At 36.5% G+C, this 65,807-nt stretch overlaps 2 protein-coding genes and 1 pseudogene across 3 annotated transcripts in view; 2 read left to right on the top strand and 1 right to left on the bottom strand.

The window, feature by feature from the left end:
- LOC130222435 (complement C3-like) overlaps positions 1-1,281 on the top strand; it is a 26,730-nt pseudogene extending 25,449 nt beyond the window's left edge.
- A 4,486-nt stretch (positions 1,282-5,767) lies between these two features.
- Positions 5,768-39,440, top strand: LOC130223104 (complement C3-like). Of its 2 annotated transcripts, none has more exons than XM_056455823.1 (40): positions 5,768-5,846; positions 6,339-6,534; positions 6,687-6,855; positions 11,881-11,954; positions 12,049-12,137; positions 12,248-12,330; positions 13,126-13,213; positions 14,106-14,208; positions 14,294-14,411; positions 14,496-14,611; positions 14,698-14,844; positions 14,940-15,143; positions 15,270-15,461; positions 15,539-15,691; positions 15,771-15,900; positions 16,375-16,425; positions 17,648-17,741; positions 18,452-18,540; positions 18,973-19,112; positions 20,782-20,994; positions 21,260-21,320; positions 21,559-21,642; positions 24,551-24,754; positions 24,849-24,924; positions 25,337-25,496; positions 28,151-28,243; positions 29,306-29,462; positions 30,163-30,326; positions 32,192-32,350; positions 32,553-32,612; positions 32,985-33,075; positions 33,151-33,202; positions 33,351-33,441; positions 35,714-35,803; positions 36,021-36,126; positions 37,583-37,669; positions 37,929-38,009; positions 38,495-38,578; positions 38,795-38,930; positions 39,063-39,440. In XM_056455823.1, exons 1-40 carry the CDS (start codon positions 5,776-5,778, stop codon positions 39,202-39,204), a joined length of 4,698 nt encoding a protein of 1,565 aa, XP_056311798.1. In that variant the 5' UTR covers positions 5,768-5,775; the 3' UTR covers positions 39,205-39,440. The 2 variants fall into 2 exon arrangements, with proteins under 2 accessions (XP_056311798.1, XP_056311789.1); XM_056455814.1 differs by having other exon boundaries at positions 17,645-17,741; positions 39,063-39,439.
- A 20,910-nt stretch (positions 39,441-60,350) lies between these two features.
- Positions 60,351-65,807, bottom strand: part of gcgrb (glucagon receptor b) — an 86,672-nt gene continuing 81,215 nt past the window's right edge. The window contains exon 14 of the mRNA XM_056455789.1: positions 60,351-65,807. This exon is cut by the window's right edge and continues 1,385 nt beyond it. The gene's annotated coding sequence lies outside the window, so the exon portion shown is untranslated.

Below are 65,807 nucleotides of genomic sequence, written 5' to 3'. Positions count from 1 at the left end.
GTTTCTGCTGTTTTTAGCCTGAAGTATATCTTGGGAGAGCAGACCTGGATTGAATACTGGCCGACACGTCAAGAAAGTAAATCAGCAGAACACAGAGAGCGGTTCATCGGCATCTCTGACCTCGAGAACATGCTCACCAAAGAAGGATGTACAACATAAGGGATAAAGTATGGCAGGTGTTATCACAGAATAAAGTCTGACAGGTTTATCAGCAGCCCGATGTGAAGCGGAGCACTGTTGTATAAAACTGAATGGTTTATTCTGTGAAAACAGCCTCTTGGATGTGCTTTATCCTGCTTATTACTTGGCACAAAACATAAAAATTAGACACAAAACATTGTTAGAGTCTTAATAGTTTATTAATTGTTTAATTAAAGGCAAGGCTAAATGAAGTGGCTGAATGGAGCATGAAACCTATGTATTATTCAGTCACAAGATGGAGCCAAACAGTCAAAACAGCAGCGTGACAGAAAGAGCATATGAGCAATTCCAGCGTGATGGATGTGACTTTAGCAGTAAAAACTCAAAACATATATTCACAGAGAAAGTAGATGTTTACATTATATACATTACATTATATAAACATCTGCTGATATTTTAATATCAATCTGTAAACATGTTTTGTATTTTAAATGAGGAAAATAGCATGCATTATGGATGTGACTGAGTTTGCAGTATCCAACAGACTTTGTAGAAATTCTGTGAATTAAACTGCACAACCTAAAAGAAATCATGTTAATCAAAAGGAGAGAATATGTCTCTCTATAGAACAAAAATTACTTGAGTGACCCATTCTTGAGTATTTCTAAAGTACTATAAAATACAAGCCTACACAAAAAAACGTAGAAACACTTTCCATATTTTGGTGAAAAGTTCATTTTCTTTATGGCAAGGTTGACATTTACATGGAATTGCTCATAAACTGTATAGATACACATTCACTGCTGGTCAGGATAAATCAAAGTATGCAGAGGAGCCTGCCTGTGTTATTCAGTGGATGTTAACTGGGAATAACGTACCTTGGAATGTTGCAGCTGACCAAACAGAGACAAGTATTTCAGACAGCCATGTAATGAAATTATATAAACAAGAAAATATGATCTCGATAACATTAACTAATTCAATCTTTCATCACAAAATAGTTTTTAATGGATTTTATAAAGAAAACACTGAATTTTTTTATTCTAATATTTTTTATTTGGGCTCTAATTATTCATGCTTTGAAATGGCTTATAATGAACTCATATTTTGATTTTAAAATAAAAATGTTTAAAATCTTAAGATGTTTAATTGGCTTTGTGTTATATGTTGGAACTGCATCTCATCATGAAAGAAATTGCGTGACTCTTCTTGAAAAAAATCACTGATATCCTAAATACAGAGTTCTTACACCTTTTCCAACTTCAAATTCCAGCACTTTTCAAGCACTTTCAAGGTGCATTTGTATGTTTTTTCAGCACCTAACAACCACCATAAATTACATTTATATTTGCTGTATATACTTTTTCACATTTAAATGCATTGTGCTATTTTAAAAAACACAATATGACCTTTCAACCTAAATTGTTGAATACTTTGGAGCATAGATTTATTGAAATAGTTTACCCAAAAACGTTAAAAAAAGAAGGTTCAGTTACTGGATGAAGTATCTTTCTAAGTTTGGTCTCTTACTACCTAAAGTTGATTTCTCAAAAAATGAACTTACATTCAGATTGTGTTTGGGTGTGGTACCAAACCAAGTCCACCGCTATTCAAAAGTCATGTAACAAATTAAATCAGAGAATATTCCTGCTGCAAATTAACGAACTATGTCAACTGTTTCGAAAATCAGTCACCAAATATGGAAACCACAGTTTGAAAGCTGTCATCAATATTAATTTTTATTATTGTCAATATTACTTTAGGTTAGGACTACGGTACTGTTTTAACTTTATGGCAAATGTCCCACCTGTCAAATGGTTTTCGTTACGTGCAAAATGCATTTTAAGCTAAAAGAAAAACTACTCTGTAAGATAACGAATTATTATTAATGCAATGCTATTTCAAATTAATGCAGGTTCAAGCACTTTGTCCAAAATCTAACCTTGAAAACACCATATTTAAAATCAAGCATTTTCCGGGATTTCCAGCACCCGTACGAACCCTTTAAATACAATTAGACATACACATTAAAATGGGTCTCACTTTAAATGTGGTGAAATTGTGAGATAATAAAAAGCAATCCCAGAAGGTAAAAAGGGTAATTCCATTCTTTTTAAATAGCAATGTGAGGCAGCTACAATCATCCAATCAAACATTTAAATTATGCATATGTTCACTCATTCATTTTCCTTCAGCTTAGTCCCTTTATTCATCAGTGGTCACCACAGCGGAATGAACCGCCAACTCATCCAGCATATGTTTTACACAGCAGATGCCCTTCCAGCTGCAACCCAGTACTGGGAAACACCCAAACACTCATTCACACACACATACACTATGGCAATTTAGTTTATTCACCTAATTCTTCGTGTACAAGCGGGCGCAGCCATTGGAATCTTTTTGGCTCGTTTTGCTGCTTGATGTTGCAAACTGATCTTTTCTTATTATATTATTCTGCTTGGTCTGTATTGTCATGCCAATGCTTGTTTGGAGAGCAAGTAGTTTGACAGTTTTCTGTCGTTTATTATTTCTAGACATTTCTCCCACAGGCGACTGAATCAGAAGTTTTAAAACAATCGCAAAAATGAGCGCACTTCCACATTTAAGAAAAAGGTCTGTGAAGGAAACCAAAGCACCTGGAGGAAACCCAGGCCAACACAGGGAGTACATGCAAATACTAATCAGAGTAGACACTGAGATGATGATGCTCTTCCCACATGACGGCACTAAAATTGGCATTGTTATATCATGGTAAAACAGGCCACATAATAATTATGAATAAACAGTTCGAAACATCTTTCTTATGTAAAACAATAGCACAATATAGAGCACATCTATAAGAAAAACAATCCCATGTGGACCACTGACAGTAGCTGACGTTAGACAATATAACACTAAAAATGCAGTCAGAAGCCCTTTCAATGAGTGCGTCACAATCAGCTCCCTTGTGCACTAGTCAGGGCATCAGACAAGTTCAGAAAAGTATTGTTTGCAAATTCTAAATAGGGAAAATATATTAGCAGCCGATGACTATCAAAGTAACTTACAGTCAATTAAATAGTGCTAATGTTGCTTTAATGCAGAGATGCCCAAAGTTGGCTCGTGGTAATCTTTGATTTGGCCCGCCATCCCATCTGAGAAGAGAGGGAGAACGATGTTGATGGTTTAGATATTGTCAATGATTGTTTTATTGCTAAAAGCTAACTATAACTAAATGTTTCAATTAATTGGAGTAAATAAGTCTGACTTTGCTTAAATGTCACCCAACAATACAGAGAATTTGGTGAGCAAATCAAGTCAAAGGCTGTCAATGCGCTTTTTACAGTGTCAGTTATAATGTTAGTGTTGTTTTGGTGTGTTTACATAAATGAATATGGCCACTGTGTAAATGCACAGTACAGTTATGATCTTATTGCCACATTAGATGGTTATGATAACATAATATATGCCCTCAGTGATTTCCTGAAGATAAATACCAAAAAAAAAAACACAACTGGAATACTACAGCAGTTCTGATCATCTGATCTCATATGAAGCAAGAGATCACGATGACATGATGACGTGTGCAGGTGCTGTAGTGCTGTCCAATTCTTAGGGGTAAAATTTTGAAGCCCTTCCCCTTAACCCTCGGTTGTAAGGACCAAGGGGAAGGGGAAGGGGTAGGGGTACAAAAATAGAATTGGGATTGGGCCTAAATATCAGGTTTAACAACTATAGTGAGACGCCATCCAGCGGTACATCCTTGATAAAGCATCCGCTGACTGCCTGGAGCTCAGACGTGTGCATATGCTAGAGTGCATGACAGAGAGAGAGAGTATGTGTGTGTGGTCACGTGATGGGCATTTTCAATGGTATACACACAGTGTGGACGGAGATCTTTTCAGAAATGCTTGATGAAACCTCACTGTGGATATGGATTGTTTTTGTTCTAAAATGCCATTTTTAAACTAAGGTGTATTAGTGTAAACGGGGCCTCAGTGTGTATTTTTCACAAGCGGGTTGCTGCTTTGATGGAGGCGGAGTGGAGGATCGCGATGCCGGCTCAGCATCATGATGTCGGAGATGGACTAGGGCATCGTCTATCAACCCAATCCTAGTTACCAATAAACTTTTTATTAAGTGGAACATTAATTAATTTGATTTATTAAAGTTACTTTAAGTTATCGAGAAATTTGTCAATTTATTGATCAGCTTGAGGTGTGGTTTCCTTTTACTTTCTTCCATAAACCTTTATTTGAAGTTAATAAATTGAATGTCAATTGCTTAATTTAAGTCTTAGTCCACTAATTACCTAACTATATACATTACAATGAATGAATAATGAAGAATCAATGACTGGCACAACAGTTCTAGCAAGAGTGGCTGTGATTTTGCCAAGTAGCATGTGATCCTGCATTAAAATCTGTTTAGATCTTGGAACTTGATTCCTGTTCGAAAATATGATCCACACATGCACAACAGAGAGAAAAACACAAGAGGGCAGAATAGGGTATACGTATGCACACAGACTTTTCATTCTAAAATTGCCATGTTTAGGGTCTCATTTCTTTAAAAATCAGTGATCCTCACTGCCTGATTGATATACGTTATAAAGTGGGTGTCAGACCAGAAAAGAAGCACTGCATTAAATTACATTTCCCCTGCCTTGTCTTTATAATATGACAATTTATTTTACCCCAGTGTTTTCAATGTAGTTACTGCTAGTGGTTATACGATCTTTCATTTCATTTTACGCTTCAACAACTAAATGAATGCTTAAGTGTATTTAACTGAATGTATTGTAATCACATTACAACATCAATGCTGTAAAAGGAACCTTAGGAAATTGAAAATAGTCACATAAAGCTTTCACTGAAAAGCTCTAGCTGTGCATACAGCCCATTACAGTCAAAACTCAAGCTCATATGCCAAACCTAAACCTTTAATGTGCTCAGTTGCTCTAAAGAACATCTCTACTTTATCATTCAAGTCAAAACTAATGAATCTGGAACGTTCCTCCATCACTCGTTCTACACATTAAATGCTCGTCCTACACAAGCTGCATGTGTTGTGCTGAAATGTACACATCTGGCATAATTCCATACCGCTCAATAAAACTCTCGACCGCCCAAAAATCAACAGAACAGGTGCCAGTTTACCAAAGGTTGTGTTTGCACGACTGCTTTTGCAGGTCATTTACAGGAAATCTGAATCTGATTGCAGTAACTCTCCAAATACTTGTGAGATCTTGGACAAAACAGCTCATTTTAATTTATGTCTACAGTAGACTCAGAGACACTGAACACATGCTAATTTTAAACGTTTAATTCTTCGTTGTTTTGAGAATGAACGCAAAATCATTGCTCAATTATTTTACAAAATATTTACAAATTCAAAAAAGTTGTCCAAGTTGTCTAATTTTGGATTTACTTGCGTTATTTATTCTATTATTTTATTTTTCTCAATCATTTATTTCTCATTCATAGCATCTTTTATTATTTTGAAAATGTAAATGTATTCCACATTGTATACATAAACTGCTCTAGCAATACTGCAAGACTAATAATGCCAGAGAGCGTGTAGTTTGGACTGTGAGCGCTGCTGGTATAAATGTGAGCGTCTGCAGGTTTACAGAAACACAGTCAGTCAGTCAGGATGGAGGTGAAGCTGCTGTTTCTCTCTGCTGTTCTTCTCTCCTCAGCACTCCTCACACTGGGTGACCCGTTGTGAGTATCACACACTCTTTCTTCACACATCTACTAAACCAGTGCTTTTCAATAGGCTTGGGTGTCACTTGTTTGGTTTGTTTTCAATACAGATGGCAAATTAATACTTTTAAAATGGTGCAAAGACAGTGCCTAAATAAATACAGCACCAAAATGACGGTGAATTACTCAAGAATGCATTTTTGGGGACTAACAAGTTCTTTAAATTGAATAAAGTATTAAAAGTATCCATGAATAAATCAGTAAATACAAAAGAGGACATGAAAACCACCTATCCCAATGACATTGATTTAACTGTGCCAAATGTCAACAATTCTTTTGCAAAAATATGCTTATAATTGCCTTCTTCTGCAAAATACAACACCTACTATAGTAAATAGGGCTACTATTATTAGTAATATGGCACAGTTTCATGTATTATTCATTTTATTATTATTCATTATAGGTGTTTCAGTACCTAAGGTTTCAAGTGCTCTGATTTGATTTCCTCAGATATGTGCTGTCGGCTCCTAATCTGCTGAGAGTGGGTTCATCAGAGAACGTGTTCGTGGAGGCGCAGGATTACATTGGAACAGCCCTTAATGTGATGATCACAGTAACAAACCACCCAAAGAAAGACAAGCAGATCCTGACCAAATCAGTGAATCTGAACGCACAAAACAATTTCCAGATCCTCACAGATATAAAGGTGACACGGCTTTAACAGGTTTTGTGTGTGTGGTGTGTGTGATTCATCAATTACAATTATAATGTACTATTTCGTCTGCAAATTGTAAACTTCAATTTGGTTTCATTCAGACTCATGAAGAAAGCTAAATTAATGCATCTTCTGACATTCAGATCCCTGATGATCAGAACTTATTCTCTGATGACCCTCTGGAGAAGCAGTATGTGTATCTGCAAGCTGAATTTCCAACGCAAACTCTGGAGAAAGTGGTCATGCTGTCCTTCCAGTCTGGATATATATTTGTACAGACTGACAAGTCTATCTACACGCCTGGGAGTGCAGGTAAGATTAAATGCTAGAATAAATTTGAGAATTTAATATTAATAATAATATTAATAATAATAATATTATATATATATATATATATATATATATATATATATATATATATATATATATATATATATATATATACATACATATATATAAATAAATATACTTGCATTACTTGCTTTTGATGCTTTGATCGTTTTAAATATTTCTATGGCTTTAACTTTCCAACTACATGTCCACTAGCAGTGTTAAAGTATTAATAAACTGTCTGCTTTAAGGGATAATTCATGCAAAAATGAAAGTTTATTCACTATTTACTCACCCTCTATTGGTTTCAACCCATTATGAGTTTCTTTATTTTGCTGTACCCCAAAAAAAAGATACTTTGAAGAAAGCTGGAAACCATTGACTTCCTTAAGCCTGGCTTATACTCGACGCGTCCGCTTGTTCGCTTGAGTGCGCGGCGAATGTGACGTCATCGTGGAGTTTGCGGAGGTTCACTTTGGGTGCGCGCGATATGATTTCGGCGGGCGGTGCGCATGTTTTTTTTTTTTTTTAGAGTCGAGCAAACAGTGTGCGCGGCGCCGCGTTTGATTTGAGTTGAATATGAAACACTGAAGAGATTTTGTCTGAAACAGTACAACTGTACAGACATCTTTATGATCTGTGATCAGAGAGATAACCAGATGATCAATAATTCTTGGCTATAAATTGCAACAACGAAGGAAAAAGTCTTTGTTAAAAGGTTTGGAAAACCTGAAGGATAAGTTTGTTGAACCAAAAGAGATCATAGCAAAAACGGAGATGCAGGTACACGATTACAGAATATGTTGTTCCACCAGTCATAGGTTTAACACTGATTTATATATTGCATTTTTGAATTTAAAACAATTTAATAGTTACAAAACTATAATGAAGTCACAGAATTATTTCTTTGATAACTGAGAGGGAATATTTGATCCTATCGGTTCACTAATGCCCTGTTTCTCTAGGCTTTATTGGTGATAATGGTCAGGAATGTTGCACCAGCCAGACAGTAATGTGTGAACTGTGGAGCGGGCTAAATCTAAAATAAATAACATCTGTATTTTATTTAGTAAGTGTACATGTTTTTGCTTTTATTCTTACCATAATAAAATATATTTGTAGAGTAACCCATGTTCTCGTGTCATTAATATTTAATAAACTTTAAAAGGTAAAACTGTCCAAGATATGAACAAATGCAAGTGATGCATCAAAGTTTGATTAAAAAAAATCTTGAATGGTTAAAAAAATCCATATAATCATTAAAATAATTTATAAAAACAATACAAATAATTCGTTTATAAATATTGAACGATATTAATGATATGACGTAGTTCCGGAAACTTCCTACTTCTCTTTTTATCCGTCTGATTTTACGGTGGGTTTCTTCTGACCGCCCCCCTGTCGTTTTAAAGAATATCACAACGGTGACTGCAGCAAGTATAAAAGCGCGATGCGGCGCCAGGCAAAAGTATAAATCCAGCTTTAGTAGGAAAAACAACTTCAGTACTATGCAAGTCAGTGGTTATCACCTATATTCAATATATATTCATTGGTGTTCAACCATAGACTGTAAAAGATATGGACGTAGTATCCGTGACATCATCTATAGGTTTCTGAAGAACCCAAATGAAGCTACAAGTGGGCATGGCCAACCGGCACCATTTCGTTCTTGCACCATCGCTCCAACTGGGGGTAACCAAATAAGGGCAAAGAGGCGGAGCGTGAGCAGAGATGCCTGCTAGCATTTTGCTTAGACATTGTTCTCATGATGTTTTTCTACAGAAGGGAAATGCAAATTACTTCCAAACACTTCAAATATAGTGTGTGTTAGTAAATGCAAGGCTATTGATGAAATCCAGGCATAAAATTGTATGACAACACTTCAGATTACTGCTCTAGAGCCTACAGCTAATCAATCTGTCAGATTCTGGAGTGCATTAAAGCTCTAAAGAAAACTATAAATGATAAATGATCATAAATAAAACAAATGCATTTATAAAGATGGTATATGACTCACCTGGGAAATGGAGGCCATGTGAATGGTTTGTGAGCAAAATTAAGTACACAGCATGCCATATCATCTGATAATTGTAAGAAATAATTCCAAAAAGCAACTGACTGTGTAAAGCCACATAAAATAAACAAAAATATGATGTATACATCGAGTTCAGTGGCTAATCAGCCGGATTCAGCTGAGGTGAAGTGACGGCGACCAGCGAGACCTAGCTGTCACTCAATTATGCAGACTTAATATAACTTAATATAAACTAAACGGAGGAGTTATAAAAAAAAATTCCCCCCTCACAGTTGTCATGAAGGGTAATATTAGCTTTATGAACCAAAATCTTTCTTTGTACCAGGCTGTAAACACCTTTTTTCTGCTGTTAAGTTGGCCATTTTTAGAGTGGGCTCAATAGAAATCTGCTCTATTATGGAGCCAGGACTAGTGGAATTTCGATGAATTGCAGTTTCAGTTACTTCCATATTTGCTTCATGAGGGAGAGCGGCCGCTTGTGTTCAACAAAGAAAACAAACTCAAACATTTTTAAAACAAGAGAGGGGTGAGTAAATCAGTTTTGGGTGAACTATCCTTTTAGTACTTGCTAATACTAGGGATACAACGATTATAGATTTTGATTGTACGATTATGGGTGACATGGTGGCTCAGCAATTAGCACTGTTTAGCAATATATCGAGTCCGGCTGGGTCGGTTGGCATTTCTGTGTGGAGTTTGCTTATTCTTCCCGTGTTTGCGTGGGTTTCCTCCGGGTGCACCAGTTTCCCCCACAAGTCCAAAGACTAGCGCTATAGGTGAATCGATCAAACTTAATCGTCCGTAGTGTATGTGTGTAAATGAGTGTGTGGATGTTTCCCAGTACTGGGTTGCAGCTGGAAGGGCATCCTTTGTGTAAAACATATGCTGTATAAGTTAGCGGTTCATTCCGCTGTGGCGACCCCTGATGAATAAAGGGACTAAGCTGAAGGAAAACTAATGAATGAATAATCTGAGGAATAATCCCGGTTATAATCACGATTATTATGCATTCATTATTTTCAAAACACTACTAGTTTAGTGAATCTATTGTAAATTAGTACATTTATATTTGAAAGTGTAACCAGTAACCTAATAATACACCACAGATCAATAAGAAAAACAAACAATAGTCCATTTCTGTCTTTGGACTTATTTTTTAAGTGAAAAAAGTTTTTGGCATTTAAACAAAATTAATAAATTTACAGTGAAAGTAATGACAGAACTATGAATAAATAAATAAATAAATAAGCATTTTTCTAATGTAAATTTGAGTTAAACCAGGGGCGTAGCAACCGGGGGGGAAGGGGGGGACATGTCCCCCTCACTTTTTGGAAACAGGTTATTCTGTCCCCCCGACTGGCCCACACGTTTTATTTGACCTAGCGGCCGCAAGTGTTCTCTGATTTGTTACTTGATTTGAGTGAGCGATCACTCAGCCAATCACAGTGCAAATCTCTTGAGCGTCTGCCACAAGCTTCATTCATTCACTTTGCAGTCAAAGACAGGGATGACGCGGAAGGGAGCAACAGCTACAGCTGGGTAAATCACGGTAAATCACTAACGTTACAGAATCCTACTTTTGTTCCGTTTCGAAGTGAGAACCGTAAAATGCCTGGTGCTGGTGTCTTGTCTGGCGCTAAGCAGTCGCAATATGCGTTTAGCCATAGAGAGCTCGCGCTGACGTAAACTCCCAGTAAGGGACCGTTGTAAAAGTGCTTCTTTTTTTCGTTTTTTTTTTTTCCGAAAACAAGACCAACTTAACTCTGCTGAGAAAGACGTGTTATATTATCACAATTATGCAGCCTTTTTTACGACCTATTGCTTAATTTATGATTTAGACATGTAAATACACACAAGTACTAGTAAAACAAGAACTTTAGCGTTTGTAAAACACACAAGGAAGTCTAACAATCCATTCAAATATAATTTGCGGATGTGTTTTAATCATATCAGATACACATACTGAAAGTAACTATAAAATTGAATCTACTCCTCTCTAAGTTCACCAACCACTTACTTGCATGTATTTGGGGAGTAATTGGTGAATTTACGTGTTGAATCCTGCGTGTTCTGTTTTTATGAATGACGCATCGCCGCAAGTACACATGGCGACGTCCATCTCACGTTGTATGTGTAGTATCACGTTTTGCAATTGCATTGTAGTATTTAAAAATATTTTCACACAGAGTAATGCTTAATTTAAATGTGTGTGGCTCTGTTTATTTATTGTTATTATTAATATTTTGTAATTATTTTAGAATTTTGGTTAAAAGATTATTAAATAAACTTTATTGCTAATAAATCATTAATCACTTTTGGGTGACCATTCAGCTGTCCCCCCCACTTTTAAAATGGCTGTTACGCCCCTGAGTTAAACTATTAGCGAAGTACTTCATTTTGTATTTTTTCTCTCTTTGGAGTTGAATATTTGTACATTCCATACAAAGTATGAAGCTGATCGGTCAGTTCTTGTCATGTTACTTGTGGTGTTACTTGTTGCGCCTGGAAAAATTGAGCATGTTGCACCACTCACACGCTGTCAATATGCGTGTGCAAGCTGCGCATCTCCATAGGAAATAACGAACTTAACCCTTAGTTAATAGCCTCATCCATCATTAAAATCAGTCTTAAATCCAGTGTACGTGCGTATTGTGTACAAGCTCAGAACTTTAAACTAGCGCCCAGATGGCGTAACTTTGTTTAATTGCAGCAGATTTGTTCCGTGCAGAAATGCAGTGTAGAGAGGCCTTGATGATTAATTAACCACCGACAAATTAAAGCACGGTTAATAGTGAAATCGGTCAATTGTTGCATCCCTAGATAATACTGCTTCAATAACACATTCTCTTGACTATAGGAAACTTTACAAGCACATGGCAACTCACCCTAATGATATTTATTTTGCATGTAGCAGCAATGTAAATAGCCGAAACAAATGTGTAAAATGGATCAAAATCTGAGTTCCTTTGCAGTCCTGCACAGGACTTTTTCCCTGATGCCAAATATGAAACCACTCAGTCAGTGTGGAATCCAAGTGGAAATCATGGTACACACTTATATAACTCTTATATTTCCCACTCGTTCATGAGATTTTGATTTCACCGGTCACAGTGCGAATGCTGACATCTGTGTTTCTTAAGAATCCACAAGGCATCACTATTTCATCAGAGAAGTCATTTCCAGTAAAAGGTATGAAGTCTGGAAAATACTACATCCCCGAGGTTGCCAGGTGAATCACCATAAAGACAACTATACATTTTTTGTAATAACTAGATAGTAACACCTGAGTTTTCCTACAATAATGTTATACAAGGTGTTTCTGAAATGTTGTGATTTCAGTCTTGGCATCTGGAAGGTAATCACACGATTCGCAAACACTCCTCAGAAGACGTTTACTGCAGAGTTTGAGGTCAAAGAATACGGTAAGACGAGTTGTCAACAAACTGCATGTTGTAACCCAGGTTCATTCTGAAAACGTACCGCTATATACATTTCTGGAGATCATGAAATACCTCCCAGGAGCTACATTTTTTTTTGCAGTTTTTGTTTTCGTGAATCCACCAGAGACCGCTGTGTACGCTTTTTCAGATCTCAAATTTATCTCGCGAGTTCCATTCGCGCCTGCTGTTCTGACGTAAATCCACCGGAGCCCACTGTCGACTGACTAACCGATCGACTAACCCACCGTTCTCCGTCCCTAAACCCAACCCCTAGTGTTTTCAAAAGCACTGACTGACCCGCACATCCCCTTCCCTAAACCCAACTGAGTTTGAAAATCAATCCAGAAAACGAGAAGCCCCTAATTTTTACCACGTTTTCAGATTTTACCACATTCTCACCCTGTTATTAACTTCTTTATTTCATTTTTTTTTGTTTTTGTCGAACCTGCTTTCTGGAACTGTTCTTCGTCAGATTCGAACCTTGTCATCGTGGTCAGCTCCTCTCTGTGTCTCAAGTCCACCGCCATACATAGCAAGCTAACTGGACAAACTGGTAACAGCGGGAAAGCCATCCACAAGGAGGCATGCAGCCAGCTGGTAAGCTCAAAAAAGAATGACGCCATACCGCCCCGTAGCATTCGTTTTAAAGATTTGTTTGTAATCTCCAGAAACATATATAGGGCTACTTTTTCAGAAAGAGCCTGTGTTGGTATCTTGTGTAAGAGACTGATAAGAGTTTGTTTGCTTATTTGCATGTTTGGTTTGATTTGGTTTCAGTGCTTCCAACAATTGAGGTGAAATTACAACCCAGTAAACTATTCTACTATGTGGGCGAAGAAAGTCTGACAGTCGACATCAAAGCCAAGTAAGATTAAATATATTCTACTTCTTTGTATTTAAAATGAATCCTTATTGACTTCTGGTTCAAATGATAAATGATTTAAACCAGAATGTCTTTTTGTGATAATTATATCTGCTTTTCTACTTGTGAAGCATATTCTTCCTTCAGTCTTCCTTTAAATTTTGAATATTGTAGAGGTATCGGTTTTTCCACTATTCATTTTATTCCTGCTTTACTCAGTGGAATTTGTACTTCAATAAAGGGCAGGGCAATTAATTAAAAGTTTTGATTTTGGCCTCCAATCATTATGAAAATACATTAAATCACAATTAAACAATTGTGTCCTATCCCACCTCCTTTTAGAAGTTGCCATTCATTCCTGGTCAAAGCTCAGGTTCATGTGGAAATCGGTGAAATCATGTACTATGACTTCTGCAGCACTTCATTTATTGAAGCAAATTCTCAGTGTAAAATTAAAGTGGTGGGGGCTGCACGGTGGTGCAGTGGGTAGCACAATCGCCTCACAGCAAGAAGGTTGCTGGTTCAAGCCCCGACAGGGTCCGTTGGCATTTCTGTGTGTTCTATTTGCATGTTCTCCCCATGCTTGCATGGGTTTCAATCGGGTGCTCCGGTTTCCCCCACTGTCCAAACACATGTGCAATAGGGGAATTGAAATAACTAAATTGGCTGTAGTGTATGTGTGTGAATGTAAGAGTGTATAGGTTTGGAGCTGGAAGGGCATCCGCTGCGTAAAACATATGGTGGATAAGTTGGCGATTCATTACGCTGTGGCGACCCCTTGTGAATAAAGGGACCAAGCCGAAAAGAAAACGAATGAATGAATAAAATTAAAGTGGTTGTGGATCAGGGAACGCCATCATTGAGTAGTTTTTCCACAAAACGTATTGTATTTTAGGTACCTGTTTGGAAAGCAGGTGGAAGGAAATGCGTTTGTGATGTTTGGTGTGATGGACGGGGAGATGAAAACAGGCATTACTGACTCTCTGCAAAAAATTCCGGTGAGAGACGTTTTCATCTAGAGGATGATTTAAAACAGTAATCATGTCTTGTAGATTGATGCCTTTCTTTCTTACGTATGATTAGATTGTGAAAGGAGTAGGAACTGCAGAATTGACCAAGGAAATGATCGAGACCTACAAAACCATTAACCAACTGGTTGGACAATCAATCTATGTTTCAGTCAGTCTTCTAACTGAAAGTGGTAAGACTCAACAGATTCTGTATGTGTTTGTGAATTTTTGTGATTGTTTGCAAATGGCGAATTGAGTGTATTTGTGTGTTTCAGGCAGTGAGATGGTGGAAACAGAAAGGAGAGGCATTCGTATTGTGACGTCTCCGTACTCCATCCACTTCAAGAAAACAGCTCAATTCTTCAAACCTGGAATGCCCTTCGATGTCTCGGTATAAATTATTTCACAGAGGAACAATTTCATCAATATATTCACAGAGATCATGGAGGTTTTATTAATTTTCTGCATTATTAAAAGATCTATGTAACAAATCCTGATGAGACGCCTGCTGAAAATGTGGCAGTGGAGGTCAATCCTGGAGGAGTCAGAGGCCAAACAAAAGCCAATGGTATTGCAAAAGTGAGAGTCAACACTCGGGGAGACATTTCCACACTGGATATCACTGTAAGACATCAGTTAAATGATGTGGAACAAGCTGTGTGTTTATGATTATCTGTAGTCTGTGTAAAAAAGCAGTGACGTTTCTATATTTATTACAGGCACGAACCAAAGATCCAGAATTAACAGACCAAGAGCAAGCAGTGAAGAAGATGACGGCTCATGCTTATGTTCCCAAAGGCAACTCTAAAAACTACCTGCACATCAGCATTGATGCTGCGGAGCTTGAGATCGGTGATCAAATGAAAGTTTATCTGATGACTGGACAAAGTCCAGGAGTCAAAGATCAAGATTACACATACATGGTAATGATTATTTGATATTCAGCTACATCAGCATGTATTAGTTACACCAGTAATTGACTTCTACCACAGCTTGTGTTTGAAAATGTGCAAAGTGCTTAAGTGTCTTAATTTTTGCTTCATTTCCAGATTTTGAGTAAAGGTCAGATTGTTAAAATAGACAGGTTCAAGAGACAAGGACAAGCTCTCATCACTCTGTCTCAACCCGTGACCAAAGACATGATGCCGTCCTTCCGCTTTGTGGCTTATTACCATGTGGGCTCAGATGAGGTGGTGTCTGATTCAGTCTGGGTCGATGTGAAGGACACGTGCATGGGAAAGGTGGGTCAACCATCACAAGAAATGTTTAATGTGCCTAATCTGATTTTCTGACACATTATCTCTCCGTTTGATGACAGCTCAAGCTTCAGGTGAAGAACAAGCAGAATACCTATAGCACAGGAGAGGAGGTCAAGCTGCAAATAAGTGGAGATCCTGGAGCCAGAGTTGGTCTGGTGGTGGTTGACAAGGCTTTGCACGTCCTTAACAAGAACAGGCTCACTCAGACAAAGGTGAAGGTCTTCATGAACGTAATCTGACAATCAGGTCTAACATAAAACAAGCTTAACTGCTGTCAATATTTGCCTCTAGATCTGGGACGTCATAGAGAAGCATGACACTGGCTGTACAGCAGGAGGTGGAAGAGATGTTATGGGGGTTTTCAGTGATGCAGGGCTGATGTTTGAGTCAAACACTGCAGGAGGAACTGACACCAGAACAGGTATTTTAAGAGTTTTATTTACTGAGCAGCAAGATTTCTGTGTTGTTGCCAGATGCATTTGGTTAGAGCTTAGGCTTTCTCTTGATTTTGTTTATTTTGGCTTTCCAAAATAAAGATTCATCAAACATTCATAAATATAGGAGTACCACAAATAGTGAACAAAGGTGTATCATAGACTTTCCTTAAAACTCTTCTCCGCATTCACAAAAACAAATATCACATTTGATGGTTAAACACCTGTATGTAAATGAATTCAATTGTTGTTTGAATATATATTTATAATCTATCTATCTATCTATCTATCTATCTATCTATCTATCTATCTATCTATCTATCTATCTATCTATCTATCTATCTATCTATCTATCTATCTATCTATCTATATATATATTATTAATATTATTATTACTATTATTGATTTTGTTAAACATAAATGTACAATATACAAATTAATTGTAATAAATTATGTTCCAGTGACTGAGTGTCCAATTCCTGCAAAGAGAAAACGAAGAGCAGAGTCACTAGGTGAGAAGCTGGACTTTACTCAAGTTTACCTCTTACCATTCAAACAATATTCTTGCCTTTTTTATTGTGCCACAAAAATGGTTAAATCCTAAGGTCTTCTCAGAACCCTGTTGGCATTTAAGGGGACATTCTCTGCTCCTTGCAGTTCTGTTCTCATACTTGCCTCTAGGGTTGGGTACCAAAACTTGGTGCTACCTACAATATGTAACCGGTAAGCACCAGACTGAATCAGCATATAAATTTCAGTGCCACAGGTGCAGCAACAAGGATGCAAGAAGCATCAAGGGGTACATCAAAGACACACATAGGTACATGCTTTGAGGGATACTGACAGCATCGTCGATGTTAGGCGTTTGTTCTTGCTGCTTTGGGAATGCACGCATGTAGGCAAGTACAGTGCATCTGGTGAGCGATTCCCTTCAGTTTTATCAACACGCATATGGCTATATTTTACAAGCAAGGATTCTGACAAAGCAACGTGAAGCAGATGCTTTACAAAAGTTGCGTGTAAGAAGGGAAACACGTCAAACTAATGCAACATTTGAGGGCACAAGAAATCAACTTAAAAGGCAGAGGAATCTTCGACAGATTGCAACATCATCAACTGACACTTTCAATGGCACATTCAAAAAGCAATTTATGTAAACAACTTAATAATATTATTGTCTTTTTCAGAATAAGGCAAATAATTAGATCACTGATGTCCATGTAAACAATAGTCTCAAGCCCCGACCCTAGTTTGCTTATTTTGATGACAGTCTTTTCACAGGTTAGTAAGCTAATGTAGTCTTAATTGTATAATGCAAACTTTAAATCCATGCAAACAAACAAATCATCAACAGAAATATATTACTGCAATTCAATTCAAATGTGTAAAATATAAATTGATGTATACTTTAATGATTAAAATATGTTTTTTTGTCAAATAAAAGATGTCTCTACAGTCATCCATCATAATTTTGTAACTTAAAAGTATCGGTTTAGGCACCAGTACTGTTTTAAAAGTATCGATTTAGCACCGGTATCGAAATAACCCCAGATGATGCCCAACCCTTGACATACAGTCTTGGCACCGTTACAGACCAGTGGAGGTCTTTGGAACCTGTATTGTGAGTCTTGGAAAGTAGTAATTTAGCAAAATCAAAGTGAAAAGGGAATACTGATTATATTTACTTGATTTATTAAAATTATGTGTTTTTATCTGTCTCATCTATTACAGCAGATGACGACTATTATACAGAGTCTGAAGAGATCGTGTCACGTAGACATTTCCCCGAGAGCTGGCTGTGGGAGGAGATTGATCTGTGCAATAACTGGTGAGCTGGAGATGTCTGTTTTGCTTTATATGCACTGATCCCTATGAAGAAGTTTAATTTTAGTATTGCCAAATTTTTTCTTACCATGAGGAGAGATGAATAGGTCTATGCATTACTTTCCAATAGAAAACCTGGAATGCTAACTTTGTCACGTGAAACATGTAAGCCAACCACATAGCAGCTTTTAGTCTCCCTTCTTGTGTTCTGACTTGCGATAAACTCTGCGATATAATTAGCTGTTATTCCCTTAAGGCTATACATTTATTTTTAATTCTTATTGCTCTAAGGATTTCCTGGGCTACTTCATGGGTGCTTTAAGTTTCTGCACAAGAGCAATCTCTGGCCCTTTGAAGGTTTACTAGATAAAACAACCATGCTTACCTGACAAGATGTGCATGATAATTAGCTCTTGATTAATCATGATTTTGATGCGAGTTTGTAGAAGTAGCATTTCAGTTTAGACCGTCCAATTAGGAGACTTTTGAAAACAAATGCATAACTGAAAACATCAGCTCTTGGGAAAATTGCGTATCCATCCTGAATCACTAAGCTTTCTCTTATGACCAGAACCATGTACCACTTTTAGTACATAGAGGAATTAAAAGTTAAACCAAACTTTGTTGTTCTTTTTTTCTTCAAAACACATTTGTCTTAGTGTGGGCTTGGTATCAGACCTACTCGTTCTGGCATGTTATGTTCTTTCTTCTCAGTCCAGCACCAGTCAGAGATAAACTTATCTTCCTAAAAGACCCTACAACTACCTGGCAGGTCTTGGCCATCAGTCTGTCACCAACACTGGGTACGGTGAAGAGACATATAGTTACTGATAGTCTAAAGTAGTTAGTTCACCCAAAAACTGAAAATTCTATCATTAATTACTCACCCTCATGTCTTTCCAAACCCCAGAGACCTTCATTCTTCTTCAGAACACAAATTAATTTATTTAATGAAATCCAAGAGATCCCCCTTCCTCCATAAAACGCAAGGGTCTCAAGATGCTCAATGTCCAGAAAAGGAACCAAAAAATTTCATTAGTTCAACTATAAGCCTTTTGGGACCCTTGCTGGATGATGCAGCTCTAGGATTTCATCTAGAACATATTTATTTTATGTTCTGGAGATGAAAGAAATGTAAAATGTATAAAAACAGTTTTCATTTTTGGGTGAACTCAGCCTTTAACAAGCAATAACTGCTTTAAAACATTTTGTACGTCTTGTGTTCCTCCTTAAAGGCATCTGTGTGGCAGAACCGGAGGAGATCGTTGTTTTTAAGAGTCTGTACATTGACCTCAAGATGCCTTACTCGGCTGTACGAGGTGAACAACTGGAAATAAAGGCCATTATTCACAACTACACTCAAATGAAGCATAAGGTAAATCAGATTCACATTGGCATTCTATAGAGAACATTAACACCATGTCAAGTCAGTTTTATTTCTTTTCACTTTTAGTACTTCATGCAATGTTGATTGCATCAAAACTGCTTTAGATAAATGAACAGGAAAATTACAAAGAGCCAGAATAATATTCAATTCATGGGGCAATCAAAAATGGAAATTCTGTTTTATAATTACCCACACTTATGTCATTCCAACCCCCTGAGACTTTCATTCGTGACAAATAGGGTTGGGCCGATAGACGATGCCATCATCCATCACCGATGGCCAACAGACAACACGATGCTGAGCTGGCATCAGCGATCCTCTGCCCCGCCCCCGTCGCAAACCCGCTTGCGAACAATACACACTTATTTCCTATTTACACTAATACGTCTTAGTGTTAAAATGGCATTTTAGAACGAAAATTATCCACATCCACACCGTGTTTTACATAGCATTTCTGAACAGCTCTCTGTCAGTTGAAAACGCACATTACATGACCACACACACACACACAGCCACACACACTGTCATGCACTCGTCTGAGCTCCAGAGAGCAGTACACGTCATACAGTTTATCAAGGATGTACCACTGGATGGTGTCTCACTATAGTTGTTAAACCTGATATTTAATTAATCTTGTCTCTAACGACTCGTCTGTTTTTTGAATCTATCAGGTAACGTGTGACAGCGTCAGTACACTGCTTCAGCCTTTCATTTTCACATTTGTACTTAGTAATTTTAGTGAAAACCTCAGATTGACAGGTGGTAATTATGTGTGTAACTAATTTTTATTTATTTATGGGTAAAACAAAGACCATGCGGGTCAGGTAGTTGAAACGGTAGGCAACAAGTCACCTCTGCTTATGATGACGAAGCCATCGTCCATCGCGATGTTTCACATTAGACATTGTACGATGCCAAATTGGTCGACATCGCCCAACCCTAATGACAAATTAAGATATGTTTGGCGAGATCTGAGATTTCATCTGATGTAATACATCAGCTGGAGACCAAGCATGACCTGTACGGTGGTCTTGTAGATGTGTGCAGTATACTGACACTGAAGAAAAGAAACGTTATTTTTGTAGGTATGTACTGATATGGAATTTTTGGCTGATAACGATAACCGATAACTCTTACGATTTGAGCGAGGCAGGCAGTTCTGTACAGTTATGTAATTTATCGGCCTAATTTAGACATCGGACCAATAGCGATAACCTTAAAAATAGCATTTATCAGCCGATTACGATATGGCTGCCGATATATCGTACATCCCTATATTTTTGTTTTATAGGAAAACAACATGTATTCTCGGCGTAATCTTATAGCTTGATAATATTCCAATTGAACCACTGAAAGCACATGATCTGTTCTGAGGGTGTTTTAGGTTCCTTTTTGAACTCTGAATGTCTCTTGATCCTTGCTCTCAGATTTCATTTAAAATAGTTTAACTTGTGTCCTGAAGATGAACAGAGCAGAAGGCTTTGGAGCAAGATGAGTGATTAATTAATAACAGAATTTTCATTTTTGCGTGAACTAACACCTCATGAACTGTTCTGTAAAAACAATAATGTCCTTCATATATTTCATATTCAGTACGAATGCTTTCATTCTGGAGGATGATTTCTCTAGGTGTTGAAGTTATTTACGTTTTATCCAGGTGCGTGTGGAGTTCATGGAGTCAGCGGATGTTTGCAGTCTTGCCAGTAAGAAAGGAAAATACATAACAACAGTAACTGTCCCAAAAGACTCCAGCATATCGGTTCCATATGTGATCATTCCCATGAAACTGGGCAATCACATGATTGAGGTGAAAGCTGCGGCGTATGATGCTGTCTACACTGATGGAGTGAGAAGGAGCCTGAAGGTGGTGGTATGTCAATTTTCATTTCATTTGGTCACTCGCATCACTTGTCGGTCGAAGTGTTTGGTAGTTACAGGTGCACTAAGCAATATCAGACAAACACTTCTGACCACAGTGTCAGAACAATCACCATTTAAGGGGTGTGTAGTTATGACAGTGGGAAAATCAAAAAGGGCCATGTCCCGCTGGGTTATTGGAGCGTTTGTTTTGTTGATTTCACATATCAACATCATATAAATGCCATTTAAATAGTCTTTCTATCGCTCTCTTTCAGTCTGAGGGTGTGTTGTATCGGTTGCCGAGACCAAATGTGGAGCTCAATCCCATTATGAACGGTGCGATTTACTTTTCATCTTGTATCCATTAACTAATTAAATATATATGTAAAATAATGAACTTATAATGATGCAGTAAAGGTAAAATGTCTCATGAATATCTTCATATTTACAGCCAGTTACTAAATCACAATCAAATCTTGCTCTTTTATTACTCAGAACTCACCAAAAGTGTCCAGATCCATGAGTCTTGACTCTTTCGTTTCATTTTCACTGTTTTTCATTTCAAACTGAACAGGGGAAAGTCCTATAACTGTTAGGCCTGATATCCCAGCTGACCGGGTTCCAGACACTCCTGCTCACACATACATTTCAATAACTGGTAAGAAAAATAGTATTTTTGTGAATGCACAATGATTTATTTATATGAAGCTGTATGCATAATATCTATATTCACAATGATTTCTCTACATCTTTCTATTCCTTCATATCTCAATTTTGTAGCATTTGCACAGAAATACAGAACAGTTTGTATTTTTGTGGCCCGTCTAGTTGAACTGCACTGAGAAAGCTCATCTTGACCATTCTGGCCACATGTAAAAACATGAATTATTCCACTTGAAATTGAGTGCATGTATTTTCCGCTGCTTGTAAACTTGTAAACATTCACAATGTGCTCAATTCATGAGATTGGGCAGGTTTAGCGAGTATTGTCAAGTCATGAAATGTTGTTATTGGCTCTAGCTGATTGCTCGTAGCATCCCTCTAAAGTTAAGGCTGACATGATCATTATAGCAGCGTTAGCCAATGAAATTAAACTGCAATCAAGTACTGTCTGAGCTGGGGTATTTGCATAAGTGATTTGATTGGCTGGCGCTTCTGTTGGCGCTTCTGCAGATAGCAGGATCCACAATTCAGTTCGGCAACGTTTGACGTTACGTATTCAAAGTGGATGGGAAACATTGGCGCAGACACCGCGTGTGAACTTGTAAATCCCACAATCGCGCTCAAATTTGCACCAAATCAATCGGCCTGAGATCCCCTGAATGAGGTTGAAGAGAACGATTGAAACAAACTCTGGAGCAGATCGATGGTATTGAGAAAACAAAACGATCCAACAAACTAACGAACCAGGCTACATCACAGTGTATTATGATTGTGTAATAGCCACGGCTATATGAAGAGAGAATTATGAGTTGGCGGGATGTCATTCCTACTGGCAAATGTTGCAGGGTTTCATGTTAATTACGAAAGTGAAAGCATGCTGAAATATTAGAGTGCCGTTTATCCGAAAATTGACCATCTAATAATTTTTCCATATTTTAAATTTATAATATTTTGTAATGGGCCTATTGTTTTGTTCATCTCTATGCTGAAATGATTAGACTGCAGAGTGGGCCGAGAAATGCAGCCCTGCGGTAAAGTGCACGCACCCCCTTCATAGACTTTCATTAGCATTCTCAGTCTGCATTAAAAAAATAATAAATCAAAGGCCATAACTCAAAACGTAGACTAATATGATTATTATTTTGATGGATCAAGCAAGAACAAGAAGTGAAATGCATTTTAAAACTAGGTTTACAAATAAATGAAAAATAAAAATATTGATTGTAGTATAGCCTAGACTGATGTACCGAGCCCGTTTCTAAAATTAGGCATTTTGGTGGGTTTTAAGCAAACGAAAAACATAAAATTGTTGTAATTTTCAACTAAACCACACATTAAACAATTTACTTTAATTAATCTAATCAGTATTGTATTTAAATTAAATCTATTTATTTATTTATTTAAGGTAAGGGTTCCATTTATGGAATTCACCTGTCATTAGTTGTCATAACTCTGTTATTAATTTTATTTAATTAATTTAAGTTAATATATGCACATTTCAGAGGGGGTGCATTTTACGGTAGGGGTGCATTTCTTGGCACAACACCGTTCATCTGTTGTTTCTCTCTATAACTTAGCCATCGTTATTTTTTAATAGATTAATTCAATAAACAGATTTTTACAAAACTTGACAACTGAAATTAGGCTATAAGAAAGTCTTACCTCTCTCATTTATATTTAGTGACGATGTCTGTGGGTGTCAAAATTAAAGTGCACATTTTTGCTCACAATATATATATATATATTATAGGTGGCCATAGATAAATTTTTTTAAAATCTACATTAATCTAACTGTAATCTTGGAAATAATCTAGACTAATCTGGATTAAAATGGCTCATTTGAACTCTGTCGAAGGCATTCAGAATATGTGTGCTACCCAAATAATGACTAAAAGTAAGTCTTTGAGAGCGGGTTTCTCAAGCCAGTTGGCGCATTAGATCAAGGGCTCATCTCCTGTTTCCAAAATGCATCACAAACTGCTTGAGAAACTGTTCTACTATGACAATTGGTGATGAAAATAAATGATGCTCAATAAGATGTACTTGTGTTTACTAACCGTTTATTCAGTTAAACATGAATGTTGAACTGTAGGCCTACATAAGCTTGAAACAGCGATTTTTGATTACCTTAATCCGACTGAAGTCATAACTGAACTAAACAGAAATGGAATTAAGACATGTGGAGTATATGATTATTGAAGTAAACACCGCAATCAAACTATTCCATCATGTAGGACTTTGTCATATTTTCCGACAAGATGCACACACGTGGCTGTCATTAAAGGACCGCACACACATCGCGAAATGCGGGACTTTATTTTCTTTCCATTCGGTGTGCGTTATTAAATTCCATAACACTCTCACCAGTCCTTACTCCTTATTTTCGTCTAATACCCCAGTTTGTCACGGGGGCATGAATGAAATGTTCATGAGTGAATGTGAAACTGCCAAACTGCAGTTAAAGTCACCCAAAATTACAGGAAACTCTTACATGAAAGCACTTCATGTAAACACCTTAATTAAATTAGTGTCTATTAAGGCAAATAGATCACTGATGTCCATGTAAGCGTAGTCAGTAGTGTCTTCCAAGTAAGTGAAAGATCCAGAAGGGCATCCTGTTGATTTGATTCAGAAGATTTAGAATTTTTTTCCAAGTTTAGTTAAATTGTAATTTTTTACAAATTAAACTGTTTAAAATATGTGGCTAAGAAATAGCTGTTTACTTTTTTTGATGGGACCAGTGTAAATTTTGGCAGGCCAAGTAATAATCTGAACCACGGACCAGTAAAAAAATCCTTAACGTTGAACGCTGCTTGTGCATGCCTAGTTAGGAGTGTTACATACAAATATATATAAACAAACAAATGAAAGTCTCAGGCTGCATAGCAACTTTGGTTCTTCAGGTGAAGATACCAGCCAGACTATGGAGCAGGCCATCAGTGGAAGCTTCATGGGTGCATTTATTATCAGGCCGCAAGGAGATGCAGAGGCAAACATTATCATCACAACTTTAGCAGTCATCGCCACTCATTATCTGGACAGCACCAATCAGTGGGATACTGTGGGCGTGAAGCGCCGTGATGAAGCCATTGGCCACATTAAAACAGGTCAGCAGGATCCAGCAGATAAACAGAATCTGACTTCTGACATGAAAAAGTAGAACTAAACACAGAGGTCTTTATAATACCTTATTGTCTTAAGGTTATCAACATCAGCTGAGCTTTCGTAAACCAGATGGATCCTACGGCACCTGGATGGTCAGACCAAGCAGTACATGGTAAAATATTTTGATTTCAGTGTTCTTGGAGAACATATACACATATATATATATATATATATATAATTTGTTATTATTATTTTTTTCGTAAAAAACATCTGCTTCTCATCTCAATATCAACCCCAGACAGTAAAATGAGATTTTGACATAATGGTACAAAATCCTTATATTGGTTTTACTCGGTTTCTGTCCAGTTGTCAATCATTATCAGGTGTGTTTACAAGAGGCAGGCATTGCTCTGCCCCAGTTTACTATTTTAGTTCTGGCATTTAGCCCTGTGAGACAAGCCTCTGCTATTTACCTCCAATAAGCAATTTGTAATTTGATGTTCCTCAATTTCATTAGGTTATATTTTTTGAACTGTATTTTGTATTGTTTAAAAAAAAAAACCTTTTGTGTTTATCTGTTAAAGGCTGACCGCATATGTGGCCAAAATCTTCACCATGGCCAATGAGCTTACTTCTGTAAATGAAAATGTGATCTGCAGCGCCCTCAAGTGGCTGGTTTATAACAAACAACTGGCAGACGGATCTTTTAAAGAGGATACAGCTGTAATTCGAAATGAGATAATGGTAAGCTGATACAACTGACTGTATTTGTGCTCATCTCTACTTACAAAAGCAGGATTTTTTTTTATGTGGTTTCAAAGAAAGGTGAAAAACCAAACACAATATATGGCAAAGGTCAGTTGTTACATTGACATAGTGAACTCTGAATTGTGTGTTCAAGAATCCAGTTTGAAATTATTAAGGCATTGTATAATGTTGCATTATCCTGCTAGAAGAAGCCATCAAAAGATTAGTCCACTATATTCAAGTATTACATCCCCTAACAATTAAGTTTTTGGCTTAGTAGTGAAATTGTCTCTCAAATTGCAAAGAAAATAGCAGCACACGATATTACATCAAAAGCAGCAATGATAAAGCAAAAAAGAATGGATCATTGATTTGAGGTTTTTTACACCTAATTTTGACCCTACCATCTGAATGTGTGAACAAAGTCTATGGGGTTGTCCTGTAACGTGTTTTCAAGAGCTCACACTTAGCTTGATAAGATAACAGCGTGTTTAGCGTGCTGTCCTGGGAGAGTGTCCACACTACGCCGGAGTTTTTGAGCGTTTTGAAAACGCTGAAGAGGCCGTTTTCATTCTAAAACACTGCTGCTCCGTCTCAGAGTGGGTGGGGGAACACGGAGACACCTCGGGCCTCATGTATCAACATTGTGTACGCACAAAAATTTTGCGTACGCCAGATTTCACACTTGTAGAAAATCTGGCTATTTATGTGCGTTTGCATTTATCTAATTGGTATATCATATGATTGCTAACGCTGATCCAGCCGTGATCAATCATAAGCATGTGATCCTCTCGAAATTAGTTTATAAATAAACTTCACTTAAAAAAAACTATAAAATGCGCTATCGTTTGTGTCTTTTAATCGCTGTGGTGTTCACATTACGCGACACTACATAAATGATCTACAAGAGGGGGATGACACACTACAAGATCTCAAAACATCTCATTCCCCAACAGCTCAGTCCAGCTACAAAACCACAGCCAATGAAATGTTGAGGAAGGAGTCGTCAGAAAAAGCAGACCACTATTGGCTGCTTGTGCTGATTACATCACTGACAGTGTTTCAAGCTTTCAAGAAAGCATTTAAAAACATCGTCAATCAGCTGACGTATCAGCGGATCAATCGCTCATCTGCAAGGCTCGAGTAGATTGACACACAGTTTTTAATTTTTGTAATTTAACAACTCTTTGAAATAAACGTAACATGTCTATAACACCCTGATTTCCCCTAAATAACTGTGTATTTCTTTCTAACATTGTTATCTTTTAAATTACAAAACAGTAAAGAACTGAGCATTTCGACCTTTAATTACCATATTGGTCAAAATGACTGCATGCACGTCTGCTAATTTCCACTGTGACTTTAAATATTTGTGCATTTTTTTTGCCTAGAATCTTCCTGCTAACACAAACAGAACTTTCTGATAACAAAAACATAAATTGACTTCAGATTTATCTTTCAAAACAACATATTCTGTGCAGGGAAAGTCTGTCCTGTTTGAAAGTGAAAATGAAAGCGAGCCCAAACCTTGGCGTGTTTTAGTATCTTAACTACATATTTTTAGGCTGTATTACCAAAAGATAATATTTTTAGGGTAATGGTGTCATCAAATTTGATGACAGACATTCAGAGCTTAATTTTAATATCTCAATAGAAGCTTTGAATGTAAATATGACGTAACAATATGACGTTTTATATGAGAACGGTCCGAATGACCAGTATGGTAATTCTAATGGTTACAGAACTCTAGTTCCCCTGTTAATATAGCCTACTCTCGTGTCCATGTTAACACAGAATGAAGCAAGTGCATCGATGCCCATTCTGGCCAATCACAGACGTTTCTGTTGAGCTCCTGAGCACACAGGCAATCAGCTCATGCTGATATGCTCTCTCATTGGCTCATCACTACATCTGACCACATGTGGGGTCGAGTCTGCTGACTGCTCTGGAATATTCAGCATGCTAGATTTTGGATTTCTGTCTGCGAGGTGACGGCGACGCTTTAGCTAGCCTCTTTGAAGACTGGCGAGCGCAGAGCACCCGCAGATTTCTTTCCGATCACAGCCCATCTGCCGGCGAGCTCCTTAACTTCCGAATCAGGCTTAAAATCCTGTAGTGTGAACTAGGCTTTAAAATCTCCTCAAAGAAGGACAGGTCCACAAGCAGAAGCTGTGAACTCTGAGGCCACAACCTGTAAGGGTTTTTATTTGTTAAAATTGATTATGACATGCACAGTGTCTAGCCTTAATGGTATGCTGTAGCAAAGATGTAAACAATGGGAAATGCTGTTTGGCATCGTTAATGATTTAGCTACAAAATAGTTTAGTTAAAAAATACAGGAGAGCTCGCCTAACTCATGTAGCAGCACAAAAATAAATCAAGGCTCACACACGTCGCATCCAACATCTAGTGCTTTATTCTTCTGTCAACAGCGTCACTGTATATTACAGAACAATAACTTACTCCGAGCATCAGAGAAAAATGAAAATAAACATCTGTTTATTTACCAATATTTCTGAGATTTATGAAAAAATAATGTGATTTCCTTCAAGTGAAACATGAGCACACATCGCTTTGCATCTTATTAACACAACCGAGCCTTAAAATTACATTCTGGACCACCCCTTTAAAATAAATATTGTTTATTCCAGGGTGGTTTACAGGACAAAGATAAAGTCTCTCTGACGGCCTTTGTCACAATTGCCCTGCAGGAGGGCAGAGAGATCTGTGCTGCACCAGTTGATGTAAGTACACTTCTTCCACCAAATGAAGCTTTGGGGCTCCAAACATTCAACACATGAACCTACATCTACACCGTACACAGTAATAATGCTTGTCACTTCACATTTATCATTTTAAAATGGTATGTGATATATTTAAATGATTTCAAAACTGTTTTTAAGCTGTTTTTTAGCCTTTGTTTTGTCATTTTGGTTCTTTTTTTAGGTGAGTTACACTTTAAAAAAATGAGAAAATTCAATGAATCTTTTTTTGAGTAACTCATTGCAAACAATTTATATGTGCTGAGTTACAAATAATGGCACATCTGATTAGTGATCCTGTCATAAAGTCAATCCAGCATTTACACTTTTCCAAGAGTGGATAAAAGAGTCCGCTGTTTAAAGTCCGCTGTGAAAATGACTAAAGCATTCACTGTAAAGGCAGTGGGACGAAGTTTTCAGGTAACAGTGTTTGCCACTGAATCTACACATTTTAAGCACGAGATGTTCTAACGTTATTTAATCTATCATTTAATCATCACGATGCTGTCAATCGTGCGACTGATACTGCGTTCACCATCGCTAAAGAGCATGCATTCACCGCGATGAAACTAATTTGCAGCTCATGAAAAGACTGTTGTATATTAAAATGACATAAGCAAATGATAAGTTATATGTCAATATCATCTGCACAGTATTAGACACCACGCATGCAAACAGCACCGGTAATTCAGTTCATCTCTTTCACGTCAAGCAGTGCGTGCAGGTCCAGTGAGCGCATGCAGATTTTAGTTTATTTGTTAGTTGTGGTTAGAGTGTTAATATATAATAAAATTTGTTAATATAAAACGTGTAGTAACGGTGCTCAATTTATGGTGGGTGCGACTAAATTTTGTCTGGTGTGCCTACATTTTTGTTAAAGTTAGGAGCACCGGTGCTACCAAGAAAAAAGGTTAATTTCGAGCCCTGTTATACATAACATATATATATTCCCTTTCTGAGGTTATATGCATTACATCATTTATTGTGAATGTTTTAGCATGTGCAGTAGAAATCTTAGTTTTAACTTGATACACATATCTCCAGAGTGTGCATGAAAGCATCAGGAAGGCTGTTGCCTTTTTGGAAGGCCAAATTACAAGACTCAGCGATCCTTATGCTGTTGCGTTGACGTCCTACGCCATGGCCGGTGCAGACAAACTCAATAAAGAAATCTTGATGAAACACTCCACCTTAGGAGAAGGTCAGTAACAAGTCAGCCATATGAACGGTTTACCCAAAAATGAAAATTCTGTCATCTGAACTTCTTTCTAGCCTTTATTTTTCTAGCCATTTTCCTGTTAAACACAAATGAAGATATTCTGATAGTATTTTGGTTTTAATACGGTGGTCAATGTTTACAGGTTTTCAGCTTTCTCCAAAATATCTTATTTTGTGTTCAGCAGAAGAAAGAAACCACTTTTTACTTTTCCCCAAGAAGGTTGGAAACCACTTGACAATGCTTGGCAACAAACAGCCAATCAGATACGGAGAGTAATACGGACTAAACTTTCATTTTTGGGTGAACTATCCCTATAACATCATTGAGAATATAAAAACAAACTGCTGAAATCCTTATATTTGTGATGATATTAAGAACAATATCATGACAGCGAGTGTGATGTTTCTTTACACGTGTCATATGACCCATATCACTGTGTTTTATAATCAAAAGTGAACAAAGACGGAGGACATGAGTGGAGCCATGAGGAAACTATGTTTTCGGAGTTTGGTCTTTTTATGCCATAGTTTTACATAAACCTTTTTTCCACTCATTTTCCTTACATTGGTTTTTACAGGATTGTGTAGGTTTTTTCTGGGTAAATCGAATTGCCTGTAGGTTGCCGCTTGCTCCAGCCTTATTTCCACACATTATTTCTATTGCTGCTTTGTGTTCTGAACAGCGGGTAGGTACTGGAATGTCCCCGGACAGCTGTATCACACACAGGAGGCCACATCCTATGCTGTGCTAGCACTAGTGAAAGCCAGAGAGTTAAATGCAGCCGGAGAGGCCGTACACTACCTGGGCCGTCAGCACTACTCCAACAGTGGATTTGCCACTACACAGGTATTCCTATTAAAATGTAACCTTAAGTGGCAGGAAGATCTAGGTATATAATTATATATATAAAAAATATTTCTGTCATATGAACATAGAAGGGACATGTAAGGGCACTTCACACTGCACTTAACGTTGGGTTATCGACATTCTAAACACCACTTTTAACCAAAAACTCAATTTACTCGACGGCCATCTTTGAAACGCCTCTTGGGCAGTATGTCTTAATGGGCAAACATCAAATTCTCCAAAACTGTTTGCCAAGCTTACCATTACATTACATATTCAGAATCACCAATAAAATTAAACAACAGCTGTCTCATAAATTTAGTTTTGAAACATTTTTTTCAAGTTGCCCGAGCTAAAGCGCACGCTCACTCAAAAAGGAGATCATGACACCAACCTAATTTATAGTTGTTTTACACATTATCATATCAAATTAGTCTTGATTCAATTCAATTCAATTCAATTCACCTTTATTTGTATAGCGCTTATACAATGTAGATTGTGTCAAAGCAGCTTCACATAAAAGGTCACAGTAAATAGGAACAGTGTAGTTCAGTTTGTAGTGTTTAAGTTCAGTTCAGTTGAGCTCAGTTCAGTGTGGTTTAATAATCACTACTGAGAGTCCAAATATTGAAGGGCAAATCCAACGATGCGCAGCTCTAAAGATCCTGAACCATGCAAGCTAGTGGCGACAGCGAAGAGGGAAAAAAAACTTCACTAATTGGCGAAAGTGAAGAAAAAACCTTGAGAGAAACCAGACTCAGTTGGGCACGATCATTTTAATTTCTCCGCTGGCCAAACGTGTTGTGCAGAGCTGCAGTCCAGTGGCGGAGGCTGGAAGCTGGCCTCAGCGAAAACTCGTCTGTCTCTGGAGCGAATCTTGTTGGTGAATGTCCTCCAGAAATGAAAGCGACTCATGGTTTACAAGTTTGCGGACGTTTTAGTAGTTGCTGTAATGGGATGTGCGTTTGACAGGACGGCTATACCTCGTGTTCGTTTCATACAGATTACAAAACCAAAAAACTTTTGTTTTTAAGTGCACTTGGTTCATTTAAACGTACAGATATCAGGCTTTATGTGGATATATTTCCTATGTCTGTGAAACAAATATTTACGCACTTTGTGCATTTGTTGACCCCCAAAAAAACTGATGTGAAAACCCACATCTGGTCCAAGCTTCTCTCCTGGAGAAACGTCAGTAGATAGCAATCGATGATTGGCTCCTCTACTAGTAGGCGGGGCTTTATTTACCATATTGACTGTTCCATTTTTCCCATTTAAAACTACACAAGTGACATGTCTTGTGTATTCTATAGTCTTTATTTTGACTCTGGGTGAAGACAAGCTTCACACCTGTAATTTGAAAATTATGGTAGAACAGTATTTTATCTAGAGTTATAAAACACTGCTCAATATAGCCAATATAGCAGAAAACTAAATATAGCATTGTCAGTTTTATTTTTTCCAATAACCTACAGCCCTAGCTCCCTGGTAAAAAAAATTGTATTCTCTTAAACCCCTGAAAATGTGCATTTTAAGATGACTGAAGCTGCATTAAAATGATAACAGTCTTTTTATTTTTATTTTGTATATTTCTGTGAAAAAGCATGGCCAACATGTGAACTAACTGAATAGCAGAACTTTCATTTCTTGCATTTATAGGTAAATGATTCCTTTAAAATTTTAAGCATAAAGCCAAAGACACATTAATGCAGGTTTTCAGCCTCACCCAATCACATTTAGACATTTACAATAATCAACACATTCTTCATCATTGCTTCTTTTATGTTGAGATTGAAAGTCAAATCTCAAAAAAGTCACAAAACAGAAAATCTGTTGAAGTTCATTTTCCGCATGATTTGTCGAAGGTGAACCTCATGGTGTTCCAGGCTGTAGCAGAGTACCGTACACAGGTGAAGGACAGCCAAAACTTCAACCTGGAAGTTGAGTTGGCAGTTGAAGGAAGAAGCAAACCTACCAGATATACCATCAAAAGAGATAATTGGCATGCTGCACGGTCAGACAAGGTGAGAAATGACTGTTACTCAACTATTCACATTTTTTGCTGCTCAAGTGGATTCAATTAGATTTTAAATCACAGGTGAGAAATGTGGGGATTTTATTCATTCATCAACCATTATTTGGTTGTATTTAAATCCTCGGGTATCTCTGTTACAGCATGCATTTGATTATTTTGATGTCTTTATCATATCTACTTTCACTCAACAGGTGGACATAAACAAGCACTTTAATGTGACTGCGAAAGGAACTGGGAAAGCCACTCTCTCAGTGAGTTTCATGAGCATTTATATGATCAGAATAAAAGCACCAATATGGAATTTGACCAAAACTACAGTATAACTCTTTAGAACTGAAGTCTTTTATATAGATAAAAGATACTGTCTCTTCTGCCTTACAAAAACAGCACAACCAAAATCAAAATATCAGTAAGATAATAAAAAAGGGTGAGCAGTAAGCATGTGAAGTTAAATAATAATATCTCATTTATAGGCTTAAATATATCACCCTAATTTTGTTATCGGGCCATTAATGAAAACATTTTAAAAAAAAAACATTTATCAGCCAATATTTATACGATATATGGTGCATCCCTAATAAACTAATTTAAACATGTAATCTGAGACATGCTGCTGTTTTCAGGTCTTGACGCTGTACTACGCCAGACCTGTTGAGAAGAAATCCGACTGCACACTGTTTGATCTGAGTGTTAAAATAGAGAAAGAGCCTGAAAGTTAGTAACCCCTAACATGCATGTGTATGCTCTGAATCTTCCTTCACTGGTTTAATTATTGTTCTCCCCTTTTAGCAATACAAGGACAAGGAGCCATAGAAACATTCAAGCTTACAATGGATTTCTTGTATGTAAACAAATACCCTAACGTACTTCTTGTCAAGAGAGCAGTGTGTTTGTGATTTACCAACATGTGCTAATTTAGGCTGCTTTCACCTTGGTTGACCAGTGACAATTTTGTTTTAGCCACATTTGAAATCTGTTTATTTTCACAGCTACAAGAACCCAAAATCTCCTGCCACCATGACTATTCTGGACATTGGCATACCGACAGGATTTACTGTGGAGACAAGAGATCTTGAAGAGGTATTGTAGTGATACATCAATGCTAGGGCTGGGTATCGTTTGGGATTATTTCGATACCGGTGCTAAATCGATACTTTTCAAACGGTACCTCTAGAAAAATCTAGACTCTAGAAAAATCTTTTATTTGGCAAAATCTTTTTAAAAAATTATTTTGGTAGAACAATACAATTTAAGTTTAAAATAAACATCAATTCATATTTTATATATTTAAATTACATTAATATATTTCCTTTGATCATTTGTTGGTTAGCATGAATTTAAGTTTTGCATTATGAAATTACATTAGCTTCCTACTAACCTGTGGAAAGGCTGTCAGCAAAATACTGAACTCCTTTTTTCTAGGGTTGGGGCTCGTGACTATGTTTACATAGACATCAGTAATCTACTGATTTGCCTTAATCTGAAAAAGACAATAATATGATCAAGGTGTTTACATGAGTTGCTTTTTGAATGTTCCTTTCATGATCCTCTCTTACATGTTATAGTCAGTGGTGGTTCTAGACCAGAGAAACTGTTTATATAACATATATAAAATGTTAAATATAACTAGTAAAATGTTATGCACTTACTGTCACCATGGGGAAGATAAAAAGTAGATATTAGAAATGTGTTAGTTAAACTATTATGTTTAAAAATGTGTTGTAAATAAATCATGTGTTGAAGATGGAAATCAAAAATGAAGGCAAAACTAAACGAGTTAAATACGACTTACATGAGCGTGACTGATAACTGCATTTGATTGTGTTACATCTGTTCTTTGGTACTTGCTGACTGTTTGTAAATTCAATACTGCATTAATGTAAAACTCTGTACACTAGATTTCTGTTTAATTATGGTCTCTGCATAGCCGAGGACTTCCTATATTAAAAGTGAAAAATTTGCTATTACCTGTGTCAATTTGGGCGTCAACCTCTGACGAATGCGGGGAACTAGGCTAATGCGCACAGCACCGTCACTGACAGAGAGAGCAAGTGCCCGAGAGACACCTAGAGCGCACAGAGAGAGATCTCGGTCATATATCCGCAGTTTGCCACCGATGGCTGATCTCGCTTCTCCGTGGCGTTTTGACACAAAACTACACATCCAAATTTAGGGGGGCCAAGCTTATTGACACTGAGACTGGTAGAAGAGTGCTCTTTTAATGAAATTTAATACCGCACGTTAAATGGAAAGAAAAAAACTCAGCATTTCGCGACGCAAAAGTGTCATTAAGTTTGACGTGTTTCTCCCTTTCACGCAACTTTTGTAAAGCATCTGCTTCACGTTGCTGTGTCAGAATCACTGCTTGTAAAATAGACTTTAGAACGCTTAGTTTAAGCTAATTTGATGAACACAATCATGCGTGCTGATCTGAAGAGAGTCGCTCTCGCTCACCAAATGCACTGTACTGCGTACATGTGTTGCGCGTGTCTGTTCCCTAAGCAATGAGAACAAACGCCTGACATCGCCTGTCCGTATTCCTCAATGTTGTTTAGGATTAAATGTTTAGAGATGGTGTGACAACGCGTACTTATGTGTGCCGTTGATGCACCCTTTGTTGCTTCTTACGTCCTTGTCGCAGTACCAGTGGCACCAAAATTAGGCACCGAAATTCATATGCTGTTTTGATCTGGTACATACCGGTTACAAAGGTACCGGTGCTATAATGGCACCGGGTTTCGGTACCCAACCCTAATCAATACTGGAATGATTCAACTATTGCAATATACAGGGTTTATATACAATTTTACTATTAAAGTTCCATGACTTTTTCATGATTTTTCTAAGATTTTCAAGTAAATTTTTATTTTCAAATTTTAATGTCTACATATACGTAGTAAAAGGAAAACAATGCATGTTCAAATGCATTACAGCATATCGTAAAACATGCAACAATTCATTTAGTTTACATTTATATTTATATCTATGTAAAATTTATTTAGATAATTCTTACACCACACTAATAATGTGAGAGTATGTGATTGGCCAAGGACAGACACGAAGTAAATAACCTATATTCAAGTATACAGATATCTGTTTTCTCTGACCTTTCTAAAACTTTGTGGGTTTTTCTGTTTTTCCAAATTTTTTCCAGGCCTGGAAAATGCCATGTCAAAATTCCATGACTTTCCCAGGTTTTCCATGACCGTATGAACCCTGATTATAGAAACTGCTAAACCTCACAAGCTCTTTCTCATGTGGCGCATCTCTGCTCTTTTAGCTTATCTATAGGCATACTGGACATAAAGCATTTTGATCATGTGTGGATTTTTAAATCTGATTATGTCTACAGTTATCTCAGGGGAAGGAGAAATACATTCAGAAATTTGAGTTGGACAAAGCGCTGTCAGAACGAGGATCCCTCATCCTATACTTAGACAAGGTATTTTAGCAGACTTGTGATGCCAGAATGGCACATGGGGAAAGATTTTAATTCCCTCTTGGATTTTTTTATTTATTCATTCATTCATTTACTTGTTTATTACTATTACTACTTATCTGATACATAATCAGCTTTCAATATTTATTTCACTAGTAATCCAGTAAGGGTAGAATCTTCCCATGGTAATACATTTGTTCATGAATTTCTGTCTCATTAGGTTTCTAATAAGGCATCAGAAAAAATTGTCTTCAGAATGCACAAGATGTTTGAAGTGGGTCTGCTTCAACCTGCTGCAGTCACCATATATGAGTATTACTCACCCAGTAAGCAGCTGTGCTGTAAACACCCATACATACACCACTGTTAGGGGGGATGCAGACTACATATAAGCCTAGGACAAAACTGTGATTTCTTTTACTACTCAAATCTGCCAGGGTTGTAGGGTCTTACCAAAATGTGACTGGAGCACAAAAGAAATATGTTGCACAAGTATATTAGTGACAACAGCCAAAAATACATTATGGGCCAATCATGGGATTTTTCCTTTATGCCAAAAATCATTAGAATATGAAGTATAGATTATGTTCTATGAAGACATTTTGTAAATTTGCTTTGGTAAATATATCAAAACCAATCTTAGGTTATTAATATGCATTTCTAGCTTTGATTGAACCTACCAGTATTTATTGATTTTCTCAACATTTTGTTTTGTTTTTATTTTTGAACACTCAGATAATACGCTTTTCAATACTATCTCAAACAACCTAACAATCTCGTTTTTCTCAGGCATATGCAGTTGTCTTGACAAGCTACAGTACAAATCTTTTTTAATGGAAAAATGTAATTATTCTGCAGAATATATATTACACTGTATTTATACAGTAATGTTGATTTTAAGTACAGTAGTTAAGACAATATAAGTAACTGTAATTAAATTAGATTGGAAAAGTCATTTAATGACAGTAACTAATTACTTTGTAACTAATTACAGCCAACACTAATTAAGAAAATGTGTTACAATGCAACAAACACTAAGCCAAAATTGATTTATTCATGAAAACTCTTCTGAATGACACCAGCATGCTGGAAGAGAATTGCATTATAAAGTAGGGATGCACGATATATCGGCGGCCATATAATTACCGTTATCTCAAGATTATCGTTTTCGATCTGATGTCTAAATTAGGCTGATATCTTTAAGCCGATAAATTATGTCATTGTACAGACCTTCCTGCCTCACGCATGCGTGGGCGGAGCTTGTTCAGAGTTGCCCAGTGCACTATAATGGAGCTCTCCTCACATTGTTTATTCCTTCAAAGTCCGTCCCTTCTTCATGTGGTATTGCTGTGCGTTAATACCTCAGTAAGTAACCATGTTTCTTATCATTGCAGACAGGGCTTGACATTAACTTTTTTGATCACCAGCCACTGTGGCTAGTAGTTTTCCAACATTACTAGCCACAATTTTGTTGTTGGGAAAATATATTTTATACACATAAATATGACTTTGACATGCTCAATCTAAAATTACCTGATTGCTCAATAATCAATAAATTGCTCAATAGTTTTTATTTCACATAATTTCAGAGCTTAAAATGAAGGATTTACCATATATATATATATATATATATATATATATATATATATATATATATATATATAAATCAATATGGTGCATCCCTATTATAAAGTCAAATGGAAGTTGCAGCTACTTGTTTTCAGGAAAAAACCTCTTTGCATATTATGAAATTAAATAAAACTGTTTATTTTTATTTTTCAGATGCACGCTGTACAAAGTACTACCACCCTAAAACAGATGGTGCTCTAAAAACACTGTGTCAGAGAGACCTGTGCCTGTGTGCTGAAGGTATTATTTATCAGCCACAAACAACAAATGTTGTAGCACTGTTATTCCGTTTTCACAATTGATCCTTTTAGATAACGTCTTTCAAAACAGTCTACTTTTACTGTGCTGAATAAACTGTTAGACTCATCTCCACATCTAGATTTATCCCCTGGAGAGATCAATCAGTTATTGAATTTTTATGGCAATGTTTTTAAATTGTAGTGTGAAATCCCAAATGAGCATGTGTGTGTATGAACATGATCAACTTCTCTCAACTCAGAAACCTGCAGTTACCAGAAGAAAAACACTGTCAATGACGATGAGCGTTTGGAAAACGCCTGTGATTCTCGCACAGATTATGGTAAAGATAATTCCTTCTACACATGTTAATTTATGATCATCAAGACTTCCAGAAATGAAGATCTTGAACTTTTTTTTTAATCTGATGCACATCTAATTGAACATATGCTCTTTTCATAGTGACCATATCCAAAAAACAGCAAATGCGAAAAAAGTTTAACAGACTTGCTCAAAGCTTCCTAAAACTATGAAAATGACCCAATTATAAGTTGATATTCCCTTTAAATCTTCTCCTCCAGTAAGCTGTTAACTCCAAAAAACGGCAACCAAACCAATGCTTTATTTATTTTTTTGTTTTGGGTGGGAAATATTTAAATATTTGCTCTGCAGAGGAAAGTCATAAAACAACATGAGGAAGTAAATGACGACCATTTTTTACATTTATTTTGGGATAGACTATTCTTTTGACCTTTGTGCAAAACACAGCAAAATCAAATAAAATGTTGCAGGTCTAACACTTGTAATCATGTGACATGTACTTGACAGTTTATAAAGTCACAGTGGTGGGGATGGTACTGGACAAAAATATAGACATCTACAACTTGAAGGTGGAGCAGGCCTTAAGAGCAGGTATGGTTTATCAAGAAGTTAATTCAATCATAACTTAATGTTAAAACAGCTATCATAACATTATCAATATGTGGACCTTTTTGTATTCTTGGAAGCTGTAGAAATTAAAAACATGAAACAGGAAATACATTAGGACCATCGCTATCGTTTACATGCCTCAAAATGCTCTATAGTGATTTGCCTATTGAGTCAATGTGGTTCTCAACTGTACTGTAGGTTCTGAAAATTATGTTGAGGGGTTACTGAGGATTTTTCAGGCTCATCCGAGATGTAGAGACTCTTTGGGATTACAAGAATATAAGTCATACCTCATCATGGGCCCATCCACTGACCTGACACTTCATGGTGAACAGTAAGTGTGCGTTTTGCAAAAAAGGACCCAAGACAAACCCCCTCATACACACTGAACTGAAAACCAGTTAAACTGAAATTTAACTCTCATCTTAATTGAATTTGATTGAAGTCTCCACTCTTGTGTTTTCAGCCTGCAGTATAGCTTTGGAATGCAGAACTGGGTTGAATACTGGCCCACAGTAGAAGAGGGCCAAACCCCGGAGTTTAGAGAGCGATTCAATGGGATCAGTAAACTTACTAAAACACTTCTTGAAAATGGATGTCCCACTTAATTCAAGGCTATACATTAGTTTTATTAACTGCTTAAAAATGACTGCTATTGAAGTTTTTAATCTATTTTTGGCAAATAAAAATTATAATAATATAATTAATTCCATTGTTTATGCCAAGACATTTTCTGATAAAATAAATATTCATGTTATGAAAAGATGTGCACGTGTGTGTGTGTATGAAGACTGTAGTAGTGGTGTAGTTAAATCAAACTACCCTTAATAAAACTTAGCAAAACTTACCTTAACTGTTAAGTGATTTTGTTTAACATTGCTGTATTAGTTGAATTTTTAGATGCTCTAAAACAGGGGTGTTCAAACACGGTCCTGGAGGGCCGGTGTCCTGCATAGTTTAGCTCCAACTTCCTCCCTCACACCTTCCTGGAAGTCTAGTATACCTAGAAAGAGCTTGATTAGCTGGTTCAGGTGTGCTTAATTGGGGTTGGAACTAAAATATGCAGGACACCGGCTCTCCAGGGCCGAGTTTGGACACCACTTCTCTAAAAGAAATGCTAAATGTGCTTTCCCGGCACACAAACTGTATGTGTGGCCAAAGAGCATAGAATCACCAAGAGGCGAAATTCTAGTGCGATTTGGGAAACAGCCACTAGATGCCGCCGCGGCCATTTTGCAATGAAATCTCCAATAGAACAACAGCATAATATAAGTCTGTAAAATAAACTATTAAAAGTGCTGATGATTGTGATGGTAAGTGTTGTATTGTCGTCTTTCAGGTTGTATCTCAGCTTTAATGCGCTTTTTTAATAAATAAATAAAAAACAAAGCAGCTGCTTGCCATCCCGACAGCAATAAGATCCAATGGACAGCCGATCGCTTTCACTCCAAAATGGCGGAATCGTAAGGCTGTTGCTGGGCGCTGCTGTTGCAATGGAACATTCTATTGAGTGTCGCCTCTTGGTCATTCTAAGCTCTTTGGTGTGGGCAAAGTGGTTTTAAACAGGACTGTCTAACTGACGACTAGATGGTTTTGTCCTCAATTTCCATGCAGGCCCCACATAGGTTTGCCCAGATTAAACACTTCTCAGTGTGCACCCTACAGGGTGTTAAATGAGACAGAATCATGGTTAGAGTCAATAGCTATGTTTTCATCCAAATATGTGAATTAACTTTATGTGCTAAACTGGAATATCACATAAAAGAAGTGCGAATAAAGCAGCGTTTCCATCCAACAAGTCAAAGTGAACAAAATCATCACCTCCTAATGAGATAATTAAATTATTAACTGAGTGAATATGGAGTGTTATCGAAGACTGATAATCATATAAAGCAAAATCACTTAATATTTAAATTGCTTGTGTGTGTGATTGACAATTAAATATTACTACACAATGATATTGTATTCAAACAAATAAACTAATATGATGGTTCAATTACAATGTCATGGAAAAGATCTAAAGAAAATCGTCATGCTGCCACTTTAGCTCTCAATTTTTTTTTAACTGTAACAACGTTGGTCTGCGTGGTTTTCATCAGAAGGTCTAAACGTTGTTATAATAAAACAACTTTTGAGAGCTTAAGTGGCAGTGTGTCGATTTTCTTTTGACTTTCCACTGCATTTGTTTTTGATCGAGCACCCCAGATGAGCACACATTTCTGTTTTTTGGTTGCCCAATATCCATGTCAACTAGGCTTGTGCCGGTATTCGGTAATGCGATAAATCACGGTAATGAATATGCACGATATTGTTATCGCGGGCACTTCAAAATACCGTGAAAAATAATGGATCCGAATTTATATTCTTAGAACACGCCTTAGCTTATTTTCCATCAACCGCTTGAAGAAACACTGCATATATGCTGCGCAGAACTGATGCGCACTCTGATGTAAACAATCCCCGCATGTAGAAGCATTGTGCGCACACAGTGCACGCCGCCGCTGCCACCGCTCTCTAATCCTCACACGAAGAAGAAGCATGGCGGAAGGAGGAACGCTGCCGACAATTTATTCCCCTTCAAAAAGGGTAAAGTCAGAGGTTTGGAAATATTTTGGGTTCCAAAAAAATGCAGAGGGATTGCTGATCGAAGACGGTTTCTCTTTGCACATTCACTTTGATATAATTGCTCAAGTTTACTTTTATATTGTGTATTGTTTTATTTATATTTATTTGTATTTAAATGTTTGAAGTACTTTTAGTTAATTAAAAAGTTATTAAAGTTACTAAGTTGACGAAACTGAAGTTTTTTTGTGTTTTTTTACCTGTTTCTCTAGTAAAATTACAATATCGTGATAATACCGTATACCGTGATAAAAGCTCAATCAATTAATCGCAGCATGAAAATGTGATACCGGCACATGCCTAATGTCAACCAAGGCCAATAGGAACTGTTTTACCTTTACAACAAACATTGACCAGATAAAAATCAAATGAATCAGTTTCCCACATCAACATCCACAATCAATGAAAATGAATGACACAAAAATGGTTTTACCCAAACAGGTAAACAATATAATGCTGTAATTAGGCATGAGACGATAACCGTTTAAGGCATACCGCGGTTTGGAAAAGTCAAGGTTTTAAAACCACCAAAATGTTCTGCTATACCATTCCTAAGGTGTGTAAGAGGTGTGTATTTTTTACTTTTTTTTTTTTTACTTTCTTTTTTGTTTGTTTTTTTAGGACAACAGTATCTTCAGCAGAAAAATTATCCAAAGATGACGTTTTAAATTGTAAAGAAATCAGTGTTTTTTGAAACTAATGAGGACAGCAGAAGTTTTATACTGCCATGTTTACTGCTCCAAAATATTTTAAATCATTCAAAAAATAAAATGAATTGTGTTCAAAGGGGAAACAAAGTTTTTTTTTGTTTTTTTACCCAGACATTTAAAAAGAATACATTTTAGAGCAGTAACCACAATACTGTAATACCGTGAAACCATTATATTTTTATCCAAGGTTATCATAATGTCAGAGTCTTATATCGGCCCATGCCCAACAGTCAGCAATATAACACTGAGGTAAAATTGATTTTATATGCGCACATTCATTCATTTAACGCTCCCCATATGTTTACCACTCAACTTTGAATATTGGGTCTGAATAACATGCAAGTATGACTTTAAAACAGCTTTAGCACTATTTAAATGACTGTGATCAGTGTTGTACTGTAATAGTCATTGACTACTAATATGATTTCACTATATAGAATTAGCAAAGAATACTTTTATCAAATGATATCATTAAGGAGAAAGTCTGAATGTGTGAATATAAAACAAACTTTACCTTTATTAAACAGCCCTATGAAACACATTCATCATTTCTCAACAGCCAACAGAAAAAACAAGCAATATACATAAGTATCAATATACATAAAAATGTATGAATTAAAAGCCGAAAAGAATATACGCAACAGCATTAAAGTGCTGGTCTCTATGCTGTTCCTGACTAAGACCAGCATTGAAACCAGCAAGACTAGCTATGAAACCTGCATTTAAAACAGCAAAACAAGCAATGAGACCAGCATCAAGACCTACCTTACCAGCGCATGCTGTTTACGTTAGTTTCAGTGGTTCCAAACTGATTCTGTATAGTGTGTGTGTGTGTTGTTTTTAACATTCACAAACAGCACTGCATAAAATGTGACATTTGACTAAGCTTAACGGGACTCTTTAACTTGTTTCAATAACAAAAATTATCCTTCGGACTCTTTCGGATTCAGCGTCTGTCGTCAGTAAAAGCGCGGAAACGTGTCATGTGTGTGACGTTAATCTCGGCCTTCAAACCGTAAATAAGTTGATAACATGTATTATTTCACTGCATGGCAGCAGCACAAAAACCTTTCTCTTACCTTCTTAATCTCCACATGTCAGTTTATCGACATTCAGCGTATTTAATCCGTAATGAACGTCCAGAACCATCATATCACTCGCCGTTTCTAATCACTCAACTGCCACCAGTGTTGTTTTCAGTTGAATATTCAAACTTCAGCTAGCGTAATCACGTCACTCACTCACGACCTGCTTTTTAACATTTATTTTTATTTTTTTTCCTGTCCAAAACTAAATTCAACAACATGTCAAAACGTAAAATGTTGAAAAAGTTCACAAATTAAATAAATGTTATTTAAAGGTACGTCAATTAAAGCTTCAATTCAGTTACACTGCCATCTGTAGGGGTGATGTGGCTACTTCATCATCTTTGAGATCCAGTTCTTGATGTCAAATGATGTCTGGCAACTTCCAAGCAGTCAGATTGTTTCACTAAAGTATTCAAAGAAAATGCATTTAAAATATATCAAATGTATTTAATATATCTTATTATATTACAGTTATCATTAAATAAACGTACTGATATTTAATAAGGTTGAGATATTTTAAGACATTTTATCTCAATTTATTTCTAAAGATCTTTCTAAGATGTCAAAAAAAGTAATCCTACCTTAATCCCATTTTGATTTATTAATAAATGTAGGCTACATGTTCATAATTTGCCACGAATTTATGTACTGGAGGCAATAATAAACTATATTTATATAAGCAGCCACTCACCTGTCTGGACAACACTCTATACACAGCCCCACAGTATCACAGCATCCAAGACAGCAGTCTGTAAATATTAAACACATCTGTCCTTCATCCGGGGTGTGGCTCTGGCTGCGGCGATGACACTGACATGCGCATTCATTACTGCAGCTGCCCTTACAATCATCACATCCGTCTTTACTGTTCTCACAACCCATAACGTCATCAACAAGATCAGTTTGATGGAGTTGGTCTGAAAATGTTCTTGAATCTTAAACAAGTGTTTCTTGAGTCGTCATGCACGAGCAGATTGGATGTTTCTAGAAGGGATACAGCTGCGGCCGGAAGTTAACGAGAATTATTTAATAAATTACCCATTAATTGTATTTTATTTACGTCTACCTCTATCTCAACCCTAAAACCAACCATCGCAGTAGTGTAAAAACAGTTTATACCGAGTATTATTTATATTATTTATTAAATTACCCAATTAAATTATATTGTTACAACGTATATCCCTACCCTAATCCTGAACACACCACTCAGAGTATTGTAAAAATATTAATTGTTGTTGTAGTGTCACAAAAATTATGTTATATTAATGTGAGTATCCGCAGCTGTATCCCTTCTAGACTTTACCCAGGACAGTGCTGGCAGTCGATTCCAAAAAGAATCGACTCCGAGGCATCGAGAATCAAGAGTCAATTCCAAAGTTCACTTTCGATTTCATACGCGGAATTGACTCCTCTTTCAGTTTAAAACTAAAATTAAATGATTATTTTTACTCTCTCATGCTAATGTTGATCACAACTGACTTAATATTTATGATCAGATGCATATATTCGTGAGCAGATTTGTTCGTTTCAATGAATTGGTTCAAATAATAATCTCCGCGATTGATTCACATAAAGAGTTGTTTATGGTTTGTCATGTTCTAATAACCAAATTACAGACAATATAAAGGTGTAGAGCTGATTTTTAGCTACCTTTCATTCTTCAGTTATTGAAGCTAAAGCGCTTAAGTTGAAGTGTTCACAATTTACTTTATTTTAGGCTCTCTAATTTACTTGAAGAACATGGTTAAACTGAATAATTAAACAAATAAAAGGTTTGAACTCCATTCTGAATACATAATAAGTGAACAGTTGCATGGCATAAAGGGTTTAAGCCTTCCATTTCATTCAGTCATTTATTTTCCTACGGCTTAGTTCCTTTATTCATGAGGGGTCACCACAGCGGAATGAATCGCCAACTTAATTAACCAACATATGTTTTACACAGTGTAACCCCGCCGGTCCTACACCACCCAACCAACTCTGAGCTGGGATCAAACCAGCGACCTTCCGCATGGGAGTCGTTTGCCCCAACTAGGAGGCTAAAGACCATGGCCTCTAGTGTCTGTCGCTAGAGCTCCTTTAGAAGTCAGAAGAGTGAGGTTTACCTGCACAGCACCAACTAGCTGGCCTCTATTACAACAACGGATGTCCTTCCAGCTGCAACCCAGTACTGGGAAACACCCATACACACTTATTCAAACACATACACTATGACTAATTTAGTTAAATTCAATTCCCCTATAGAGCATGTGTTTGGACTGTGGGAAACCGGAGCACCTAGAGGAAACCCACACCAGCACTGGAAGAACATGCAAACTCCACACAGAAATTCCAACTGACTCAGCCGGGACTCGAAGCAGCGACCTTCTTGCTGTGCGGCGACAGTGCTAACCACTGAGCCACCGTGTCACCCATCTTTTTATTTATTTTTAATAATAAAAAAAAAAAAAAAAAAAAATATATATATATATATATATATATATATATATATATATATATATTATTCATTTTTAAGTATATTTAATTTAAAGTATATGCTTTATTTTTGTTATTAACTGACAGATAAACTGCTCTTTCAGTGTTGTAGCCTAATAATAATAGTTTGCTGTGTCTGTGCACGTGCGTTGTAGACAGAATAGCCTATTTTAATGCGGCATGCACGCGCTTTTATTTATATTGGCCGGTTTGAGTATAAATGGAAGTTTATTAAATTAATATTTATTTAATTCATTACTCAGGTGTAGTTGCTCAATGAAGCCAAAAGGAGGCAGTCGTGTCCTGTAGAGATCAGGGTAAAGTCTAGAAGGGATACAGCTGCGGATACTCACATTATAGCATGTTTTTTGTGACTGTACTACAAAAATTATTATTTTTAAATAACTTTCGGTTAGTTTAGGGTTGGGTTAGACGTTGTGAATAAAACACAATGTAATGGGTGATTTACAATAATAAATAATTCTTGGTATAATTACTGTTACATTGCTGTGATGGTTGGGTTTAGAGCTGGGGTATGGAATAGCATTAATAAAACATTAACGGGTAATTTAATAAATGGGGCACCACGGTGGCTCAGTGGTTAGCACTGTTGCCTCACAGCAAGAAGGTCGCTGGTTTGAGTCCTGGCTGGGTCAGTTGCCATTTCTGTGTGGAGTTTGCATGTTCCCCTTATGTTGGCGTGGGTTTCCTCCGGGTGCTCTGGTTTCCCCCACAGTCCAAACATGCGCTATAGGGGAAGTGGAGGAACTAAATTGGTCATAGTGTATGAGTGTGTGTGTGTGTGTGTGTGTGTGTGAATGAGTGTGTATGGGTGTTTCCCAGTACTGGGTTGCAGCTGGAAGGGCATCCACTGCATAAAACATATGCTGGAATAGTTGACGGTTCATTCCACTGTGGTGGTGATAAATAAGGGATTAAGCTGAAGGAAAATGAATGAATGAATACAGTAAAATGACATTTCCCTTGGTAAACTTAAGTTTCTCACCTTCTCTTGTTTTTAAAACTGACTTTTGTGAACATGACATCACGTTAAAAAACATTGAGGTAAAACAGCTGCTCGGCAAAACATCTCCAGCCTAATAAAAGCCACAGTATTACCTGCTTATCCTGGTGTTGGCATATCTCTCCCTGTCATTATCATAATTGCAGGCGTCACAAATCCACATCTTCAGTTCAAACAGAAGCCAAGCAATTTAAAGGTAAAGAGAAGAATGTGAATGCTCATTACAGTCACTGCCGGATTTGTCTTGACAGAACTTTCATTTCTGCATACACATTACACACACACGCACACACACACACGCACACACACACACACACCACACACACACACACACACACACACACACACACACACACCACACACACACACACACACACACACACACACACACACACACACACACACAAGCTTTTCAACGAGTGTCTGGAAACAAGTTCTTATCATTCACTGAAATAGAAAATGATTCAAAGATGATTCCTTGAATTTATTAAAATTTTTAAGGTGGTTGCAGACATTAATATGGGCTGAATGTAAACAAACAAATTAAGTTGATTATTCATTCATTCATTAATTTTCGTTCCGCTTAGTCCTTTTATTCATGAAGGGTCGCCACAGTGGAATGAACCACCAACTTTTTTTACACAGCGGATGCCCTTCCAGCTGCAATCCAGTACTGGGAAACACCCATACACACTTATTTACACACTCATACACTACAGCCAATTTAGTTTATTCAATTTCCCTATAGCGCATGTGACTGTGGGGGAAACCGGAGCACCTGGAGGAAACCCACGCCAACACGGGGAGAACAGACAAACCCAATGCCTTGATGGAAGTCTAAAAGTTCAGAAAGGTTTGTATGATTCAAAGCAAACCTCCAGCCTCCGCTCTGTATGAAAACAAGAGATGTCAATGGAAAATGATTCTATGAAATGCGTGTGTGTCTGAATTATTAAGTGCAGAGCAGTTATGGGGTGGAATGAGAAAATAATTCAATCAACAGAGAAAATGCACTCATACATATTTAAAGTTCATACAGAGAGGAGCCTTTTAGTTCCACACACACACACACACACACACACACACACACACACACACACTTTACTATAGTACTATAAATCAACACACACTGTAAAATAATGCTGGGTTCCACACACTTCCTTCATGCTGTCGCCAAAAAAAATTCATTAATTTTTTTGGCTTAGTCCCTTTATTCATCAGGGGTCACCACAGTGGAATGAAGCGCCAACTTATCCAGCATATGTTTTACGCAGCAGATGCCCTCCCAGCTGCAACCCAGTACTGGAAAACACCCATACACACTCATTAACACACACACACTCATACACTACGACCAATTTAGCTTACCTAATTCCCCAATAGCGCATGTGTTTCGACTGTGGGGGAAACCGGAGCACCCGGAGGAAACCCACGCCAACATGGGGAGAACATGCTGGCTTGAACCAGCGACTTTCTTGCTGTGAGGCGACCGTACCGCCATTGTTGTCTCAAAATAAAATACTTAATTTAGCTTAATTGTTTTAACAAATTTAAGTGGATTAAACTAAAACATATGCTGGATAAGTTGGCGGTTCATTCTGCTGTGGCGACCCCTGATGAATAAAGGGACCAAGCTGTAAAGAGAATGAATGAATGATACACAAGTGTAACTTTTGTGCCTCAATTTTGGTTTGGTTGAACTGTAAAATATTTGTAATTCTCCATGCAAAAGTCTCTCCATCACTATCATATGTAGATCATTTGACTAATGTGGCTGTATGTACACTGTAGGTACAAATACCAAAATAAAACAAATATCTACACAATAAAAATGAAGTATCTAAAGATCTAAACATTTTAACAATAATACACATGAAATCAAGTTCATTGCACATTTACAGAAAATCCATGGTCAGAGAGAAATTATACAAGTACAATTAAATAAAAACATTTAAATAATATTCAATCATCATTTACTCAACTTCACATATAAAAAAATAAATAAATAAATAAAAATATAGTCAGGATTATTAGCCTCCTGTTTAATGATATATTTTCCCCAATTTCTGTTTAAAAAGATTTCCAAACTTAATAACTAATTAAATAATAACAAAAATAACTAATTAATAACTCATTTCTAATAACTGGTTTATTTTATCTTCACCATGATGACAGTAAATAATATTAGACTAGATATTCCTCAAGACACTAGTATTCAGCTTAAAGTGACATTTAAAGTCTTAACTAGGTTAACTAGGCAGGTTAGGGTGTTTAGGCAAGTCATTGTATAACAGAGGTTTGTTCTGGAGACAATCCAAAACAAATATTGCTTAAGGAGGCTAATAATATTGACCTTAAAATGGGTTTAAAACAATTAAAAAATGCTTTTATTCTAAATAAAACAAATAAGACTATTTTCAGAAGAAAAAATATTATAGGAAATACTGTGAAACATCATTTGGGAAATATCAGAAAAAGGAAAGAAAATTCAGAGGAAGGTAAATAATTTTGACTTCAACTGTAAATAAAATAAAAATAAATATTCTCATATTTAAAGATATTAAATTAAAAATAATATAATCATACATACTGTATACAAAATACAGGGTTCATACTCATTTTTACTACAAAAATTCCATGACTTTTCAGGACTTTCAAGTCAAATTTCATCACCTAATGTTTCATGTCTACATATACGTGGTAAATCATAAGAAAAACAATGCATGTTTAAATTGATTACAGCATATCATAAAACACGCAACAATCTCTTTACTTTGAACTTATTTTATATCTATGTAAATAGATGATGAGTACACAGCATTAATTATGTGAGACCATGTTTTTGGACTAAAAAAGAAGTAAAAACATCTAACCTCCATTCCAGTATATAGATATTTGTCAAAGTAATTTTAGACAACCTTAATACTTTGTTAAACTAGTAACAGTAGGTAAAACTACTTCTATTGTAAAGCCACAATCACTCTGCACTTTTCGCTCCATAGGCTTCCATTCATAGGCATGCAAATGCGGCAGACCAGAAACGCAAGCACATGTTTCGCATTTCACTGCATTTGAAAGTTCAAGCTTGGTGAATTCTTACATCACATCAGGTGATTGCGTTAGACCAATAGAAGATATAAATTAAGAAATTTAAAATATGAAGCACTATAATAATAATAATAATAATAATAATAATAATAATAATAATAATAATAATAATAATAATAATAATAATAATCGCTCACTTTTATTAATGTCTAATCATATTGTTTAACCCCGCCCCTTTTCACAGAATTTCACAAGTACAAGCTCTAGTGCAGGCATGGGCAAACTTGATCCTCGAGGGCTGGTGTCCCTGCAGAGTTTTGCTCCAACACTCATCAAACACACCTGAACGCCCTAATTAGTGTCTTTAAGATCACTAGAAAGCTACAAGCAGGTGTGTTTGAATGGGGTTGGAGCAAAACTATGCAGGACACCGGCCCTCCAGGATCGAGTTTGCCCATCCCTGCTCTAGTGTGACTGCAGCTTAAGTCGCTTTGGACAAAAAATGTCTGCTAAATGACTAAATGTAAATGTAATTTCCATGACTTTTCCAAAACCTTATGGGTTTTTCTGTTTTTCCAAAACTTTTCCAGGCCTGGAAAATACCATGTGAAAATTCCATGACTTTTCCAGGTTTTCCATGACTGTATGAACCCTGAAAATCAACAAAACATTCAGTCATCATTTACTCACCTAATACCACACATAAAAAAATAACTACTTCAGCTCGAGAAGTCTGCCAGTCTGAAGATAACACGGTATTCCTGTGAAGAACAAAGACAGTCATTATGCACAGAATAAATCTCAGTTGTATTTATATTCGCTGCAGAGCTAAAACTAAAGCGTGCATTTAAATAAATAAAGAGTGTCAAAAACCGTATCTCAAAGGCAGCATCTGTGTTTTGGTGCAATGACGTTCCCACAAGGACAGCCTTGAGTCCAGTTGCCAACACTTAAGTTTCATTTCACTGCACCGTTTAATTCTTCAGCTCAAGAAAATATGTTAAAATGTCCGTGAGCATGGCAGAGCAATAGCAGATCAGCTAAAGCATCCTTAAGAGAAGAAGAGTCACTTCAGACTTGGTTTAAAGCATGTTTCTGATGCTTGTAGACCGCTGACTCACTGTTAAGTGGTGTAATAGTAGTTATTGCTGTAAAGACACAACACTTGAAAGGCTGTAATGGCTTCGATTTGACCTTTGTTTGAGCCGAGATGGCATTTTTCTAACTAGAGTCCTAAAGGTCACTGAATATACGCATATATGAAATTGACATAACATTACAGCTTTTTACGTTTATTTTTATTTCAGCTTTCTGTCAACTACAGTTCAAAAAACACCAATAAAGATTGTATCTGCTTTAGTTGAACTCATTTGTAATGTTAATTCAACTTACTGAATCATTTGCGCTGAGAAACTACATTTCCCATGATGCTTTGCGGAATTCCACCGGTCAGAGGGTTGGGGTTGGCAACGTGCACGAATAAACAAGTTAACTGATGAATATTTTAAAATAAACTTCAGGATCGCGTAGGCCACTAGGCCATTGTGTTAACACACTGGTATTTGTGGCTCCGCCCTCTTTTGAAAAGCGCACAAGCTCATTTGAATTTAAAGCGAAACGGCACAATCAATAGTACAGCAAAGTTATCAGTGGAAAAATACAGCCTCTAGTTTAGCTTTTTATAGCAAACCTACAAGTTCCCTTAAAAGGCAGCAGTCTATCTAGTCAGCAAAGTTATCGGTGGAAAAACACAGCTTCCAGTTTAGCTTTTTATAAATCACCTACAAGATTCCTTGAAAGGGAGAACAGCAAAGTTATCAGTGGAAAAACACAGCTTCTGGTTATTTTTTTTATAAGTCAAGTTCCCTTAATAGGCAGCAGTCTATCTATTCAGTAGTATAGCAAAACTAGTCAAAAATGCAGCTTCCAGTTTAGTTTTTAAAGGTCACATATAAGTTCCCTTAAAAGACAGCAGTCTATCTGGTAAGTAGTAAGGCAAATCTATCAGTGGACAAGCAATAATTCCAGTATAATTCAAGTTCCCTTAAAAGACAGCAGTTTATCTAGTCAGTAGTACAGCAAAGCTATCAGTGGAAAATCACAGCTTCTGGTTGACTTTTTATATGTCACATACAAGTTCCATTAAAAGACAGCAGTATCTCTGGTCAGTTGTACAGCAAAGCTATCAGTGGAAAATACAGCTTCTGGTATAGTTTTCATAAGTCAAGTTCCCTTAAAAAGCAGCAGTATCTCTGGTTAGTAGTACAGCAAAGCTATCAGTGGACAAATCCAGTTTTTATTTTTTTCAAGTCACGTAGGACTAAGTTCCCTTAATATGTAGCAGTCATATCTAGTCCTAGTCCAGTACTATAGCAAAAGTATCATTGAAAAAGCTTCCAATTTAGTATTTATAAGTCACGTTCAAGTTCCCTTAAAAGACAGCAGCCTATCTAGTCACTACACAGCAAGGCAACTTCACTAGGATTTGGAACAGAGACTAACAGTTTATCACCTCTTCAGTTCATTCACTAATCAGACAAGATAAATGAAGACGGCTACTTGCAATTAAAATACTACTTAATGTCGTCAATATACAAATATGTTTGTATCCCGCGTGATTATCGTTGACGTCACAGGCGCGTGCACCACAGACTGACAGATATCTGCGCGCGCGGTCGCGTTAATGTTCAAATGAATGAGATTGTAAACACACACGCCTTATCACAGGAGCCACAGGCCAAACACACTGTCTGTCATCAATTAAAGCAAGCGCAAACACTGACAGACTGTTAAGCAAACACGAGGCTTTTGGAGATGCTGTTTATTCAGCTCCGTGTGGAGAGCTGGACAACAATAAATCATTCGGGAAATGGAGATTTGAAACAACAACCTCTGCTATTTCTGTCACATACTCACGTAGACCATTTAATGATGTAATAGGCTAGACTCATGTAGTATAGACTGAAAACTAATTATAATTGTTAGCTCCAATTAGCCTATGAATAAAAATAATAATGAAGGTATTAATGGAAATGTACAGACGATACTAAGCAGGGGCGTGGCGGCCATTTTAAAAGTGGGGGGACGGCTGTATGACATCATACGTTCATATAATTATTAATCACCTGTTTCTAAATGGTGTTTCAAGAGTTCCCGCTTAGATATGCTTGGCGTATAAAGCAGATTTGGCATGCTGTCCCGGGAGAGAACCTTGAGCTCGGAGATATTTGAGCCCAGGGCTCGATAAGCATATCAGGAGATCCGAGATCAGGTAGGTCTCGAGAGCTCCCCCTTTAGAAAAGGGAGGAAAAGGAGGAGAGAAGGGGTGGAAGGGGGGATTCTTCCAAACGAAGATAAAGCATTAGGGAGAAAATGATCCATTTATAGTAAACTAGGATCACTCTGATTGGATTATTACTGATTACAGATGAGTGGCCAGACGTGCTCAATCATATCACGTGCTCCTCTCGAAATTGGTTTATGAAACTTCACGTCTCTAAAAGTGAGGGGGACGTATCCCCCGGTTGATACGCCCCTGATACTAAGTGAATTTCACCGTAAAATAAAACCAGTTAAAATCATTTTGTGTAGCTGTCGGCTGTCAATTTCGCTCGATTGGCAACAAGTGAAGTGATGTAGACTTCACTACCATCGGTTTCTCACACTTTTTTTCCACACTATACATACAAAACCATCAAGCGATTGAATATAAAGAGGCAGAACTCACAAAAAGTGCAACTAATACAATGTTTCTGACATTGTTCGAGAAATACGAGGATTAAGATGTGACGAGGGTTCTTTTGGGCTCATTGAAGACCAGTCGAGCTGCATTTTATATCATTTATAGAGATTTCACAGCGCGTGGTGGACGTCCAGCCAGGAGAGCTTTGCGATAGTTCAGTCTAGATGAGACAAGTGCTTAGATGAAACTCCATTAGGGAAAAGGACTTTAGAGTCCTTGTGGGGGGAAATCAGCAGTGCTGCGCTTGCTTTAAGCTGAAGCTCTTTCAGTAGCTGTGGGCTATCATACTAAAAGCCCACTGAAAGAGGTGAGAACAAAGACGCAGGACTTTCAAAAGTTTAATTCAAGCACAGGCATTTTCTTCTTTTTTATTGCTCTAGGAAACACTAAAAATACCGCATTGTTTAAACCCCATGTTTGGTCAAATTGGATTTAAAACTGTAAAATAAATTTAATAAAACAAAATGAATGCAACATTTGGTTTGTCAATATTTGATCCAATGCTGGGTCAAAACAAACCAGCAGTTATTTTAACAGTTTTATTTTTAACAGAATGAAGCAGTAAAGATATTATTGTCTCTCTTGTTCGCCTTCGACTTAAAAATTGTTCTAATTAAAACAAGTTGTAAAAATGGCAAAAAAGGCAACAAAGAAAAAAATGTATAACACTATTTAAAAAAAAACACTTTAGAAATGCTGGAGTTCTAACCCAACATTGGGTCAAATATGGACAGATCCAACCAATGAGTTAAAAAGTGTCTTTTATATTTAACTGAAAAAAATGAACCAATTTTTTGCACATTTGACCCAACATTGGGCTATAGCAATCCAGCTTTTTTTTAGTGTGTATAAATCTTTCATTGGTTTTCTGCTATATATTTTGTCATTAATGGCCCGTTTCCACTGAGTGGTACGGTACGGTATGGTTCGGTTTGGAACGCTTTTATAGCTGAACCGTACCGTACCACTTTTTCGGCACCCTTTCGAAAGGGTACCAAACACGAGAAAGGGTACCAAAAGGCGGAGCCACACGCGCAGCTGAACGCTATTGGTTTACAGAGATACGTCATTCGCTTACGCAACAAGCCAGAAAGAAAACAAAAAAACCCGCCATGTTTGAAAAACAAAGCGAGAGATTTTAGCGGAATTATAAATACATATAATAACGAGCCATGGTCGATCTGGCGCAAACAAACCTTGTCGTTGTCTTGATGAACAGCCACAAAGCCAAGAAGAAGAGCAGAATTACCCTGTGCCCCGTAGTTTTTTACGAGCCAGTCTGATGCGCGAGCGGTTTCACTTTCTTCCTTGCGCTCGCGCGCGTCTAACATTATATCTGAAATAACAAACTTCTTGAGCTGATGATAATAACCTGCGCTTGATTATTGACGTGCTTTTGAAACCCGATCCTGTCAGACACTGACAAACGCGAGAGTGAAGCGCGAAAAAAAACAAGGGAGGACTTGGAAAAACGGAGCACATTATTATTCAGCAAACATGAACAAAATGCCATGATTAACTAACTTATTATCTTCACATTTTGGACTATTATGAACCGGGAATGATGGAATTGTTCTCTAACAGAGGCTACATGTGCTGCTGAAGATTACAGACACAGATGAGAGGTTTTCACTGACTGTAGGCTATATTTTGTGTTGTTTTGAACCTAAATACAGACGAAATGTCTGCTGTGTGTTGTTCTTCTGTAGTTGGGAACATATCAGAGACTGTATGGGGCGGTATGTGTTCATTTATTTAGTTATTTAATATAATTACAGACGTTACAGTAGGCTGTTTCGCGCTGTCATTGATCTGCAGTTATAATCAACTTATGTTCATTGAAAAGTTAGTAATAAACATTTCTACACAAGTATTTATGTGAGTAAAGCATCTGTGTTGTGAGAAGAGCTTCTCATATGATATGTAAGTGACCTGTACAGCTTTATTGTAGACATTTCCTCGAGCGAGAATGACGTCGACTGAAACTTTGTCATACACCACGCCCACCAAAGGGTACCCTTGGTAGTGGAAACGCAAGCCTGATAAAGGTGACCCTTACCAAACCGTACCGTACCGTACCAGTCAGTGGAAACGAGCCAAAAGAGACAACATTTACCTTCTATTGATCAACACAAGTCTCCATACCCAGGGTTTTGTTTAAGAACCGTTCACTGAAAGCTCCTTTAAAGAACCCAAAACAGTTCTTCTGCTGCATCGCTCTCAAAAATGCTGGATTATTTTAACCCAAATTGGGTGAAATATGGATAAACCCAAACATTGGGTTAAATTTGGTCCTATAAATTCAGTTCGAATAAGTAACACTGCAGCTGATTTTATACCCAAAATTGGGTTGAAATTTCATTCATTTTTCTTTGGCTTTATTTATCAGCGGTTACCACAGCGGAATGAACCGCCAACTATTCCAGCATTTGTTTTACACAGCAGATGCCCTTCCAGCTGCAACCCAGTACTGGGAAACACCCACACACACTCATTCACACACATACACTAAGGCCAATTTAGTTAATCAGTTCCCCTATAGCGCATGTGTTTGGACTGTGGGGGAAACCGGAGCACCCAGAGGAAACCCACACCAATACGGGGAGAACATGCAAACTCCATACAGAAATGACAACTGGCCCAGCTGGGGCTCGAACCAGCGACCTTCTTGCTGTGAGACGACAGTGCTAACCACCCTGGGTTGGAATAACTCCAGTGATCACTGTGAAAACACTGTTAAGGAACTTTTTAAAAGTGAAGATGACTCTAATTAGGTTTTGATTTATGTCTGGAGTGTTTCTGGCAGACTGTATCTGTTTCATCATGTTATTATTTACAGTAAACACTTAACATGCTGGGTTCTCATAACCCAACATTGGGTCAAATATGGATAAACATGATTTTGTAAATCAAAGTTAAATGGCGCTTTTTTAACCCAATGCTTGGGTTAAAATATGACCCAACATTGGTTTGCAACAACCCAGCATTCTTTTAAAGTGTAATGTAAAAATGTTATGACATTGAAGCCGAAAAACGGGTCACTATACACTTTTAAAAAAAAGGATGTATTAAACCCAACAGTGGGTCAAATATTTGTCCATGTTGTTAAAACAATCAATTTTTTTGTAAGTGTAACGGATTCCGAGCACAACATTACATGACAATAAGAGGTGAATGCTGAAGATGAAAGTTGCAGAAGCTCCTCTTAAAGGGGGACTCATTATGCCCCATTTGAAAAGAATTCAAATAAGTCTCTGATGTCTCTAGTGTGTGTGTGTGTGTGTGTGTGTGTGTGTGTGTGTGCGTGTGTGTGTGAAGTTTCAGCTCAAAATACCACACAAATAATGTTTTATAACTCTCTGAATCTGACCCGTTTAGGCTTTGATGCTAATTGTGGCGTTTTGGTAACTGTCGCTTTAAATTCAAATTCAGATTGTGCTCTTTTCAAAAGAGGGCGGAGCTACAGATGCCTGTGTGTCAGCATAATGGCAGATTCAAAAACAAGACTAAAGTCCTATGCTAATGAGGCAGAGATAGTCACTAATGGGCGGGGTTTTCCCCCTCTGATGACATCATACAAAAAGAGAATGTCAATCAAAGTGTTTCTGCAGACTGTTTTAATCAAGTCTGATTATAAACAAATACAATTAATTAATTTTGACTATTAGAAGCTGCTTATATTCACACACTACTGCGCACGACTGTGTTTAAACGCCTTATAAAAGTGATTTTTGCATAATAGGTGCCCTTTAATGTCATGAGCATTCAGTCATGAACAAGCCAGTCGTGTTTGCTTGAGTACAGAAATGCTGTGTTAAAGCGCTGTAACCGGAGCATTTAAAATGAGCTGCTGCAGTCAAACATACTTTAACACCGCACTGAATGAACTGCAAGACCCGAGTCGTGTCTGACTGTCTGAATATATCACAATCTTGTGTAGAAGACGCACAATTACAACCCCAGACCCGTGCAGCGTTCAGCTGTGGAAATGAGGATGGTGGGCTTCAGGGGGATTTGATCAGACCATATGCTGAAGCAGAAACATATATGCTAATATGGCCGCCTCATTAAGGGAAATTACTGCATCGTAAAGACCAATGAGCTTCCAGCAAATGACCTGAGATCAGAATTAATGACGGGGGAATAATAGCTACACGCCTCACTTGGGCAGGCCTTTATTACATTATAATGCAGGTCTATTATATACTGCTACGGGGAGAGTTAAGAGACCACTTAAACATTCTCAGTGGGATTTATGATTTATATGACTGAGTAAATGTCATTTTTGTTTTATTCTGTTAACTAGTGATGACATTTTATTTAAATTACAGATAGGGAAATTGTAATTTGGTGCATTTATTTGTTCATCCAATAAAAATCTGGCATGTTTTATAGTCATGTTATAGTCATTTTTAGACAACACAATATTAATGTTTTAACTTCAGAAGAGTTAGTAAATCAATATTTGCTGGAACAACACAGATTTTTAGTTACAACAGATGAAAATCTGTCATTCTTACCAGTTGTCAAAAAATAAACTAAAAAACTATGAAAAATATGATATGAAACAGAAAAACGAGCAATATTTACTATATATTAATATGTACAACATAAATTATCAATATATACTATATTTACTGTGCAATAACACAGAAATAATGGAGCAATCTGCATAATATTTAAGATTCAAATACTATGCAAATAAATATTGACTCTGAACTGTAACACACCTCTGGTAATATAATATAATATAATATAATAATAATATAATAAAATAAAATAAATACAATAAATAATATAAAATAATATAATATAATATAATAATATAATATAATGTATAATAATAATATAATATAATAGTATAGTATAGTATAATATAATAATATAATATAATATAATATAATATAATAAAATAAAATAATATAATATAAAATAATATAATATATATAATATAATAAGATAAATAATATAATAATAATATAATATAATATAATAATATAAAATAATATAATATATAATATAATATAATAGTATAGTATAATATAATATAATAATATAATATAATATAATAATATAATATAGTATAGTATAGTATAGTATGGTATAATATAAGATAATAATATAATATAATATAATATAATATAATAATATAATAATTAATATAATAATATAATATAATATAATATAATATAATAATATAATATAATAATATAATATAATATAATATAATAGTATATTATATTATAATATAATATAATAATATAATAATATAATATAATATAATATAATATAATATAATAATATAGTATAGTATAATATAATATAATAGTATAATATAATATAATAATATAATATAATATAGTATAGTATAATATAATATAATAATATAATATAGTATAGTATAGTATGGTATAATATAATAATATAATATAATATAATATAATATAATATAATATAATATAATATAATATAATAATATGATATAATAATATAATATAATAATATAATATAATTTAATATAATAGTATAGTATAATATAATATAATAGTATAATATAATATACTATAATAATATAATATAATAGTATAATATAATAATATAATATAATAATATAATATAATATAGTATAGTATAATATAATATAATAATATAATATAATAATATAATATAATATAATAATATAATATAATATAATATAATAGTATAATATAATATAATATAATAATATAATATAATATAGTATAGTATAATATAATATAATAATATAATATAATATAATATAATATAATATAATAGTATAATATAATATAATAATATAATATAGTATAGTATAGTATAGTATAATATAATATAATATAATATAATATAATATAATATAATATAATATAATATAATATAATATAATATAATATAATAATATAATATAATATAAGTTTCATGAAAAATTAAAAGGCGCTGAAAATATAATCAATTAAAATAATATTACAATTATTAAATAATATCAAAATATAATTAATTAAAATTAAAAAGAAATAAAATAAATCTGTCATAGAATACATATTTTGTTACGTCCACCTTAATAAATAACCTAAAATAAAAAAAAAACAAATTAAATAAGCTAAAATTAAGATATAGTTATATAATACAGTACATTAGAGCACAGAATGGCTATTGATCATGCTCTTGTTCTCCTGATCAAACTGCTTGAGTGTTCACGTGTGACTAATTGTTTTCTAATGCATGATAATTGGATGTTTACACTGGTAATAACAGCGTTTGTGTAAGTGTGTGTTGTTAAGTGATAAATGGTGCAGAAATCAATAAAGTCTTCATCGGTTTCCCAGAAATCATCATCACTGCTGTAAATCAGGCTCATCCACAACACACTAAACAACCAGACTGGCTTTTATTTTGACTGTTTTTCTTCTCGTTCTCGCTTTACTTCTTGTTCTCGCAGGCAATAACAAAAGTGGTTTACACAAATATCAACTCCTCCAGACGACTTCTTTCCACAAAGCACAAAAACACTGAAATGAAGCAGATGCATGAGTTTACAATCAACAACACGTCCAGGACGAAGCTCTGCGTTTCTGACCATTGCTGAAGACTTGTGGAGAGCCATTTGAGCGTCTTCACCTTCCACTGCTACATTTAGAATGTGTAGAATACTGAGATTTTAGAATTTGTAGAATGCTGAGTGTTTGAACAGCTTCAGGGTCTGTTCAAACATCGCGTCGTTTGATTCTGAAAGTTCGTTATTTCCAATAGACCTGTCCGGCTTCACGTTTTCCAGGCACACCTACACTCACCGGCCACTTTATTAGGTACACGTCCAACTGCTTGTTAACTCAAATTTCTAATCAGCCAATCACATTGCAGCAACTCAATGCATTTAGGCATCTAGAGATGATCAAGACGACCTGCTGTAGTTCAAACTGAGCATCAGAATGGAGAAGAAAGGAGATTTAAGTGACTTTGAACGTGGCATGGTTGTTGGTGCCAGACGGGCTGCTCTGAGTATTTCAGAAATACTACTGAGATTTTCACGCACAACCATCTCTAGGGTTTAGAGTCTGAAAAACAGAAAATATCTAGTGAGCGGCAGTTCTGTGGGCGCAAATGACCACAGCGGGTGCCACTCCTGTCAGCTAAGAACAGGAAACTGAGGCTACAATTCACACAGGCTCACCAAAACTGGACAGTAGAAGATTGGAGAAACGTTGCCTGGTCTGATGGGTCTCCATTTCTGCTGCCACATTTGGATGGTTGGGTCAAAATTTGACATCAACAACATGAAAGAATGGATCCATCCTGCTTTGTATCAACGTTTCAGGTTGGTGGTGGTGGTGGTGTAATGGTGTTGGGATATTTTCTTGGCAAACATTGGGCTTATTAGTACCAATTGAGTATGGTGTCAACACCACAGCCTACCTGAGTATTGTTGCTGACCATGTCCATCCCTTTATGACAAGTGTCTCCATCTTCTGATGGCTACTTCCAGCAGGATAACGCATCATTTCATAAGGCGCGAATCATTTCAGACTGGTTTCTTGAACATGACAATGAGTTCACTGTACTCAAATGGCCTCCACTGTCACAGATCTCAATCCAATAGAGCATCTTTGGAATGTGGTGGAACGGGAGATTCGCATCATGGATGTGCAGCCGACAAATCTGCAGCAACTGCGTGATGCTATCATGTCAATATGGAGCAAAATCTCTGAGGAATATTTCCAGTACCTTGTTGAATCTATGCCACAAAGGATTAAGGCAGTTCTGAAGGTAAAAGTGGGTCCAACCCAGTACCAGTAATGTGTACCTAATAAAGTGGCCAGTGAGTGTAGTTGAAAACATTGCAACTTTTCCGAACGCCGCAAGCACAGCAAGTCATGTGACGCGAACCAACCGATCAGCTTCATACTTGTTTGGAACGTGCACATTTCAGTAATAACGGTAGACTAATTACCTCAGACAAACACAGCGCACCCAAACACTGCAGTGCTTTTTCATTTCCTCCATAAATAAGACTTGTATCAGAGCTGCAGCAAGGGTTTGTCAGTTTGTCATCGTCTAAGAAAATGACTGATCGCTGTTTAGTAGGGCTGCACAATATATCGTTTAAGCATCGATCTCACAAAGTTTGCATCCGCAATAGTCACATCGCACAATGCTAGTTGACCAGAAGCCAAAGTCATTGAAGATTTTTACCATGATGGATCAAAAGATGATCTTTTCACCATGTGTTTTTGAGTGTATCAAGAAAGTTTAAATATTTCAGGCACAAGAAATTGTGCCATTTATAACTTTTTAATAAAAATTGTAATTATTAACCCTCTACCGCACACATTAAAAAATATTTGACTGATTTTCTTTTCTTAAAATGGTTTAACTTGAAGTGCTGTGGAAAATATATTTTTAAGGTACTTTCTGAAATGTTGCCATATGCTAACAACATCCAACAGTGGATCTAACTTAGAAATTTCCAATGTAAATATTTCCTTATAATTATTAATTTTGTTGTTTGAAATGATTTAATTGGTGTTGCAGTATTATAAGCTTTAACACAGACTTTATAAATGACACCTTATACACACTTTCCAACAACTCATACTCCAACAGCTTTCATTCATTCCCTTCTTTTTTGCTGAATATGATCAAAAACAAACCAAATATTGTATTATCATGTTTACAACATACAGTGAATATAAATATTTCCTCCAGTGAATATTATAACAAATAAATAACAAGTCTAATATATCCAGATGCATCAGAATAATGTAGCTACTAGCTAACGATGTTTATATATTATACTACAGTATATACTATTCACCTTATTTTCCGCATACGAGCGGGCGCAGCCATTTGTATCATTTTGGCTCGAGACTTGTGGTCTCATTCACTTCCATTCATTTTTAGACGTTAAAAACAGCTCGTTTTGCTGCTTGGTGTTGCAAACTGATATTTTCTTATTATATTATTCTACTTTGTCTGTATTGTCATGCTAATACTTGTTTGTAGAGTTAGCAGTTTAACCGTTTTCTGTCGTTTATTATTCCTAGTCATTTCTCCCATTGGCAGCTGAATCGGAAGTTCTAAAACAATCGCAAAAATGAGCGCACTTCCACATTAAAGAATAAGGTCTATACTACGCCTGTCTTATCTGCCTCAGAGCTAACTTATCTGAACTGTCTCTATCACTGCTCTTATCAAATGTCCAGTCTGCATCATTCTCATGCTCACTAAAGCCCATCTCATCTTCACTTTCATCAGCAGGAAGAGCCAGATCTGTCCTTTTCTTCTTTCACTTACCATAGAACATGGTGGTGCTCGCTAATACACTGTTCCCTGTATTCATATCTATTCAAAAGTAGTATTGCCATTAAAACTAGATTTATCCATAATGTAAATGTCATTAACACATGACTAACCAACATTATATTACTCGCATTCATGTTGTTATTGTTACAATTTAAAAGTTCACAGCTGAGCTTGCTAGCTAGCTAACCCATAGCAATATTGCACGTTCCACTATTGCACGGTGTTGCCATTTGGTAACACACACATTTGATCGATTTATAAGAAACTAATTTGATTTTAAAAAATTGAGTTGTGAATATGTCATCATAACTTACTGGAGGTGGTTTCAGATTTTCTTGTGGATCTGACATCATTTGATCCTTTGTTTTTATTGACGTTTACACTTGCATTCAGCAACTACTCACAATAAACGCCAGTCTGTAAGAAATCACGCTACAGAAAAACACTCAAAATGTCATGTGACTTAACCAAAGCACATTATTGGCTACACTAAGGTCTTCTCTTTCCAACAAAAAAAAATTCAATGTTGGTCTTAGAGAAACAGTGGCAGGGAAATGAACATTAATGTCATGTTGCCATATGGTGACACCATGCGGTAGAGGGTTAAATTCTTATTTATTGAATTATTTATACAATGTAGTCTATGTAGTGCTATTTTACATTTCATTATTCATTTCTGCACCTGAATTCTTCCCAAATAGAGGTATTCAAGTCATCTAGTGAAAATGCATTCATATCGCAACATATATTGCACAAAAACAAAAGATCGGAATGTCAGATTTTTCCAATATAGTGCAGAGCTATCGTCTAGCAATGACAGACGCCAAGGTGAGCACAAAGCGTGTTAAACATTGTGAAGGAAGCAACTCACCTCGCGCTTTTCACACACTTTTAGACGCGACATGTGAACGGCCCCTTTAGAACACCGTATCATTTTAGTTTCCATGGTGACAAGCTTCTGAAATTCTAGAAGTGACGTTCTAAATTGTGAACATTCTAAATCTCACATGTGGAACAGAACTCCTAGACACACACAAACATTAATATCAATAATAATAATAATCAATCTCATCAATGCACAATGATTGGGAATGATAGCAGCATTTTAACAGACTCACAAAATTGACACACAAGTTTGGCTTCTGATTGGTCAATCCAGCCATGATAGAAGCACCTGTGTTTTTATCACTGCGCATTTATGCGTATTTGGCTGCACAGCGGTGCCATTATAGTATATTATACACTGAATCTTCAAGATCCTCAAGCAGAGCGATGGCACTTGACACTACAATACACTTTCAATCTTTCCTTTTTTTAGTATGTTTTATAAAATCAATGATTTACAGAAAGTTGTTTACACTACCTGGCAAAAGTCTTGTCGTGGATCCCAGTTGTAAGAGCAACAAATAATTTGATGTCTTGTTGATCATTGGGAAAAGTGTCAGAAGGTGGATTTTTCTGATGAATCATCTGTTGAGCTGCATCCCAATCATCACAAATACTGCAGAAGACCTACTATAACCCACATGGACATAAGAATCTCATAGAAATCAGTCAAGTTTGGTAAAGGAAAAATCATGGTTTGGGGTTACATTCAGATGGGGCGTGCGAGGGGATGGCAACATCAACAGCCTGAGGTATCAAGACATTTGTGCTGCCCATTACATTACAACCACAGGATAGCGCTCCTTCTCATACTTCAGCCTCCACATCAAAGCTCCTGAAAGCAAAGAAGGTCAAAGTGCTCCAGGATTGGCCAGCCCAGTCACCAAATATAAACATTATTGAGCATGTCTGGGGTAAGATGATGGAGGAGGCGTTGAAGATGAATCCAAAGTCCCTTGATGAACTCTGGGAGTCCTGCAAGAAGGCTTTCTTTGCCATTCCAGATGACTTTATTAATCAGTGATTTGAGTCATGGCAGAGATGTATGGATGCAGTCCTCCAGGCTCATGATGGAGTCAGACACAATATTCATTCTGTTTCCACTGCAGCATGAGCACATATTCTATACTGGACATTATTGAAGGTTTAGTGACAAGACTTTTCCCTAAGCAAAGTCAGACCTTACTGTCCTAATGAAAATCAATTCATTAAAAATCAAGACATGATCATATTTTATTGTGGTCAAATTGTAGATCTAGAGGCCTTTACCTTTAATATAAGCCACTTCTGATTCCAAATGATCAACTGGAAGTCAAGATATTATGATGATCCCTCGGTTCCAGCTCGCATTTCAGCCTGCCTGTCAGACATTTCACTCTGGATGAAAGATCATCATCTCCAGCTTAACCTCATGAAAACGGAAATGCTTGAAGTTTCTGCCAACCCGACTCTTCACCATAACTTTTCAATACAGATGGATGGAGCAACCATCACTGCATCCAAAATGGTAAAAAGCCTTGGAGTTACGATTGATGACCAACTGAACTTCTCTGACCACATTTCTAGAACTGCTCGATCTTGCAGATTCGCACTCTATAACATCAGAAAGGTCCGACCCTTCCTATCTGAACATACTGCTCAACTCATTGTTCAAGCTCTTGTTCTCTCCAAACTGGACTATTGCAACTCTCTGCTAGCCGGGCTTCCAGCTAACTCTATCAAACCTCTTCAGCTGCTTCAGAACGCAGCAGCACCAGTGGTCTTTGATGAACCCAAAAGAGCACATGTCACTCCGCTACTCACCCGTTTGCACTGGCTGCCAGTTGCTGCTCGCATCAAATTCAAAGCTCTGATGTTTGCTTACAAAGCGACCTCTGGCTTTGCTCCTTCGTATCTGCTCTCACTTCTGCAGATATATGTGCCCTCCAGAAACTTGCGTTCTGTGAATGAACGTCGCCTCGTTGTTCCATCCCAAAGAGGGAAGAAATCACTTTCCCGAACTCTCACATTCAATCTCCCCAGTTGGTGGAATGAACTCCCTAACTACATCAGAACAGCAGAGTCACTTGCTGTCTTCAAGAAACGACTAAAAACGCAACTGTTTAGTCTCCACTTTCCCTCCTAATCTGTAACTGCCTCTCTGGCTATACCACTAACTGTACTCTCTCTCTCTCTCAAAAAAAAAAAAAAAATTCTACTAATGTTTTGCTTCTTAGACTTTTACACACCTGAAACTTGTCTATAGCACTTGTTCACTGCTGCTCTTATAGTTGTGTAAATTGCTTCCTTGTCCTCATTT

This window comes from Danio aesculapii, chromosome 1 (assembly GCF_903798145.1).
Source record: "Danio aesculapii chromosome 1, fDanAes4.1, whole genome shotgun sequence".
In the NCBI taxonomy this organism is placed as follows: Eukaryota; Metazoa; Chordata; class Actinopteri; order Cypriniformes; family Danionidae; genus Danio; species Danio aesculapii.
Note: the sequence above shows the minus strand (reverse complement) of the source record. Positions and strands in the feature narration are given on the sequence as shown.

Bases quoted from the DNA above. Each gene is read 5' to 3' on its own strand.
- LOC130223104 (XM_056455814.1), top strand. From the start codon at position 5,776: ATGGAGGTGAAGCTGCTGTTTCTCTCTGCTGTTCTTCTCTCCTCAGCA. The intron at 14,209-14,293 runs GTGAGAGACGTT...ACGTATGATTAG, and splicing joins ACTCTCTGCAAAAAATTCCG to ATTGTGAAAGGAGTAGGAAC. The intron at 21,643-24,550 runs GTAAGAAAAATA...TTGGTTCTTCAG, and splicing joins CACATACATTTCAATAACTG to GTGAAGATACCAGCCAGACT.